Raw genomic sequence first — 72,089 nt, 5'->3', positions numbered from 1 at the left:
ATTAAAAAAAAGGAATTGTTTCCCCATTGTTTGTTTTTTGTCAGGTTTGTCAAAGATCAGATGGTTGTAGGTGTGTGGTGTTCTTTCTGAGGCCTCTGTTCTGTTCCATTGGTCTGTATCTCTGTTTTGGTACCAGTACCATGCTATTTTGGTTACTGTAGCCTTGTAGGATAGTTTAGAATCAGGTAGTGTGATGCTTCCAGCTTTGTTTGTTTGTTTGTTTGTTTGCTTCCAAGTAGTGACAGTGATTCTAAAGAACTGAAACTCTGATACATTGCTGGTGGAAATGTTTATTTTCTAGAAGTGAAGTTTAGAGGTAAGTAGTACAAAAACTAACATGGATGCTTCATGGTACTGTCATGGAATGCTTTTTTTGATTTCTCCTCTTCCATTCTATTCTTATACATACCGGATTTATGCCAGAAAGCTAACAATTATATCCAGGCCTAGGCTGTGGAAGGACATAGGACTGAGAGCAAAATGAGCACATGTGACAAATAATTCTGTCTTCCTTTAGAACTTGTCTAGGTATAATACATATGCTTTTCTTTATAGCTAAATAAAGATGTGGAATTTCACCTGATTCTTGGAGCTATAGAAAGCTGTAGAAGCTCTCCTTTATATCAATGGAAATAGCTGGCAACCCTAAAATTTTATGACTTTTTGTGAACACATTGAGAACTGTTGCATCAGGGTGTTCAAGTTGTCCAAAATCTAAGAAAAGAAAGTGATCTATAGAAATGGGACACAAGCATTTGCTAATCTGAAAAGACACAGGCAGACACCAGTGAGAAATCAAGTAAACAAGTTAACAAAGTGGTTGTAACAGTTAAAAATATTTCTAAACAAAGGTGTATCAAAAGAATGTGGTCCTGAGAGGTAAACTGATAGTATTATATGTTCATATTTAAAAAGAAAACAAACTAATCTAAAATCAGTTACCTAAGCTTCCACCTTAAGAAACTAGAGAAAACAAAATGCAACCTAAGTACGCAGAGGAAGGAAATAACAAAAATAAGAGCAGAAATCAATGAAATTTAACCAGAGAAAATAGAGAGAAAATCTACGAGACAAGCAGGTTATTTGAAAAGTTCAATAAAATTGACAAACCTCTCAGCAGCCATACTAGCCAAGAGAATAAAAGAAAATTTACAAATATTATGAATAAACAAAGGGAAATCACTACTGACCTTATAGATACTAATAGAAGAATAGGAAAACAAAGCAACATCCACTCATAAATTTAACTTAGATGAAATGATCCAGTTCCCTGAATGACACAGGTTGTCAATGCACACTAAATATAAAACAGATAATCTGAATAGCACTATATCTATTAGAAATATTGAACTCAAACTGAAAAATACCTTCCAATGAAAACTCTCTACCTAGAATATTTTACAGGTGAAATCTCCTAAACACTTAAGAAAGAATCAAGTTTACAAAATTTTCCATAAACAACTCAGTAAGTCCTGTGAGGGTAGCATTACCCTAATAAAAATATTTTTTAAATCATCAAAAGAAAAAAAGTACAGACCAACATCTTTCATTATGATAGATGCAAAAATACTCAAAGAAATATCACAAATGAAATCCAGCAATATATTAAGGGAAATGCTTCATCATAAACAAGTTGGATTTATCCATGGAATATAAGGCTCATTCAAAATGTAAAAATTAATTAATTTAATTTATCATATTAACAGATTAAGAAGAAAAATTTTATGATCATCTCAGTAGTTACATACACTTAAAACTGGCAATTGAACATGTTCATACTTATATATAACCAAATAGAAATTTCGGAAATAGACACACTTAGATGGTCAGCTGATTTTGACAGAGGGAGACAACTTCATGGGAAATAGATGGTCTTTTCAACAAATATAACTGCAATGATTATACACATCTAGACAATAAATGAACTTCAACTTAAGTCAAACTTTACAGAAATGAAACAGAACAAAAAATAAAACACAAAAAAACAAAATTCCTTTAAAATGAATTATAGACATAAATGTAAAATATATAACTAGAAAATATAAAGAGATGAGATACCACATATGCATATTAGAATGGCTATTAAGCATGCACACACTTCCAAGTGGTGACAGTGATTCAAAACAACTGGAACTATCATACATTGCTGATGAGAATGCAAAATGGTACAGCCATTTTGGAAAATAATTAGGTGGTTTCTAATAATTTAAATATACACCTACCATATGACATAAATAGCACTCTAAGGAATTGTTCCAAGAGAAGTAATAACTTATATAAAAACAAATAAAACTGCACATGAGTATTTGTAACAGCTGTATTTATTAACTGGTTTCTCTGAATAAATGAATAAACATACTGTGATCTATAGTACACATAAAATGAAATACTACATAAAAATAAAAGCTGGAATGAACTATTTATTAATGCAACACTTGACTAAGTGAGAGAAGTCCACAGAAGAATCCCTGTTTTATAACTCCATTTATATGACAGCATGATGAAAGCAAAAATATTCTGGAAAGAAAGACAAAACATAGACATAGAAAGCAAATCAGTGGTTGGGGATAGAATATTGTGTGTGGAGAGGAATATTGTGTGTTTTTCACAAATGAGAGCATGAGGAAACATTTGGGATGATGGAAAAGTTTTTTATCTCACCTCTGGTAGTAGTCAGAGTACTCTATGAATTCTTTAAGCCCACAAAACTGTACATGGTAAAGATGGAATTTTACAGTATGTAAATTTTACAAAGTAAATAACAAGAATGAAGAGAAAATTCAAAATGGAATACATGCTGTAATACATAAATCTAATTATAATTAATATAACCACATTCAAGGCATTGGTAAAGGAAAACTAACCTAAATAAATTTGGAGAAAAATATTTTGTTATCATATCATAAGGCAAAAGACAATAGAACTATACACAATCACTATAGTCTAGTTAGTTCTTTTTTTGTTTGTTTGTTTGTTTGTTTTACCTACAGGTAAACTCACAGGTTTGCAAATCTGAAACTACTTTAAGAAAATACTGAGGTTGAAAAAATAAACATATTGTGGATAATGAGGGCAGTTATTTTTCCCTGTCATAGAATGAGGTTACATAAGAAAGCTAGAAGGAATCTTATGGTGTGGACTAAAATTGAGGAATTAGCATGAGCACACAGTTTTTCAAAATATATACACTTGACCCTCCTCATTTGTGAATTCCACATCCAGGGATTCAACCAATCATAGATAGAAAATATTCATACAAAAAATGTACCAAACATGTACAGACTTTTAAATTGTCATTGTTCCCTAAACAAGAAACCAGAGCTTATTGGAAGTGTCATTGATTCCAGGGATGGAATAGGCAAAAAAATGTGGAAAATTTTGTGATCCCAGAATATAAGGAGGTTTGGAAGGCAGGATGGAGGGAAGAAAGACTGAATGACATAGGATTCAAGCTGAAAGAGCTCCCCTTGACCAAAGCTAAAACAATTTGAATAATAAAATGAATACCTATATTTTTTATTGAATTAAAACCCAAAGAATCAATAGCTTTTATACGGACATGATCAATTTAAACAAATAAATAAAGTCAAGAGAAGAGACAGCTCTTTATTAGAGAGAAATTTCAATCTGTAACTGTTAAAGGAATAACGAAAATAATAATTCCAGTTTGAATACCAAAGTAATAATTTTCCTATTCAAGGTTCACTGGTGGTTGTTAAAATTAATGTAAGTTTGAGGCAAAACAAGACATTTGCATAGTCTCAAAATGTCTCCCCTAAAAAGTGCCTTCATGACACGAGAAAATAATAACTGTAGAATGTACAAAAAAAAAATTATCAGGTATGTCCTAAACCAAGTGATCAAGGTTAACATCACCAGTAATATCACATTTTGATATCGTGTATCTACTGATTTGACACACTGAAGGATACAAGGATATTAGGGTGTTACAGTATTGAGAACAAATCTTAACCTCAAGGGAATCATAAAGAAACACAAATCAAGGGACGTTCTATGAAGTGACTGATCAGTACTCTTCCAAGTGGCAAGGTCATAAAAATAAGTGGAGACTGGGGAACTATCACAACTTGGGAAAGACGAAGAAGATGTGAAAACTATATGCAATTTGAGGCCCCAGATTAGATCTTGTAACAGGAACACAATGATAGCAGAAAAATTGGTGATATCCAAAAGGTGTCTGAGGTTTAGTTAACAGTAGAGTATCCATATTAATTGCTTAATTTTAATAATTGAACTATGGTTATGTGTCATGTTAATATTAGAGGAAGTAAGATGGAGGTATATGAGAAAGCTATGCATAAAGATTATTTCAACATTAAAAAGCTTTTAAAATGAGGAAGTGCTTTCTGAGTCAGAGATTCTGTATGTACACAGGTAAACCCAGCATCAGAGTTTATACTTTTCTAAACAGGTTAGTGAAGATTTTAAGAAATCACACACAAATTACAGTCGTCCTTATATCTTTTAATCCTTATTTTTTTCCTAAAGTAGTATCCAGCAAGTATCCTTCACTGTGTACATCAACCATATTCAAGAAATTGTAGGCAGTAGTTCAGTTTAATGCTCCCAAAACAGAAATAAAAAATGGGTCAGAGACTCTCAGTGGCTTACTCTGCCTCACTCTCACTGCCTGTCTACATTCCTCTGATAATTTCTTACAACTTCATTTCTGGTCTTCATAAATGTATTTCTAAATCTCTTTTGTGAATGCAAGGATGAGACTATACCCAGTAAGAAAGATTTAGTCCATGAATTGACAGAATAATAAGTAATCTGAGAAAAGTATTACAAGAGCCATTTTGTCATGCTGAATCTCAGTGCATCTAAAGCTTAATAATCCAAGAAAGTATAGAAAACTTGAACCAATGTCTCAATTTTGTTTTGAAAATAGAATGGGTTTATTGGCTTGAGAGTTGTGGTGTTGTAATACTCTGAAATGCGTCCTCCTGTCCCATTGTTCAAGTAGTCATACCTCTTACCTAAAGTGCTATCATTACTTCCTACCTGTTCTCCATTTAATTCAGTCTGTCTTCCCTCTAATCGGTTCACACACATTGTAATTGGCATGTTTCCAAACACTTCAAACATTCTTGTTATTAAAATAAAAACAACATTTCTAACATATTCTATAATCCTCTGCATAGTTTGGCCTCATTTTTCACACCACAAACCATTTCACACCGTTCTACCTTCACTGCTCGTCTTTCAGTCACTTGAAACTACACTTCTTCCTCCCACCCAAGTCTTTAAATATATTTCCTCTACCTGGAATGCTCTTTTCTCTGTCTTAACATTTATTAATTTTTAATTCTTAAAATTTAGTTCCTTTATTCTAGGAAAACTTTCTTAACCTCCTTGATAAAACCAAATTTATGTATATTATTCTAAATACCATGAAACTCTATGTCAATAAAATAAAAATTCTTTTATGTTTATATTTCTTTACCTGGTCATCTGAATGATGTCCATTTTCTTTTAGAATCTCTGAGGCCTCTGAATTCAAGGACCATGTGAGTTTTTGCTGTACCACTGGACAGCACCTGACACAGCATACATCCTTGACTCATATGAGGGAATGAATAATATCATTGATGAGCAAGTGCCCATTGTTTCTTCCATGCTGCCCATCCCAATGGGCATTTCCCAATCAAACTCCAATAGAAAAAGTAGAATTAGGTAAATTTGTTGACCTTGATATGATTTCCCACTATTAAGAACATCCTAGAAACAATTCCTTTCCTAGGCCAGGAACAACCTACCTTACCAAATTCTGCCACTGACTAATAGGTTACTCCCTATTACTTTCTGTTGTAGACAGGGTAATAGATTCCTTGTCTTAGGCCATTCACCTTTATACAAATCCTCTTCCTGTAGTCATTTTCTTTAGATGGGATTGGAGGCATGGCAGACAGTTGGAGATGTCATGGACTATCCATTATATCTGAAATACAATTTTTGCCCTTGACATCAGTTAGGCAACTGTGAGACCTTCGTAGGTCATGCCACATCTCTGAGGTTTCATAGTCTCATCTTTTATAAGAAGTGCTTGGTCTACATAGCATCACAGATCTTCGCTAAGATATTCTGTGCCAGATGCTAATGAGCTGTAAGAAATTGCCATTAAGTTGTTTGTCCCTCAAAACATTGTAATTACATTGCTAAATCATTCACTGTAAAGCACTTGGGGCTTTATAAAAAAGAAGTATTCTAGTAATGCAAAGTAGTTCTGTGGTTGTAAAAATTTTATTATTATTGTAAAAGTGAAAGTGCTGGTTTACAGAGGAGTGGTATATATCCTAACATAAAAACAAAACTGAGTTTTGAAATAAAATTATTTCAATAATATAAAATTTTATTACTTGTTTACTTATTATCCTATCAAAAGTATCTCTCATTTGTTGATGGCTACAATATCATTCTGTAACCACAAATATAGATCCTACTATATACCAGATACTATGATGGATACTGGGAATTCACAAAGGAATGAGACTTTTCCCCTGCACTCAGAGCTAACTTACAAGCTAATAAAGACAAATCAGCATATTATACATGCTGATTCAGGTAAGCATATGGTATTATGAAAGCATGCAGGAGCAGAGAACGGCACAAATTCAGAAGTTGGTAAAGTTCAGGGAAGGCTTTTCACAAGAAGTGATATCAAATTTCATTCTTAACAGTAAGTCAGAGACTGATCCATAGTTTTTGTTTTCCAGATCCAATTTTCTATCTTCATCCATTTGGAGAAAAATTACATATATATGGGAGAATTTTCCATTCAGCTGTCAATAATTACTATGCAAAGAATTCTAGAGTATATGGTATGTTCTCATTGATGAGAAAATAGGCTATCCATCACAGTGTGTGGTATATAGTAGGCTCTATATTTGTAGTTATGGTTCCATATTTGTTGTTACATATAAACACAAATAATGAGGACAGAGAGGTGAAATATAAAATAAAGAAAAATAGAACATATCACTAATGAAAAAGTTGATAACCAGAACACTAATTTCTGTATATATAAAAACAATTGTGGATACTAGAAGATTTCTATAATTATTTAAGCTGTCTCAAGCCATGCTAAGTAAAACAAGAAAGAATTCTCAATGGATGTAGATCACTCAATAATAGAAAGTGGAAGGTATGTGTGTGCAAATGCCCCTCTTTGCCATGGTGAGATGACGCCAGGTTGCATGAAATAAGCAAGCTCCCATTAATTAATGACCCAGGTATTTTTAATTAACGAAAGTGTGAAATGTCTCAATATTACATTAGCCTTGGGGCTCAGTGGAGAAGAGATTATGAAACAGGTAGAAAAGTTGGTTTCTTTCTTAATGGCATCTCAAAAGGCATGACATTATTCTCATGGATGAAAGGGAAGAACTGATAGCAATATTTAAACCCTACACATATGACATTATTTTACTGTTATTTGAATCAGATATGGCTGTAAGAGATAATTAATAAAAGCAATTACTCACATTTAACCATTGATGATTTGCCTAAATATAATTTTCTTATGTTTGCTTTTTTCTTATATCATTTCTGCAAGTATTATTTGTAACTCTCCTGCATAACAAAGCCTGAAAAATATAAAATAAATTCAGAAATTTAAGTGGTAATAATATGCAAACGAATGCTACCTCTCACCCCATCCTGACATCTTCTGCTAATGGAAGGGATTACTAGTCAATTATGGCATTATTGCTGAAGCCTGATACAGTCTAAATACTTTCAATATAAAAGTGTACCATCAATTGATAATAATTGGCACAAAATAGCATTTTTTATTCTTGGTCAAGCTGGGGTTAAATGGCATATACTGAAGAAGAAAATTCCCCTTTGCATAGTCTTTTCCAAATGGCTTCAATTTAATTAACCATCAAACAAATACTTCACAGGAACCTTGTAATAGTTCTGATGCTAAGCTAAGCCCCAGGGTTTACAGAACACTCAAGAGATATAAATCTAGTTTGAGAAAGAAGATAACTTTCACGGAATAATTAGAATTAAGGGCTACAATGTGAGGCACATACCACTAAACTTATATTTAGAAAGAGTAATCAGTTGGGTTAAATTGATGCAAAAAGATATATTAAAAATGGTGGAACTTCAATCAGGCATGTAAACAAGGTAGGCTTCAGAAGGTATCTGGAGGTATTCAAATCTGTAAAATTTGTGACCGTGTTAAATCAAAGCCATATTCCTAAAATATAGGGCAGCTCTCAAACACCCTTTCACTCAAGAAGGGGCAAAAACTGGTCTTCAGCAGCTTTCCATGATTTCTACTCCCAAGTAAAATTCCATAAGGCTCATGTATAAAACCAAAATGAAATGAGATTCAAAGATTGATTTATAGATATGTAAATCAAATATAAGATTAATATATTTTAGGAAGAGCCTCTGAACAAGGCAACACTAAATATTTACCAAAAAATATAAATGTATATTTTTGTTAAAAGAACACTAATCTTATGGCATTTTCTAAAAAGTGCGTTTGGAAAAATCCCAAAACGAAATTTATCAGACAGATTGCTTATTGCTAAGAGAATTTGTACAATGATGTTATATAACACAGAATATGGTAAACTTTTATTTTTATTTTTATTTCAAGAACAGTAAAGAAAAATAAAACCCGAATAACAAACACTAAATGAAGCCAACAACTTATTGAAAAAGACAAGTTTACCTATTTAGTGCCTTCAGTTTTCTGTTTCTGGATGCACTTATTACTCTGAATCCTTGAACAGCAGGTGGAGAATAAAATGAAAAAGAAGAAAAATCTACTCTATGACTTGCATGTTGTGTAACAATTTAAATGTACTTTCTTGCTTAATTTTAAGATTAAAGATGTATTTTGTGTCTTAGTCCATTTGTGTTGCTATAAAGGAATATCCAAAGCTGAGTAATTTTAAGTAGAGGTTTATTTGGCTTGTGGTTTTACAGTCTGTACAAGAAGCCTGGCACCAGCATTTGCTTCTGATGAGGGTCTCAGGCTGCTTCCACTCTTGGCAGAAAGCAAAAAGGAGCTGGTGTGTACAAAGTTCACATGGAGAGAAAAGGGAAAAGAGTTGCTAGGGAAGTACCAGAATCTTGACAGGGTCTCTCTCTGTCCCCCAGGATGGAGTGCAATGGTGCATTCTCAACTCACTGCAACCTCCACCTTCCAGGTTCAAGCAATTCTCCTGCCTCAGGCTCCAGAGTAGCTGGGACTACAGTAGTGTGCCAACAGGCCAGGCTAATTTTTAGTAGAAACAGAGTTTCACCATGTTGACCAGGTTGGTCTCGAACTCCTGACCTCAAGTGATCCACCTGCCTCTGCCTCTGAAAGTGCTGGGATGACAGTTGTGAGTGAGCCACTGCAACCAGCTGGAAGTTCCAGACTCTTAACCAGCTTTTCAGAGATCTAATAGAGCAAGAAGAACTCAGTCATTATCACTAAGACAAGGACAGCACCTAGCCATTTATGAGGGATCCATCCCCATGACCCAAGTATCTCCCATTAGGCCTCATCTCCAACCATGGAAATCACATTTTAACAAGAGATTTGGAGGAAGTGAAATTGAAATTCTACAATGTTAATTACATAAGATCCACCCATTTTTTGTTATATCCTAGTTGAGCTATTTAAAAATTTAAATTTAGCACCTCACTGAGTTTGAATAGGATGAAATTCACAGGCAAAGCACCACCTCAGCTACTAAGAAATGATAACTCCTATTTTGACAGTCAACTCCAACATATCAATAATAGCAGAGATATCCTGCAAAGAGAAGCCAGAAAACAGTTCTCAAACAAGTAGCAGCTTAGAAAAAAGTGAAAAGTTGTTTGAATATGGACCAATAAATTTGAGAAGCTTACATAATATTCCTGAAAAGTAGAAGTCTTTGGCATTAACCATCCCTAACGTTGCAGGCTAGCTTTGCCATGTACTAGTTTTCATTGGCCAAGGTAATTAACCTCTCTCAATTGTAATGTTCTTATTCATAAAATTCATAAAATAAAAATAAGTATCAGCAACCTCAGAGTGTTAGTATGAGAATTAAAGGAGATAATTCTTATAAAGCTATGAGGATAGTGTTTAATATGTAAGCACCTCTCAATAATCATTAGCTGTCCCTCCCTCTTGTTACATGGCGTAACAAAGTTAAAGTAGGATCACACAAGTATTTTTTTTAAAGAGTAGAGACCTGAATTCTTTTCATGTTTAATCACTGATTTGCTGTGCATCATGTTTTTGTGCTGTACAAAATGGGAATAGTAATATTTCCCTTCTATATCTCAAGGGGTCATTATGGAGATCAAAATTGTAAAGCATCTAGGAGATAAGTGCTTTGAAAATATAAAGAGCTACACTGATGTACAGAGCTATAACAACGTAATGTTTGATGTTCTTTTTCACTTTATGGTTTTTCCAGGTTAATTTAAACAAATACAAAGGAATTGTGATTCTCATTCACTCTTTCTGTTTGCTTATCTATAGGAGCTCTTCCACAATTATACAGTTGAAAACACTCATTCAATTTTGTGGCCAGGACAAACTTTTTAAATTAAAAAAGTATAAATAAGGGAAATAATTTGTTTCAAAGGCAATGGATTTTTTTTTGTTTGTAATATGTTAACAATAATGACCAAAGGTCTTGTGCCCAAATGGATCACCAAATCTGATCCCATCTGATGATCAGTATGTAGTTCAGCAAATCCACTAGTCATTTGATATATTAATGGTCTGGTCTCCCTTTTGCACCCATGATAGATATGAGTGGTTCATTACAGCACTCCAACAGAGTGTAAATGCAGCCTCAAGAGACCTCTTATGAAGCACTAATGGCAGCAACTCCACAGCAACTTCAATATGCACAGAAGTGTTAACCTATTTTCTAGAACACAACTAATATCTTTGGAAGTCTTTACAGAATCTTAAGCAAGGAGTTTCAGGAGAGAAGATCTCAAATATTAAACATAAAACAATCAGCACTTATCCCCTCTTCCCTAATTAATACTACTGAGCCAATTATATATTCTGTATCATCATCTTTGAGAAGAATGTTCAGGGAGAAATATCAGATTACTAATGTGAAAGAAGTTTTGCAGGTTGCACCTGGTATCATTAGAAATGAAACTGACAATGAAATATTGTAAAAGTCTGACATCATCAGTAATCCGTTCTTTCAAACAAAAAAATCTCAGGAATGTCCTTGTCATTTCGGTTCAGCTTGAAGTGCTTTTACAGGATATTATCTGTTTCTTAATATTATCCTTCTAGCTCCTTAGCAGTGTACAGAAAGCTCAATGTGCCTTGAAATAGGTTTTGCTAAGATGATATTTTGGTGAAAAACAGGAAACACTGGGCATATATGCCATAGGCATTTACTGAATGCAAATACCTCCACAAAAACTATACTAAGTACAATCATATATGAGCATGAAAGAAGGACATAAACAAGCCTTCTGGGTAAATGAGTGAGCAGAAGAGCTGGGTCCAGACAGAGGACAGCAAGGAAACTTTGGGGTTAGAACATAAAAAGGACATCAAGCATGACATGAATGGTGAATGAGTGAAAGTATAATGACACCCAGTTTGAGATTTTGTCCATGGCTGGCATCATCCAAATTTATAATTTCTCTCAAAATTTGTTTTCAAAGAATATGATAACTATAAAAATTAATAACTGTGTAACAGATTTGAATCAGAGCCAAATAAATTATAAAATGATTATTCACATGTGCCACAGGTTACTTTTAGATGGTATTTGGAAAAAAGAATGATACCATATGTAGTCTGGTTTCATTCTTCCTTCTGTAATTAACCAATGCTGATATGGAATAAACACATGCTGCTTGTAGGAATCTCTAAGGAACCTGCAATGAATCAGCAAAGGATATCACAGAAGTTACCAAAACAGGAACTAAATATATTAGATGGAAATAAAATTAAACATTAGTGTTTCATATAATTGAAATCACCATCAAGGTAGTCCAAATAATTGCTTTACTAATAACTCTAATCTCCTTCACAAAAGTCAGATTTGTTATCCATTTTAACTACTATGACAGTAAAAAGGAGTCTGAAAGCAATAATAATATCCTAGATTTTATTTTCTGCAAAGCTGATGAAGTTTATCAATATTAAGTATAGAAACACTTTCCTGGTCATCAAAGTGGGAAAGAGGTTAGGAAGTTTATTTATGTTTATGTGGATATATGTACATATATGCCACTTACGGATATTTTGCCATGTAAGCTTACAGTAAAAGAATTACTTCCTTTTGACACTTTCTTCATCTTTAGGATTTGCAAAGGAAGAAGTCCGATTTCTTTATATATGCAAGAATATACCTAGACAGGGAAATATTTAGTAAGAAAATAACTCAGTACATGTTCTATGAAGTGATAAGACATGGGAAACACCACGTAACATAATATTAGAAGCCTATTTCTTAAGAAGCCCTAAATAGCCAGACCATTTACAATCTTAAGTTTGGAATGGAAAAAGCATACAGCCAAAATTATTAGTAGAAAAGAAGAAATTTATGTCTCTCATTTTCTCTGATACTTTATTTATAGGACCAGCAATGCTAGAACTTACAGGTGATTTAATCCATGGGTCCTATTAAGTTAATCTTAAACTTTGGCTTTCTCACAGAGACTGTGTATGTGATTCATGTCACATTTAAGCTCTGGCACACTAACTAAATTGTCATTCTGAGCTTTACCTATAAGCCTATCTTTTCACTCATTGGTTCAGAATCTAAATTTTAGAAAACTCTGAACACATATTTTTTAATATATATATTTTATTGCACTTTAGGTTCTGGGGTACATGTGCAGATCATGCGGGACTCTGGCATAGGTACATACATGGAAATGTGGTTTGCTGCCTCCATCTTTATCACCTATATCTGGCTTTTCTCCCCTTGTTATCCCTCCCCAACTCCCTACCCCCCACTGTCCCTCCCCTAGTCGCCCCCAACAGACCCCAGTGTGTGATGCTCCCCTCCCTGTTTCCATGTGTTCCCATTGTTCAACACCTGCCTATGAATGAGAACGTGTGGTGTTTGATTTTCTGTTCTTGTATCAGTTTGCAGAGAATGATGATTTCCAGATTCATCCATGTCCCTACAAAGGGCATGAACTCATTGTTTTTATGGCTGCATAGTATTCCATGGTGTATATGTGCCACATTTTCCCTGTCCAGCCTATCATCAAAGGGCATTTGGGTTGGTTCCAGGTCTTTGCTATTGTAAACAGTGCTGCAATGTACATACATGTGCATGTGTCTTTATAATAGAATGATTTATAATCCTTTGGGTATATACCCAGTAATGGGATTTCTATTTCTAGATCCTTGAGGAATCACCACACTGTCTTCCACAATGGTTGAACTAATTTGCATTCCCACCAACAGTGTAAAAGTGTTTCTATTTCTCTACATCCTCTCCAGCATCTGTTGTCTCCAGATATTTTAATGATCGCCATTCTAACTGGCATGAGATGGTATCTCAATGTGGTTTTGATTTGCATTTCTCTAATGACCAGTGATGATGAGCAGTTTTTCATGTTTTTATTTTGCATATGGTAACATATTTTCTCATCTTCCAGCTCTGAAGACAGAGGGGAAAAATAGAAAATATATTACTGTAACCCCAAAATGATAGTTTCAGTTTGATGGCACATCCCCTTTGATAATAAGAATAGATTTTTACAGTAATTTTTATAGTCACAGCAGTATTTGCCATACCTCTGATCATTGGTTCCCCTGGAGGAAAATTTAGGAATGTAGAGCTGGTTAAATATTAGAAAATAGATTAATGAAATTCAGTATATAAGGTAGATTAATGTGGAGAATTATGTGATTGCCAAAAGCAGGAAGAAAATCCAACATCCAGTTGAATGTTCAACATTCAACATCCAGTTTTATATTTTGTGGTCCCTTACTATATGCTAGTTAAACTTTCAAGTGCTGAAAAAATACTAATAACCAAAATATAAAATTAAAAATTCCTACCTTCTGGAGCTTACATTCTTGATTACAAATAAAAATAAGCAAACAAAAAAGAAAACCCTATTAGCAACCGATAAAGAAGGAATACATTTCTATACTACCTAAAGGATATTTACTAATAACTGCTAAAAGCCAAATAATTAGTTTGAATGTTGAAAATATTTTTTTAAAAAGAAATAACAGATGATGAAGTCCACTAACAGTATTTCTGTTTCACACTATACAGAATATTCAAATGGGTCTAATAAGACAAGAATAAGAAACAAGGCTATTTAAAAAAAACAGAAAAGGAAAAAAAAATCTGTTAGTATCCACAGATGATATGATATGTTTGTAGAAAATTCAAAATAAACTGTTTACCGCAACTAAAATCAGAGTTTTATGGATGCAAAAGCAATATACAAAGCTCAATTACATTTCTATATATCAATAATAAACATTTAGAAAATAAAATTCAGAGACTTTTAATTGCACTAAAAATGCAAAGTAACTGTGAATAAATCTAAATATGTACAAGATCTTATAGACTATCATAATTTTTATCAAAATATTCAATGGAAGATCTATATTGATAATATACATTTGTTTATATATAGTGTTTAAGTAATTAAAGTCTTAATAGTCTAAACATTTCTTTTCTTCCAAATTAACCTATTTAATGCCATTTAAGTATGAATCTCAATATGTTTTTGGGCGGATAGGTAAAGAGACTTGGCAAGATGATTCTAAAATTTGTGTAGAAGAGAAACAGAAAATCTAAGGCACTGCTGAAGAATCAAGACCAGATAGGAAGATTTGCAATTATTATTATAACTTACGGTTATTAATTTTGTTATTAGCAAAGGAATAGACAAATAAATCAATGTAACAAAAGGGAGCTCAATAAAAATCCCACATCTGTATGGAAAGTTGAATTTGACAGGCTTGATAGTTCATATCCCCAGGAAGGAAAAGACTTGGGTAATTGGTTACCTATATAGATAGGTAGATAGACAGACAACCATTGATAAACAGATATTGTCATGGATATGTACAATTTAATTAAGAGGTCAGTTTTGGAAATCATATATATGTATATCATAACAGGATTCTTAATGAGACATTGGTAATAAAGCATAAAGTAAAATATTGATCAATGATAAATTTGATTTATTTAAAATAAAGAATTTATAGTCATGAAAAAACACCAAATGAAATGAATGAAAATGCACTCCATGAACTGGGAACAACAGTTGCAACACATATTATTGACCATTCCTTAGTACCAAGAAAACATAAAGAATTGTGATAAATTATATGTAGAACAAAACCTTAGGAAAATGGGCAAAATAAACAAGCAGAAATATAAAATGTTGGGAAGAATGCTAAGACCCCATGTCAGAAAATGAGTATTAATAGAAATTAAAAATGTTTTAAAAATTCAATCGAGAAAGGCTACTGCAGTATATAGTAATGTTCACTGCATGCTTAAAACTGCCCTAACAATCCTACTTCTATCATAAATGCTCTAGACAAACTTGAATACATGGACTACGAGACATGTAAAAGACTCATATGGCAGCATTTCCACACAAACCAAAACTGAAAATTAAGCAAAAGAATAAATGTGATTGTTACGATATACAACTTCTTGAGTTTGAGTTGTCCAGGTTCCTGGCATGTTGAACAAGGAATTGAACAAAACACACAAACAAAACAACAAAACAGTGAAACAGTAAAAGCAGAGGTTTATTGAAGCAAGAATACATTCCACAGGATGCAAGCAGCAGAGCAAATGGCTCAAGAGCCCTGGTTGCAAGATTTTCTGGTACGTAAGTACCTTTCAGAGGTTTCCTAGTGATTATCCTCCCATGTGAATGAAGGATTTGGCTTGTAGCCAATTAGAGGCCAAAGTGAACGGCACCTGGCCAACCAGAGGTTAGAGTGAGTCTGCTGGCCTTATGCAGATGAAAGAACAGCCTGCTTGGCCCACGCTAAACCAGAGGCTGGAATGAATTAGCACCTTACATACATGAAGGAGAGGCCCACCTTGGCCCCTGGCCAATCAGAGCAACTTTACATTTTTCATTTGTGAGGCAGTGAAAGGTGGGGGTTGTATGAAGAGGAGCCTCTGATCCTTTGCTACTTGGGTGTGGAAAAGTGAGGTTTTCCTTTCAATCCAGTTCTAGGAAGTCAGCACAAATTGGACTTAGGTTCCCTGCCTCCAGACCCTATTCTGCCTCACAATAGATGAGTAAATTATAATGCATTCAGACAATAGAATATCATAAGGCAATGAAAATGAATAAACTTTAGCTTAATTTATTGATATAGATAATCCCAAATTTAATGTGAAATTTGCATGTTTTACTAAAACTCATTAGAGAATGTTTCATTAATTTGGATTTCAAATGAATTGGAAATTATGTATTATTTAGAGATACATCAATTAAATTTCAAGAGTAGAAAAGGTAGTAAAATAATTAACAAAACTTCAGGTCAGTGGAGTCGGGAGACAATCTATGAATTTGACTTGTTTTTGCACATCTTCTGAAAATAAGAATGGACAATTTTTGTCCTGAAGTATTTTTTTCAAAGATGTCTATATAGCCATCAGCCTTGAATGACAGAGTATCTCCCTCTGAGGTAGAGGAATATTCTGGTTGCTATCAAGAATGATAAAGATGTCTTCCTCTGGGGCAAAGATAGGGAGGATCTCCTTGCAGTCCTCTCAAAATAGTGTGGCTTTCTAACCTGGAGTTACTCACCTGAAAGGCAAACCCTATGTATATAAAATTTCTCTCCAGTATCCACTCCATCTTCCTGGGACTTAAGGAATAGGTCAACAGGTTGAGGAATGGAAGTATGAAATTTATGTTCTCTACTCTGGCATAAGTATTATAGACCTTTGCCTCTGTCCTAGGATTGCTGTGTCTTCCACCACCATCCACAATACTATGACAGGTGAATCAAGCTTGCAGGCAGAGTAAAATCTCTGACCTTTCATAGTTCTTGACAAATGGAAGAGTCCAGTAGGAAAGAGAAGAATGCAATGATGAGTTTCACATGTAGGGCTTCTTGTTGGGGAAAATGTTTCATTTATTGCCTCGGATGGCATATTCACATAAATAGATGTACATTATTTTTAAATGCATAACATAAAGAAAGGCAAATAAATTAAAATTATTAGTAACCCAGTTTCATTAGAATCATTGCCACAGATACATCAGAGTTAAATAATTCCATGGCCTTTCTTTTAGGGAAAAAAAAACATATTATATACATTTTATATATGCTTTAAATAAAGTTGTTATGCTTTCACATTGATTTAAATATTATTTTTAGATGTCTCTGATTATTTTTCATCTTTAAATTGATTGCTTTTTATGTTACAATTCTTAATGATTGGCGATTGTTATATTAATTTACCATAATTTATTTATTTATTTAATGAATTTTCTATTGTTGAACACATATTTGCTTTTGTCTTTCATCCATGGCTTCTAATTCATTCAATGAAATTCGTACTAAAGTAGCCCACTCCATGTGCAGCTGCAGAGATTTATACCAGTTCTGGAATGCATTAAATATAGCTCATAGCACTTTGGGAGGACGAAGCGGGTGGATCACGAGGTCAAGAGCTCAAGATCATTCTGGTCAACATGGTGAAACCCCGTCTCTACTAAAAATACAAAAATTAGCTGGGCATGGTGTCGCGTGCCTGTAATCCCACCTACTCAGGAGGCTGAGGCAGGAGAATTGCCTAAACCCAGGAGGCAGAGGTTGCGGTGAGCCGAGATCATGCCAATGCACTCCAGCCTGGGTAACAAGAGCGAAACTCCGTCTCAAAAAAATAAAAAAAATTATATATATATATATATATATATATATATATATATATGGCTCATAGCATTAAATATAGCTCAATGATGACTCATAGTAAAATAATAAAGGTCAAAGAATGCTGGGTACTAGAGAGTTTAAACATAACTGCTTTAAAAACAACAGTCTCCATTACAAAGAACATATTTGGAAAGAAATTATTGATGGAATAAATGTATATTGTTTTACTCCTAAGAAGATGATGATGGATACTTATGACAAGTATGGTGTCTATACACATCATTCATACTTTGATCTATCACTTCCTTTGGCACATGGAATATTTATGTGCCCAAGCAAAGCAAGAGCAAGACAAATTATTGGGAGGTCATAGAATGCGGCTTTACATTTTTTGAGTGAGGATTTAATTTTGACATGTGAGAAAAATAAGAATGACAACTGGACATTTTAATAGATACACAAGTAGAATTTAATCTTCTGTTGTTTATAACAGGTAACTTTTGGGGACATGAAACATGGGACAGACCAGTAAGCAAAGAATTTACCAGTTGAAATTTTTCTCATTTTAATGACACTAGTTATTTCTCTAAATTTATCCTGTAAAGTTTACTTATGATAGTATGATTATTAATAGAGATACAAATGATTTATCCAAAATATTTAGAGGCAGGTATGTTGCAAGTATGCAGAATTTTTTATAATAGCAGGAAATATGGTGCATAGATCTTATATAATATGCTCAATAGTGTTGACACAGCACTGTATAATCAAACTTTATAATACAGCTGTAGTGAAACATATGAAGAGTTCACTTAACTCTACACTAAAGAGATATAAAGGCTATGAAGAACCGTACATCTTTCATTTCAAGTTTTGCTATCAAATGAATTTGCTGCATAATTATGTACAAATTTTGGTATATAGGCTTTTCTGGATTTTGGATTTATGTATGAAGCAGTGTATTTCAGTGTGCTATGGTACAAATTATCACAGCATAGCACAGTAGAGTATAAAATACTTTTCATTACTGAATAATTAATATCATCTATGATAGTTGCAAAAATTTCAAATATGTTCAGTCTGTCAAAAATATTTAGGTACCATTTTGAACTTACCTAATATACTGTATAATACACATTATAAAATATCAGGTAAGATATATGCATCTGCATGCAATTAAATTGAAAGTGGCCATGTTTATATTTAATAACAATATATCTTAATATATATTTAACTATACAAAACATATTATTTCTGGCTACAGAAAATTTTAAACAAAAAACTTGGCAAGTTATGGTTTATACTATATACCTATTTTCTGTGCTTAATTTCTGGCAAGTCAGAACATATTCATGGGAAAAAACATATTCATAGGAAACTAATATACAGAAAACTATGTTCTGTAGCTGGTTGCAGTGTCGCATGCCTGCAGACTCAGCTATTTGGGAGACCAAGGTGGAAAGACTGCTTGAGCCCAGGAGTTCCAGGCTGTAGTGTGCATAATTCCATCTGCGAGTAGCTACTGCACTGCAGGCTGGGCAACACAATGAGATCCAATATCTAAAAAAAAAAAAAAAAAAAAAAAAAGTAAAAGTAAAAACAAATTAAACTTTAAGATAGAAACTTAAATTATTTTAAGCTAAAAAAACTATATTCTGTAACACTGAAACCAACATCCTTTGATGGAGGTCTAGATTGGTTAGTGTCGTGTATTCTGCTGCAGGTGCTATCTTTCACTATCAGATTAGATGCTAAAACCATTGTACACAAGACCCAGATAATTTCTAAAGCTGAACTTCCCTATGATGTTGCTTGATGCCATAAAATACAGTAGCATTATTTTCAGCTGCAAATTTTTTGTCTTACCTTAAAATATTTTTCTCAGGAATTCAAGTACAATAATAATAATAGCTGCCGAAAATTATTGAGCATCACTTATGCATTAAGCATTATTCTTGATTCTTTACTTGTAATACTAGATTTAATGTTTGCAACTTCTGTATGTAGAATATTATTAATATCTACTTATTGTACACAAGGGATCTTGCCTAGAAAAGCAAAGACCTTTACCCAAGGCTATGCAAATAAAAAGGAATATACTCAAATTAAAATGAAGTTCTGTGTGACCGCAGACATTTGCTCTGGAACACAATTTTTTTTTTATCTCTTAACTATGGTGACATTAAACCTTGGGTGTTTGTTAGTCAGCAACCGAATATCATCAAAACATACATGATTGCTCTATTCGTTGACTTCACTGTAGCTACTAGATTTTCACAGCATTTCGTATGTGTTCAGAATGATGCTAAAGGCAAATTCAATTTTTAAAATTATTTCTTTGGGGTGTTATTTAAACCAACAAAAGGAATCAACTTAAAAAGGTATTCAGAGGTATTTGGAGTGATTATTAAAGCAGTTAATAAACTTCCTTCCATAAAGCAATAAAACAGCAGGAACCTGAGAATGCTGGCTGTTCACTATCTAAGCGGAATTATCAAAGCAATAAATAAAAAGTTGTGCAATAAGCAGCCTCAGCAAACAAGAAATTATGGATTTTCAAAATAGAAATAAAGAATTCACGACAAGGATCAAGAAGAAAAATAAAAAATGTGGAGTTCCAAATTCTGTGCTCTTCTTCTGTTAACTAATCCATATAATACTTTGCAGATAGGTGAATATCAATCTCCCCCATTTGTAGACAAGAGAACTGTGAGATTCTGTGAAATCAAGTCATTTGTTCAAACCTCCAGCTTAAGTCTGTTGATAGGCCAGAATCTCTAGGCAAATACCGCAAGCTTATACTGTGACTACGTTAATCGTTTGTGTGAACAGATAATAGGGACCGAACTTTCACAGGGATTGAATTAACATAATTTTACAAATATACATACATACATACATACACACATACCTACACACAAAACCTAAATTCTTGTTTTTTTAAGTAGTTCTTTATTTTATTTTATTTTTTATTATACTTTAACTTCTGGGGTATACATGCAGAATGTGCATGTTTGTTACATAGGTATACATGTGCCATGGTGGTTTGCTGCATCCATCACCCCATCATCTACATTACGTATTTCTCGTAATGCTATCCCTCCCCAATCCCCCCACCCCCTGCTATCCCTCACCTTGCCCCCCCACCCCCTGACAGGCCCCAGTATGTGATGTTACCTTCCCTTTGTCCATGTATTCTCATTTTTCAGCAACAAGTTATGAGTGAGAACATGCAGTGTTTGTTTTTCTGTTCTTGTGTCAGTTTGCTGAGAATGATGGTTTCCAGCTTCATCCATGTCCATCCAAAGGACATGAACTCATCCTTTTTTATGGCTTCATAGTATTCCATGGTGTATAGGTGCCACATTTTCTTTATCCAATTTGTCATTGATGGGCATTTGGGTTGGTTCCAAGTCTTTGCTATTGTGAACAGTGCCACAATAAACATATGTGTGCATCTGTCTTTATAATAGAATGATTATCTCAGTAATGGGAATGCTGGATCAAATGATATTTCTATTTCTAGATCCTTGAGGAATTGCCACACTGTCATCCACAATGGTTGAACTAATTTACACTCCAACTAACAGTGTAAAATAATTCCTATTTCTCCATATCCTCTCCAGCATCTGTTGTCTCCAGATTTTTTAATGATCGCCATTCTAACTGGTGAGAGATGGTATCTCACTGTGGCTTTGATTTGCATTTGTCTAATCACCAGTGATGATGAGCTTATTTTCATATGTTTGTTGCCTGCATAAACGTCTTCTTTGGAAAAGTGTCTGTTCATATCCTTCACTCACTTTTTGATGGGGTTTCTTGTAACTGTGTTTGTTATTTGTAGATTCTGGATATTAGCCCTTTGTCAGATGGATAGATTGCAAAATTTTTTTCCTATTCTGTTGGTTGCTGGTTCACTCTATTGATAGTTTCTTTTGCTGTGCAGAAGCTCTGGAGTTTAATTAGAACCCATTTGTCTATTTTGGCTTTTATTCCTATTGCTTTTGGTGTTTTAGTCATGAAATTCTTGACTGTGCCTATGTCTTGAATGGTATTGCCTAGTTTTTCTTCCAGACCTAACACAAATCTAATTCTTAAGTATCTCAATAGGTACTATTAATAGAACTGAATACATTTTTAAGAGATTTTGTGTAACTAACTTCTCCCTGTTAAAGAGAGGGGTGGGGGAAAACAGAAAAAGAGATTGATTTAGGTGGATAAAAGTAAAATGACATGAATAAAGCAATGCTAATTACTGGTAGAACTAAGAACATAGATTCTTTTCCTCCTCGTCCAGAACCCCTAACTTTGTTTTTCATTTGGAAGGTATCTTCTAGTTCTTGTCAACTCAGTCAACAGCTCTTTATCTTCAAAATACTCTTCAGAGATTCAGTAATTTCATTAGGAAATTGCAAAGTAATGTAATATTTTTCTTTTACACAAATATTTTAATTTAGCAGTAACATATCTCCTATAAATAAAAGTAAAACGTTCAATTGCATGATATATTTTGTTAATTTAGAAAAAAATATTCTACTTATTAGTTGGTTGTCATTGTACCAAAAAACCGAACAAACAAACAAAAAACCTCAACTACATTAATTACTTTTTAATATTTCTGATGTCAAAAAACAAACAACAGCAACAACAAAAATCCATCAGCACAGATCTTTGCTAATGATTTGAAAGTCCTTTAATGATATAAACACTCTCTAATTTAGGTTCATACAAATAACAAAATGCACTGATAAACAAATAAGTGATAATAACATAGCAAATAAGAGTTTAAAAATCATTCAATTAATTAAAAACATTCATATTGACTGAGGTTTCTCCATGTCCAAACATGACATTAGTGTAGAGATAAGGACACCATATCTAACTCCTGTTCCAGAGTTACTCCCATTCCTGTGGAAATCTTTAATAAACGCCTGCTATGTGCTAGTATCCTTGGAAGCTTCCTTAAATTTCGTATTCAAAAAGAGATAAAAGTAGAGAAAGCTGTATTTTGTTCACCAACTTGCCCAAAACTTATAATTAAAGGAGTAAAAATAAATGGTAGCTTTCAGAAATCTTTGAGTATTCACCAAGTTGACTATCCTTTTGTGATAGCATCAAAAAGGGTGCTGATGAGCAGGTCTAAAGGAACAGGAAAGGTCTGGTAGAGGCAATGACTGAGTAGTAGACCTACACCAGCATTTGAAGAATGAATCAGGAATATGCAGTTGTGCAGGCAAGAGGTTGGTTAACAAACGGGCAAATTGTTTTATGTCATGTCCACGGAAGTCAGGTCACGTCCTGGGGGCAGAGATCCAGGAGAAAAAAGAAAATGAAAATTTCTGCTATAAAAGGTAAAAGTAGGTGGATTTCGTTTTCTAGGCATTAGATTGTCATTTTCATGTTTAAAATGTTTTCATTGATTGTGATTACACTGTGGGACATAGGAGATGACTAGAAGAAAACAAAGGTCGAACTTGATTACAATCCCAGTTTGGAACAAATGAAACAATGCTCAATTATCTCATATTGGGTGTGCAGAATATAATTTGAAGTTAGAAATAAACTCTTATACTCATTTTTCTGAGTGTTGTTACAGATGAGAGTACTGAAGCTAATAGCATGACCTCTGGATCAATTCTAGTCATAGCTGAGCTACTTAGTCACACAGGATTTAGAGAGTTACATAACTTCTCTGAACCTCACTTTCTAATTTTCAGTGTTGAAATTTCACTGGATTATTATAAATATTAATGGGAAAATTCAGATAAAATAGAGAGCCATATAAAGCTGATAGTAAAGGCTTAATACAAGTTTTAACTATTACTGTCATTCAAATTAATCAGTAATTGATAATGATTTGAAGTTTGGGTTGGATTTTTTTGGACAAGACTGCAGATCCATGGAATAAATCAACAAATGCCATTTAATAAACAAGTAGAGTTTTTTCTTATGCATCTTTAAACAGTAACTTAGAATTATTCCACCAGGTAACTATTTACAGTCTAATTCATGACCCTGTTTATACCTATCAGTTTATTTAAAAAGTGACACTGCATAATGAGAATAGCAATTGTCTTTCTTGAAAGCTGATGTACCTGAATTGTAACCCTAATCTCTTGCTACCTTAATACTTTGACTTAATTTCTTATATCATCAGTTTTGTCATCTGTAAAATGGCAGTTACAATAATTCCTACTTTAAAGAGTCATCATAAGGATTATGCTAGATGAAATAAATTAATATTTTCAGAAACACTTGAACAGTGCCTGTCAAATACTGTTATGTAAGTGGTTTTCAAGTGAATTGTGCCAACATTATTCTTACATAGTTCTTATTTGAGATAGAGCCAAAGCAGGGATTTGAGAGAGAGCAAGGCAAACATGCATGTGTATGTGCGTGTGTATACACACATGCACACACACACACACACACAATCACAGTTCAGGAAGTAGGATGCTAGGGATCAGTCAATGCTATCAATATGTGAAGATTACTGTCCTATTGTTTAGGATGGGAAAGATAACAGCTAAGTGGTTACACTATTAAAATTATAGGGTTTAGAGGCACTGCTATTCCCTTCCTCTTTGCTAGGTAGACAAAATTGAACTACAACAATTCACTTTATTAGATTCAGACAGATGAATATGAACCCAATATTTAAAACCATCTAATATAAGGCCACAGAATTCACTATGTCTTCCTTCACAAGATCACTTCGAATTTAAATACTAGAATAATAACAAAAATCAGAGTGAGAAAAATAACTGCTTTAAAATAATTGTATTATCTGTCTTGCATGGTTAATTGTGGACAGCACAAATTTGGGGCTGTGCCTATCTTTAATTTTAGAGAAGCTTGCGGTTTTCTTCAAGCTATTTTAAAATTCAGGTAATAAACCTTTTTAAAGTTAGCATTTTTTTCCCTCTCTACTTACCTTCATAACCTAATTTAAATTCAAAATTTACTGAGGCATACAAGAAGAGCTGTTATTTTGCATATGGGACTGGAAAATGAAACGACAGTATCCCTGTTGTATGAGAAAATGAGATAAATCCAAGTTGCTTTGCATTCATAAAGTAGCAATGAGCTAAAAATCTCACAGCCAGATCCACACAGACATTCATGCAAAAAAGTTTAAACCGCATTCTATGTTAAGAAGCCAATTCAGGGAATATGTTCTATCTATTCACCTCTTTTTCAACAATTTATCTCCTTCCCTCACTCTCTCTTACTCTTCCTTCAATCACTCTCTTTTCTTTTTTAAATTCCTATGACAATTTCTAATGTTCATGGTTTTAGACTTAACTGTGATTATCCTTAACACTTTTAAAAAGAGAACTTATCAGTTGTTATTGTGATTGTAATTTAGCAGAGATATTACCTACTCAAAAGCCTTTTTACAATAAACAACACGAGAAGTTTGAAAACCAGTAACACATCCAAATGACACAATAGGACGATATTCTGGCCCAAATCTACCCCCGATTTCTTATAGAAAACAAAAATAGCTTATAAATCTGCTCTACATTTCCAGCAAATTGAAAAAGAAGAGCAAAAGAAGAAGAAACAGCAACAAACCATTTACTGGATATAGGTCATGAGGGTATGTTCAAATTAACAGGCTATTGCCTTCATCAGCCTTGCAACCTTACCGAAGCTTTGGAAGGTATCAGAGCATATTCTTGGCATATATTCTCTCTTCCAAGATCTTGCTATTAAACCAGCATGATGGAGGTTAATCTGTTAGGTTACTTTTCATTGTTGGATTCAGTTGTATTGGAAAATTCTTATTCTTTTATCCAGATTTTTTTCTGATTAAAAGCTCACATATTTGAGACAATATATTGTAACAGATGCTTGTATAATCTACAGGTATGAAAAAGAATGTAAACTGTATATAAATATTACACTAACATTAATTTCATTTATATTGTAATTAAAGCAGAAGTAGGATAATGCATCCAAAGTTATAGGCCACTCTGATAATGTATTCTAATATTGTTTTTCTGTTACATAGTCAGCAAAATTTGTTGACATATCTTAGAGAATTCCACATAAAAATGTGAAAGGCAAAGCCACACTCCCAACAAATTCCTTCCAAAATTCTAATGAAAAGATATCTTTCTGACAAGACACACTAAATATTACATAATGTAATTAGCATTTATGACTCACATGCACATTAATAATCTTCATCATTATGTTATATTTAGAGTATATCACCATTTACAAAGTTTGTATTATTCACTGAAACTTCATGAAGTGCCAGGAAGATCCAGTTAATCAGTGAGTCATATAAATGTATCTCCCCACCAACCATACAGAGGCACACGCTTTTTGCTTCCTCTGTATTCTCACTGCTAAAGCATTGGTTCAGACTTTCAGTATCTTTCTTTCTTTGGTCAGTAAACTTCCAAATGATAGCTGGTTTCCAGGTGTTCTGTGGTTAGCTCCTCCTCTACACTACTAACTACTATCCGTATTAGTTTTCTAGAAGACACTCTATATAAAGGCATTCTTAGTGATTCTTTTTTGGTTAAAAGACAAATCTTAGCTTCCGAAGAGATAAGGCTTGCAACATTCTCTAACTAACCTCCAAACTTGCTATTCAGCATCTCCTGCTACCCCTTCTCCATTCATGTGCTGATTGCTCCAGCTGAAAGCAAATGGCTTACCTTTGTCCCTGTTCTTTACTATTCCTGCTCTTTTGAACCTGCATGATTTAGCAGAGATTATGCCTTCACTCTAAAGTGATTTTCTCATGAAAACTTACTAAGTATTACTTTTCTAGCTTATCTATAACCTTGTCTAGAGATACATGTATAAGAAAATTTCTGAGGTTTCTTTCTGAGGTTCCTGGTGGAGTAAGTTGTCCCTATAAGAAGTCAAATTTTATTTGTTTACAATTTTATACCATATTTTATATTATAGCATGACCAAATACATACTTGTAACTCCTGTCAAAAATGTCGATTTGTGAAAGGGACAGTTGTGGAAGGGATAGTTCATTTTCCTAAGCCATAGCTACATTGAATGTTTCTGATCAGGGTTCATAATATCAATTATAAATGGCATACAAAATATCATTCTTTATTCACATTTGCATTTATTTATTCTAATATTGAGAAGAACAATTTTACCTTCTCTTTCTTTCAAATTTTGAATGCTTTAATCTTTAATGACTTCACTAACTGGGATTTGGTAAAAGATCAGCTTGAAAATGGGGTTTCACAAAGAATTCTTCTTTGAAAATCTTTCTGAATCTTCAATAAACTCTCAAGGTTGTTCAAAAATGACCTTTGGGTCATAAAATATTATTAGGTTTTACAACTGCATATCTTGAGTGGGAACCAGTTGGCCAGAGCTTAGAGGGGAGATTTGTGGTTCTGTTAAATTCTCTTTTATATAATACCTGGTGCTGCAAGGGAACCCTGTGGGTATCTGGTAAGTATTACTTCAAGATAATGAATATATAAAGAAGCACTATGTCAGACAAGATTTGCAATCTTACTGTGTTCTCATCCTACGTCACAGAGTGTTCTGAGCAGCACAATGAAACTGCTGCTTGATTGCAATGCTAGCGAAAATTCATTCAAGCATGCTCTTAGGGGTCAATTTTTAAATTATAAAGTGAGGTTTGATCAACTTTTTCAGTAGCCCATATTTTAAAGTTCCTTGGGTATAATTATCATTGCTTAATATTGCCTCTGTCTTTTCTGCTGAAAACTTAATTCATGCTCTGGAGGCTTTTCCAGCATCAACTGGGAATTCATTAAAATGCAGAGTTTCAGATCCCATGTCAGATTTACTGAAGCAAAATCTGCATTTTAACAGGATCTTCAGTTGACTAAATGCAGCTTAAAGTTTGAGAGACACTGATATAAGCCACTAAGAAGCATAATTTTCTGAATTCTATTAGTTTGATACAACCTAAGACAATACAACTTAGAATGTAAAATTAAAATATTAAATTATTCATTCATAACACACTGAAGAGAAAGAATGTTTGTGGCCTATTTTTAGAGTGATTTTGACCACCAAGTCATAATTATCTTAATAGTGTCCTCTTATGAGTCAAGCAATTTTATATGTAGCACTTTTGACCACATTTTATACTTTGTATTGTAGTTATCTATGTGCAAGCCTCATTTATTAAGGAGCTCTTTGAAATTGTTGAATGTAGGGACTTAGTTTATACTTCATATGACCTGGAAAATGAGCTTCCCAACATTCAGAAATACTGATTATTCAATAGCATAGATCAATTGCTTATTGAAAAACAAATATTAGTTTAAAAGCTATTTTTAAAACTATTTTAAAATTCATAAGGAGCCAAAAAGAGTCTAAATAGCCAAGTAAATCCTAAGCAAAAAGAACAAAGCTGGAGGCATCACATTATATGATTTCAAACTATACTACAAGGCTACAGTAACCAAAAGAGCATGGTACTGGTGTAAAAATAGGCATATAGACCAATGGAACAGAATAGAGAGCCCAGAAATAAGGTCAAACACCTACAACTATCTAATCTGTGACAAAGCTAACAAAAACAAGCATTGGGGAAAAGACTCCCTATTCAATAAATGCTGCTAGGATAATTGGCTAGCCATATGCAGAAGAACAAAACTGGACTCTTTTTTTACACCATGTACAAAAATTAACTCAAGATAAAGACTTAAATGTAAAACCTGCAACTATAAAATACATGGAAGATAACCTAGGCAGTACCATCCTGGACATAGGAAAGGGCAAAAGATTTCATGACAAAGACACCAAAAGCAAAAATTGACAAGTGGGATCTAATTATGCTTAAGAGCTTCTGCACAGCAGGAGAAACTATCAACAAACAATCTACAAAATAGGATAAAGTATTTACAAGCTGTGTAATATCATCTGACAAAGGTCTAATGTCCAGCATCTATAAAGAGCTTAAATAAATTTACAGAAGAAAAATAGCCCCATTGAAAAATGGGCAAAGAACATGAAGTGACACTTTTCAAAAGAATACATGCATGTGATCAACAAGCATATGAAAAAAATATGAACATCACTGATCGCTAGAGAAATGCAAATCAAAATCACAATGAGATACTATCTCACAGCAGTCCGAATGGCTATTAAAAAGTCAGAAAATAACAGCTGCTGGTGAGGTTGCTGAGTAAAGGGCATACTTATATATTATTGGTGGGAGACTAAATTAGTTCAACCATTGTTGAACAATCCCATTACTGGGTATATACCCCCAAAGAAATATAAATCATTCTACCCTGAAGACACATGAACACAAATGTTCATGGCAGCACTGCTCACAATAGCAAAGACATGGAATCAACTTAAATGCCCATTGGTGACAGATTGGATACTCCATGGAATACTATGCAGCCATAACAAATATTGAGATTATTTCTTTTGGGGAATGTAAATGAACCTGGAGGCTATTATCCTTAGCAAACTAATGCAGATACAGAAAAACTAATAACACATGTTCTCACTTATAAGTAGGAGCTAAATGATGAGAATTCATAACACAAGGAAACAACAGACACTGGGGTCTACTTGAGGGTTGGAGGGTGGGAGGAGGGAAAGGAGCAGAAAAGATAACTGTTGAGTACTGAGCTTAACACTTGTTTGATGAAATAATTTGTACAGCAAACCACTCTGACACAAGTTTACCTATGTAACCTTCATGTGTCCCAAACATAAAAGCCCTCCCCCAAAAAAATAAATATTAGTTTATCTTGGGATATTTAGTTTCTGTACATACAAGGTATTATATTGTAATATATTTTTATAATTATATATGTTAAGTGCTCATAAATATCTAAATATATTATTAATAATTATAGTTTTATTAATCTGATTTATGCATATATTTTTAAAATATATATTAATTATCTACTTTATGCCAGGCAATGTTCTATATTGTTGGGAAACTGTAGTGAATAAGACAGCCAAAACTTCCTCTTTTTGTGGAGATAACATTTTAGTGGGGAAAACGAAAAACAAATAAAAATCAAATCATGGCTGGGAGTGGTGGCTCAGTCTTGAAATCCCAGTACTTTGGGAGGCCAAGGGGAGTGGATCACCTGAATTCAAGAGTTTGAGACCAGCCAGGCCAACATAGTGAAACCCTGTCTCTACCCAAAACACAAAAATTAGCCTCGAGTGGTGGCTTACATCTAGAGTCCCAGCTACTCTGGAGGCTGAGGCAGGAGAATTGCTTGAACCTGGGAGCTGGAGTTTGCAGTGACCTGAGCTCACACTACTGCACTCCGGCCTTGGCACAGAGTGAGACTCTGTCTCAAAAAGAAAAAAAATCTAATTATTTGGCAATATTTGTTTTAGAGAAAAATAAAGCAGAAATTTTAATAAGGGATGCAGAGATAATAGAAAAGAGCATGGGATGGATGTTGCCCCACTGAGCTTTATAAGTTTATAAGGACTACAATCCAGGACTGAAAATAAATCTTAGATGCTCAAGTTTTATGATGATTGATATAAATGGGAGAAAAAAAGACATAAAGAAATTAATTTGGATAATTGATACAGATAATAATGGAAGACTTGCGAGTATTGGGGATTGGTCAGAAAGAATAGGGTCTTACTAGGTGACATAGATTTCCAAAACACTGTTTTCATTCTTGGCAAAATATCTGAGAGGCTAGAAATAGGTTGGTTTATAGGGCACTTGCAGATTTCTAGGGTATCATTTGAATCATGTTTCTAAAAATATGTCTTGTTGAGGTCTCATTTCATCTTCACTTAAACAGATGATTCAGAAATTATTATCCTTAATGGATATTGAAGAAACAAAAAGCCAGAGATTAATTATTTTTAGTTGGCAACATAGGCAAGCAACAGACCACACTGTCTCTACTGTGACATAACATAAATAACATTTACACTGATATAAAATTTAGATTTCACCCCAAATTTGTCATTAATTCACACCAGTAAAGTGGAGACACTGTAAGAAAAAGAAACATCCTTTCTGCTGCCATAGTCCATGAACCAAAATCTTTCTGGGTCTGATTTGCGATTCCCACTCTTAGAAGTCTTTCCAAGTTTGTGAGATCTAAACCAAAATCAATTATCAGGCAGGAACGTTAGGCAGAGGAACAATGATAAAGGAAAGCAGAAATCCCTTGTCAAGAGAAAAGTTTGAGTTCTTTGGAGTGTCCAAAACGGCTTACTCATATACATTCACATCGTCACACTGTAAACAAGTCATAGCTTCTTTCCAATGCTTTAGCTTCAAGGCAGTCAGGCCTAGTGAGACGTTAAACTGAAATGGCAGGAAGGCTAACACAGTGTCACAAAGGAGGCAGTTCGCCTCACTATTTCTAAATAAGGGCACTCATCCCTGAGAACACAGGCTTCTCTACATGAAGTAGAGGTTTCTGCTTCCTTGTACTTCTGCTCAGATATCACACATTTAAAATAGCCTCAAGTAATGAAAGCCTGGAAAGTTTTTGAAAGTCAACATATACTAGCTGGCAAATCTTGCCTTTTCATATTCTCCAGGTAAAGTGTTCAGCCTCTGCCCTCTTTAACACTGCATTGTAATGGCCTTTCTCAACATTGTTTTGTGTAATGGCTCTGATCCCTCAAGAATGATGGATGCCTGCCTTTCCTGTAAATGGTTTAACACCATTAATGTGAAGGGGAATGAGGACTGTCAGTACCAGACATTGCTGAAAAGCAACTGATTTTCTGGCTTTTCAGCTTCCAGTTCTATGGAAATTACCCTCAGTCAGAGCCATGTGGTTATTATCTGCCTCAGAAACTTTTAATATTATTCTTTGATTGCTTTGCATGTTTCAGTTACATTTAAGTAACATTGCAACTCCCCTAATTATCCCCAAAGCCAGCATTTTTTATCTAATTCATCAACAGTAATTTGTAACCCAACTTTAATTTTAATGAAAACTACTTGGAGGACCCATGGAGGAAAAAAAAAAAAATGTGGTTTATGTAATTTGTATCTTATGTGTGCAGTCCTATAGCTGAAAACAGAAAAACGTTTTTAATGAAATAAAATAGATGCAAGAAATAAATACTTCTTCCTTTGACTTCTGCTGGGCTTCAGAGCAAGATTATCTATCTATCTATGATCTAGCTAGCTAGCTAGCTGGCTATATATCTATCTGGCTACCTATGTATCTTTATCTCTCTATCTCTCTGTCATCATTATCTATCTACATAACTATTTGTTCAAGGATGGAATTGATAGAGAAAGAAAAAACTAAAAATAATAAGAAAATACTAAATCCCAGATATTGTACCTACAATAATACATTATGTGTTTACTCAGTAATCTTTTGTAATGAGAATTACTCCAATTCATAAATGCTCTTTGGAGAAAGTTGCCTAAAATTAGTTGTCTGACAAACACCAGAAGAACTGTAATTTAAATTTAGGACTTTCTAATTCAAATTTTTGCATCCTTTCTGCCTTATCATTCTGCCTCAGGGCCAGGAATTTGATGGAAACCTAGACTTAGGTAGGGACGCGGTTTTACTTTTTACTTGACTGACAGTGTCTCCAGACAGAGGTTATCCTATCTCGAAAGACTTTGGGAGGACAAATGGGTCAGAAATCAATGAGAGAGAAGAATTCTGGCTGTAGTCTTGATGGCATCTGAACCAAGTATACTCTTCATTGGTACTCATGCCTTTCTCCTTGTTCTTGAGGCTGCTTGTTTTCCATGATCTTACTGAGTCTAAGAAATCTATGTTGTTGTGTTCTTTGTTCTACCCTTCCACTTCTACATATGTTATAATGGATATTAGGATTAATTGATTTTACTTCAATTGTTTTAGTGATAGACTTCACTGTGATGATTTACATGCTAAGGGGATCATATGTAGGTTGAGTACCCCTCGTCTGAAATGCATGGAGCCAGAACTGTTTCAGATTTTTTTAAATTTTAGAACATTTCCATATATATAATGAGACATATTGAGGACAGGACCTAAATCTAAAGACAAAATTCACTTATGTTGTTCATATACACTTTATACACATAACCTGAAGGTAATCTTATACAATATTTAAATGATTTAGTGCATGAAACCAAATTTTGACCCTGTTTTGACTGTGCCCCATCACAAAATTCACAGGTGTAAAATTTCCCACTTGTGGCATCATGTTGGCATTCAAAAAACTGGGGATTTTGGAGAATTCCAGGTTTCAAGTTGTCAGATTAGGGATGTTCAGCCTGTATCAAAAATTAAAAAGGTGACTTCAGATTTTGAAATTTCAATTCTTCTCATTCAACCTCCAGCATCACAATGAATTGTAAAACTCTTTCTTTTCAGAGTTAAGAATTTGAAGATAAATGTTCCATATAATAAAAATTAAACAAATGAACAAGTCATGCTTGCTAATTGGAATTATTACCAGTAAAATAATGTTGAAATTAAAGTTTGAGAGACTGTTTTCTTTTCCTTTAAGAGTAGAGCTATTAAGAGAAGATGATAACATTTTCTAGGCATGAATGAATTACATTAAAGATTGATTAATAAATCTACAGATTAAACCAGATATTATAAGACTCATAAAATGAAAGAGACATTAGAGATTGTGTAATTCATTATTCGCTTAAAAAAATGAGACCCAAGCCATTTATATGATTAACCCAGCATTTTGTAGACAGTATCTGCAAGAGGTAACTTCCAGCCCACAGTGTCTGAATTCCTTACCAACATTACTCAAAACACATTTGTTTCACTTTTTCCCCACCCCATTTTCTTGACTTACACATATATTTAAAAAGCAGATTTTTATTTTGCTTTTATTTCTTACCATGGTAGATCTAAAAATAGACTGAGGTGACAAGGGGACTTACAGCTGGTTTGCTCAACTGTGATACGTGCCTTGATTTTCAATGAGTGGTGAAGACATCCTGCAGTCAGACACCTGCAGGCAATCAACCACACTCCTCTGCTGCACCTCAGGGCCACAGCTCCTGGCAAGCACATCAGAGCAGCAGTCGTCCATTGTGCTGAGCAGCAAGAAGAGCACCTGAGAAGGAATAGTGACAGACACAGGAAGGGCTAACCTAGGCTTGGATCTCATCAATGTCCTGCTAGAAATAAAGCGTTTTAATGAAGATCAACAATCTCTTGATCACTCATCCTTCCAATTTTTGCCAGATGACTCAGATGGCTGCTACCTTGCTCGGGCAAGACAGTTAAACTCCAAATTCTATAATCTAGCTTTTACCCAAAAGCCTGGTTTATCTATTATTGAAGCATCATATAATGTAAGCTTTGTATTAGAGAAAGGTTTTCAAAAACCTTTTGAAAATGCATCAACCTTATAAATCTACTGGGCTATTTTCTACTGGTTTATTTATTGTCTCAGGTAGAAAAACGTAGATATATTTCTAAGATTTTAGCTAGATATACCAAGCACACTGACTCTGAAACACAATGGCATTTTTTTTCCTCCTATGGCACCAAATTTTGCCTGGATATTTTTATCATATAATTCACATATACCAAGTTTTAAAGGGCAGTACAATTTTTAAAACCACACAATTTTCTTATCTGAATTAGTATTATCTTGAATTTTCCCTCTTTCAAAATAAAAATTGTTTAAAAAGGAATACATGATTAAGACAGCAAATAAACATAAAAATGCACAACAGGAAGAACTCAACTAGACAAATAACTCTCATATAATGTCTTTGAAAATATTTTTATGTATTTGTGTGTGTACATTTCTTTTATGAAAATGGAAGTATCAAGTACAAAACCTAGTTTTCCTCATTTAGGTTTTACAGTGAGTATTTTTTCACATCTAAAACCGTAATTTTATAGCACTTTAGAAGGCTCCAAACTATGCCATGAAAATGCAATCGTTTATTTTAGCACTTCTCTGTTGTTGGATATTTAGATCATTTCTGAGTTTCCACTATCTTCAAGTTTATTGAATATGACATTTATCATTGCACAACTCAGAATAAATTACCACAAATGAGTAGCAAGTCAAAGGATATACTCACTTTAAGTTCAAACATTTTATATCAGCTTCTACTCCTATTACTCAAGGGCTCTTGTTTATTTGTTCATTTTTAAAAAATGTTTAATAGCTGTCAACTCTGTGCCAGTCACTATCCTGGATTCTGGAGCAGTGGGTAAGGAAAATAGACTTAGTTGTAGCCTGTAGATGGAAACAGAGTAATTTAAGAGATAGGTGGTTAATCAAATAATTACATTCTATTGTGTACTATGGAAACAATGTAGGATAATATCAGATGACTTAGCAGAGAAATCTTACCTAGTTAAGGAAAGAACGTTTTCCTGAAGAACTGATGATCAAGTCAATATCTGTGGATGAATAGAAGTTAGTATGAGAAAGGACCACAGAGGAAGAATTCTACAAGAGGGAGCAGTCACACTTTTGCTAAGATCTAAGATGTTTTGTGTCAGGAAACATGACAATACCATTAATTGAAAAGTTAACATCACCCCACCAAAGAATTGGAGGAGTGTGAAAAAACTAGTCAGTTATGAAAAAGAAACTGCATTTTCTTTGTATTAAGTTCATATTTTTAACCCAACTACAATGTACATGACTTTTTCCTTTTTGTACTTTCTTTGATTCATTGTATAATTTAGCAATTGTCATTTATAAGTTATCTGATAATGCCCCTATGCCCATTATGTTATCAATATGAATTTTTAAAATATTTTTCATATTCAAATGAGTTATTTATATAAGCATATTGACTTTTGTCACCTCTTATAAATATTTTTCACCTAGATTACAAAGCAAGATTACACTGTTTTGACATACAAAAGTTTTATTTCATGTGGACAAATCTGTTAGACTTTTCTTTATGCTTTATGACTTCAGTGTCATACTTAGAAAGGCCTTTTCCCAATAAGATTATACAAACAATTCTAGTCCTTTGGAATTTATTGCTAGAGGGAAGTTGACCTGCTAAGAGGAATTTGTACTTTTCAGAAGGAGAGCGAATCTTAGGTCATATATACTTAGGCTTTATCAGCCTTATGGTCTTATATCATTTGGCTAACCCTTTAATATCTGTTTTATTGAATGAATTTTAACTACACATGTTGAAAATGGCTTTGAAAACACCACTATGTAAGTGCATAGAAATAGCCTATGGTTGCTGTTCACATGCTGGCATATACTTCCATTTGCCATCCATGCTCAGTCTTGGTGAAGGATTTGCATGAAGAATCTATTGTATTATAATAAAAAAAATATGAAGTTCCCTGCCAAGTATTTTCGGTTGTGTCTCAAATCGTCATCAACATAGTAATTTTTAGGTATGAGTTTGACTTCTGAGCTCCTAATTAAAATAAGACATTACCTAGTTTAAGAATTATACTCCATAAACTACTTAATTAAACCTTAAAGATTTTTTTGACATCTACTCTGCTAGCCTCACCAAAGATGTATATACATTACAAAAAAATTCATATACTGCAGAAACATGGTAAAGCTTTAAAAGAATCACTTGCATCAAAGTTTGTTAAGAATTTTATGAGGAATGTGCTCACAAAGCACAGAGAAGGAGTGTCAGGCTCAGACATTGAGAGCCAGGTGCCTTTCCAGAAGAGCTGGCTGAGTTCTACAAAAAGGGCTACACAGCCTCTTGAAGAGTAAGGGTGGGGTGTTTCTAGGCAACATCCTGCTATAAGAGATAGCATACTGTTTTAGAATAGCAAATAAATCCCTATGGATAAAGAAGACCAGCAGGGTATGTGAAGAGGGAGTAGAACCTGACTTTGTATGACAGATCAGGTAATTTAAATTCTAAAAACTATGGAGAATGGTTGAATGTTTTTAGCTGCCAAGTCACGTGGTCAGAAGGACAAAGACAAAGATACTTCCAAAAGTATAAAAGAACATACATATATTATTAATGTTTTAGGCACAAAATTCAGAAATGTTGATGAGCATCTAGCAAAATAGCCTGACTCTAAAAGACTTTTTAAAATCCACAGTGTAAGTAGCAATGTTTTAATAGTTATATTTAAACACAATCTGGCTTATAAAATTGTTATGCAATTCTGTACTCATAAAAAAATGAGAAAGAACATTCAAGAGGATTCTGAAAAATAAATTATAATAATTAAAGGCATATAATTGCAGATGCATGAATACATATAGAGACCAAAGGCAAAGAAGAGAAAGACTGGGAATAACCCAAAAGCATATGGAAATTTTGTATGTAACAAAGGCAATTACCTCGAATTAGTAGAGTTAAGATGGACTTGTGAATAAATGATTTTGAGTCAACTGGGTTAGAGAATTTAGATCCATATCTCATGACATATAATCTCTAAATTAATAAAATATATATGTAAAAAATCCTACATAGCTACTCAAAGAAATATGTGAATACATTTTTCAACTTGTACTAAGGAAGAACTTTCTAATTATGACTGAAAACCTAAAAGTCATCCAATTATAAAAAGATAAAACCAACTACAATTACATTAAAACTTCTTCATGGCAGAGAGTATCATTGCAAAGTCAAAATAAGAATAAAAATCTTCAAAATGCTTTACGTCATAGAAAAAATATTTATATTCCCATATACCGAGAGCCCCAAGAAATCAATAAGATAAAAACCAATAGTTCTTAAGCAGATAAAAGGATGTTTAAACGCACTCAAATTAAGAGAAATACAAAAATCTAAAAGATTGACCTCAGTGTCTTTTCATAGGGCAATGGAGAAAATACATTTTCATAACTTGTTGGCAAGAATATGAACAACTTCTATAAGGAAAATTTGGTAACATCTCCTGAAATTACAAATACATCATGCATTGATTCTGCAATTTAACTTTTGGGAGACTATTCTATAGATATTCATGAACACATGCAAATTAAGAATATAAGCATAGTCATTACAGCATTTTTATCTCTGCACCGTATTTACATACTCTGGAGTTTAAAATCAAACTAAAATTTAAGGTATGACTATACATCAAAATATAATGCAGAACTTAAGAAAATAAATTATCTCTGTCCTAACAGTAATTGATGTCTAGAATGTATTCTTAAACTAAATAAAAACATACCAAGACAATATGTAATAATGGTGGGAGAGAATACATATTTGTATTTCTTACAATTTGCATAAAGAAACAATGAAAGAACATGTAAGAAACGAAATAAATATGTTTATATAGGGAATGGGTACAACTGAACAAGACAAAGATTAGAATCAAGAGTTCTCATTGTATACTTTTTTATACTTCTTTCATTTTTTACATGAATTATTTGTTCAAAATATAAAATTAAAATAATATGACAAATAGAAATTCTATTGTATATACATTTATAATTTTACAGAATACATAAACAACTAAAGTAAATAAACTACACAAAACAGAAAGAAGTTTCATAATTTACAAAACAAAGAAATTCCATAATTTATTTTTTGTACTTACCTAAGTAAATATTTCATAATGAAAGAACTATAGACTATCATCATAAAATATTGTAAACAGTTGCCCTCTTTAATGTCTTAGCTTTTGGGGGTATCATTGGATGAGGAAACATAATAATATATATTAACAATTATTTTAAAAGTCACTTCTGAGGTTGCATTTGGTAGAAATTGGGAATACCTGTTCATCCTCTGCATATCACTAATTTGAGGTTCTAGGAAGCTTAATTCATTTGTATAATATTAATATAGTAGCAATGGGATGTGTCAGTTGCTTCATAGTTTATTAAACACACTATTTTTGCTCTGCTAAGGTTATTTTGGTTTCCTTTCATACACTTGATGAGGATAGTAAAGTTCCATATAGAAAAGCAGCCAAGGCTAAAATCAATAGCATCATCAGTCAGTTGCTACTTCTTAGGCTCTGTGTGTGGTTCCGTAGCACTTGAAGCCATACCTATGAAAATGGGGCTTTAACCTGAGAAGTCAGAGCAACTGAATACTAAAATAGATTTGCCTACTTTAGAAGTCTTTCAAAAGCCTTCAAGATTGTTCTGGCAACAAAATTATTTACTCCTACAAAACTTCAACTCTGAATTGAATGAAAATGACAGACTTGGACAGAAACCATCAGGAAAATGTACAATGAAGATATGTCTAAATGTAGATCACAGACAACCACAAAGAACAGACAATAAAACAACCATGCCTGTGGCCCTTATTCAGGTGGGGTGATGGGTGATTAAAAGAGAGAAACAAATTTTGCCTAATATTACCTCCAGGTTTTGATGGAAAAAGGGTATAATGCCAAAAACAAGAGAAAAGAAGAGATGAAATTACTTCAATTAGCAAGAGACAGCAGAGGAAGAAAGGAAGAGGTGGGGACAGTAATTATTTAGTACATATTCAAAGGATTCATTGCGTTTTCCAGCACAAATAGAGCTGAGTGTTTATATGAGAAGATCAAAGTTTGAATCAAATAGCCATGTTACCTTTCATTTGGTTTCATATTTTTCTTCATAAGTCATTTTTCTTCATAAGTCATTTCTTCATAAGTGGGGTAGTGACACTATTGACCTTGGCAAAGGAAACCAGTAACTTAAAGCTTGATTTACCAGCAAGTAATGGGCCAGCAGAAGGATTCTATAAAACAGTTGCAAGTTGCCATCTTAAGCAGTTGTAGGGGTTCTGATCAGTTAGACTTGTCAGTTTCAGCTCATTGGACCTATATTTTGTTGATATTGTTTGGCTGTTTCCTTGGCTGGTTGCCAGTAAAGGATCAAGCAACAAAATTTCTTGGAAAAACATTTAAAAATTAGTAGTTTAAAATAATTACCTTTAACATTTTCTAAAGTGTTTTTATGTGTTGTTAGGCAGCTGAAGAAAGACGTTGGCATATAACCATCAAGTTAGAATTTAAAATTAAATCAGTGACACTCTAAGGTGACCAATGGAACTTCAATTATTCATAGTGAAAGAAGGCTGAGCGTTCTTAATGCACATAATTTTAAATTTAATGATTATCAAAAACTATGAATTGAAAAGTTGTGTTGGAAATTACTCATTTCTTTTTTAAAAGATGAATGATTACAAAACTACATGGCTCAAGTAGATTTTAAAATTCAAGGCCATCCTAATTCATACTTGATATAAATTTAAAAAGTTGAACTCTCTTCAGAATCTTAATATAAATAACAATGTACTCCACCACAGCTGTCATTCTCTCTGCCATTGCGCCCTGATTTTTTTAGTTCACACCATGTATTAAAATTAGCCTTTGTAGGTTTATGTGTGTGTTTTCATCTTCATTGTCTCTCTCTCCCTGTAGACTAAAAGCTCCATAATGGTAACATTCACCTATTTTTTTTTCTTTTTTTACTGTTGAAAATTTGGCATAAAGTAAGTGCTTAGTAAATGTTTGATAATGAGTGTATCAACCAAGGAATCTAACAATCAAAATAGAAGGTTTTTATCTTCTGTTTGGGACTAAGGTATGAGATTGCATAGCTGATGTTCAGGCGAGAGCTTGCTCCCAAAATTTGGTCATTAAAATTTTTGTTTTTGTGTTGCTTGATAGGCTAAACACACATTCTCTCATTTAGGGATTCTTCAGGATAATATATTTATTTCCCTGGCACAAGGAAAAGCACATGGTATACCACATCTAACAAGTTCTTTAAGGATCTTCAATATTTTTTTCTAGACTCTAGACTCTTAACTTATTATAGAACATCCAAAATACATGCTGATCCTTCTAAAAAAGATTATCCTGCCAGGCCCATTGTTTTGTTTTGTTTTTAAGGCTGAAAATATCACTTGCCCAAGACATGATAGTAGTGTGTATTTTCATGGCTGAGGAAAGGTGTTTTCTTTTTATGTCACATTTTATTGTATATACACTACTATTTTAAAGCTCTTTTCAGGCATCTTTCTAAAAACTATAATTGCTGGCTAGATATTATTATAAACATCCTAAAATGAGTAAACGAAGATTCTGAGAGGTTAAATAACTTGCTTAAAGTTTCTTGTCTGGTAACTGATTCAAAACCAGGTTATCAAACTAAACAAAGCTTATGCTCTTAACCACTATTCTACCAACTATAACTCAGTCTAGAATCTCATTTTTGTTTCTGAAATAGGCTCAGGAGTTATATTGCAACCCAGGGTTTTCATTGAGCAGAGTGATTAGCCCCATTTCATGAGGCATATAGAGAAATGGTCACAGATGGGTATTTGGCTCGACATAAAAAATTGTGGAGGAAAAAAATGCCTCTGTTCTACCTCTATGTCCTTTTGCATTATGTTTCTAACCTTAATAAAATTTCTGCCTAGAAAACAGTAATCTTGATTCAAATTGAGCAGAACTATACCAGCCTTGGCCAATAATAAGACACTGTGGACATAGGGAGGTAATAGCCTCATTAAGCATAATTACAATGAAATTCACAGACACATGATCTCTAACAAGGACCTTGGCCATCCTTTCAATTAGTTCTTAAGGCACTTAATGTTGGTTAACTGCTACTTGGGTGAGAGGATGTTTTAGACAGCAAATCACTGCTGAGTTCTTCAGCCTAGATATAAGAGACTCCGTTTGGGTCATGCAGTAGAGGTGAGCCTTTCGCTCTGCTAGCATGAATCATCTGGAATTTATATAATTGGCGATTATCAAGTACATACCGCATAAAAGAAACTCAGTTACATAAGTCAGAAGATACAAAGGTGAGCAGGTTATTTTTAAATTTTTAAAAAACTTTAGTTAGAACTCATTTTCAGGATTATAATTTGAGTAGTAACAAATCTCTCCAAAAAAATCTTCCTCTATCTTGCCACCCTTGCCACAGTGTCATTCCCTAAAATACAGTTAACAATTACTTTATAATTTTTTCCATAAAGTGCCTTGGCATGTATGTGTTGTATATAAATATATATACATATTTAAATACATGTATATGAATATACACATATTTTCATAATAAACCTATTTTGTGTACATTAGACCAAAGTATAATAATAATATAACATGATAATGTTCTACATAATTTCTTACTTAATATATTAAACAATATATCTTTAGATACTCCAAAACAGTGCAAAGAAATTAGAATAAAACCAAATAGACAAGTTAATATGGTTTGCCTGTGTCCCCACCCAAATCTTATTTTGAATTGTAATTCCCATAATCCCCACGTGTCATGGGAGGGACCAGGTGAGATAATTGAATCATAGGGGTGGTTTCCATCATGCTGTTCCTGATAGTAAGTTCTCACAAGATCTGATGGTTTTTTACGTGGCTGTCCCCTTCATTCAGCTCTCATTATTCTCTCTCCTGCCACCTTGTGAAAGACAAGTTTGCCTCCCCTTCCACTGTAATCACAAGTTTCATGAGGCCTTCCCAAGCCCTGCAGAGCTGTGAGTCAATTAAACTTATCTACTTTACAAATTATCCAGTTTTGGATATGTCCTTATAGCAGCATGAGAATGGACTAATACACCCATGAATGGCTATAGTAAAATGACTTAACCAGTTTATATTGAAGGATATTTATGTCCTTTATAACACTGCAGGAAATATTTCCACTTTTTTCTTTGTACTTTCATGCAAAAAAATATCTGATGAATTTCCTTTAGAGGAATTGCTGGGTCAAAGAGTATCTGTGTTCAAACTGGAATAGTTGTTATTCAACTGGCTACCAAATATATTTTAGCAGGTATGCTATTTATGTGAAAAAATGGTTGGCAAGCAACTATATAAATAACTTTTTAATAATAAAAATAAAACATGTGCCTTATTAAAAATATTAAATAATCAGAAGAGTTCACAATGAAAACAAACTTTTTTAGAACCTCATTCCCAGTCCTCTCCAAAGGGAAATTAAATTTTAACTCCTTTAATTTTCTCTGTTCTAAATTCTTCTAGTAAATTCTATATTTTACTAATCTCTATATTTTACTAATATCATTGATTAATTAATTTTAGATATCATGCAATTCACTCCTGCTATAGTAAATGGGAATTTGGCTCACTCATATGATTACCAACTTCTTTCTCCTCAACTGGTTTCTTACAACATCGAATGATTATATCATGTGCTTCCATAACTTTGTGCATTATACACAAAACCTTATTTATAGTTCCATGAAATATAGATAATTTGTATTGAAATCCCTCTATTAAATTTAAGATACTTCCTTCTTCCTCTCTTTCTAGCCTACCTACTGCCTATAGACTGGAGTTTTAATTTTACCTTAATCTTATTAAGATACATAACATGCATATTCTATTTATTCTGTCATTAATTTAAGCCTCTATACTTTATTTATAGGCTAATTTTAATGTTGAAAATCAACAAATGCTTTATATTACTGTGAATCTGAAGACATAGTTTACTGTAAAGTCAAAGAGTATATTAAGATTATATTCCTTTTGTATTGATTTTACTTTATTTTCTCTTTATTATATCATGTGACTTTTTGTAAACTTTTGTCCTTTCTTTCTATATGTTTTTGGAGTACATGACACTTTAGTCAAAATATCCAAAGAAAATACAAAAATAGCACATACCAGTAAAAATACAAGAGAAACAGTCTAGATGTTCAGGGATTTGTAAATAGAGTAATTATATGTGTGTGTCTGTGTGTCTGTGTCTGTGTGTGTTCGTGTAAGCTATAAAATACTCTACAGAGTCAATAAGAATAAAATTAACCAACTTACACACATGCACATATTATTTACACATTTACATAATATTTATGAGTAGTCACCACCCATGTCAAAAGTTTAAAGCATATGCAACACCTCTCATTGCCCTTTTCAATCAATAATATCCCTCACTATTCTTTTATAACCTTAGATTAGCTTTGCCTGTCTTGAATTTCAAAAGAATAAAACTTATACTACGATCATTATGCATCTAGCTACTTTCACTCATGATTTACATTATTATGGCCATAAGATTTATCTATGTTGCTTCACATAACTTTAGTTTGTTCTTTTTATTTGTAAGTATTATTCCATTGATTTTCTTTATTTATTAGTTTGTTTGCTTTGTTTATTTTTTAGAGTCAGGGTCTCTTTTGGTTGCTCAGGGTGGAGCACAGTGGCATGCAGCCTTGAGCTCCTGGGCTAAAACAATCCTCCTACCTCAGTCTCCCAAAGCTCCAGGATTATAGGCCTGAGCTACTGTAGTTGGCCTGTTTTATTGTTTTTAAATTGCAGAATGTATTCATTCTCTCTGATGAACTCTTAGGTTCTTTGTAGTGTTTCCCTATTATAAATAGTGCTGTTAGGAACATTCTTGTACATGTCCTTTAGCAGATGTAGGGATATTCCTAGGAGTATGATTGGTAGATTATAAATTACTTATATCTTTAGCTTACTTTAATAGATATTATCCAAGTATTATACAAATAATCCCACCAATTGTGTATGAAAGTTCCAGTTGTTCCAGTTCCAGCTATACCTGATGTTGGCATTCGTTTTAATTTTAGCCATTCTAGTGGATGGAAAGTGTTACATTTGTGTTTTAACTTGAATTTTCCTTATAGCAAAATATGTTAAGTGTCTTGATTATTTGTATACTCTATTTTTTGCTCATTTTAAATGAGGTTTCTGACCTTTTACTTTTAGACTTAGATGAGTGCTTTTATATTCTGAATAAAGATCTTTAATCAGATATTTGTAGTCTAAATACTGGATTGTTCTGCCTGCACTGCCATAACAGAAAACCACAGAGTTGGTGGCTTAAACATGAAAAAATTATTTTCTCATGGTGCTGGGGGCGTGAAGTCTAAGGTCAAGGTGCCAGTAAGGCTTGTTCCTTTTCCCTGGCTTAGGGATGTCACCTTCTCACACGATGCTCACAGAATATTTTATCTGTGAAAGCACATTCTTGGTGTCTTTCTTTCTATACAGATAACAATTCTATCACATTGGGGCTCAACCCTGATGACCTCACTAAATCTTAATTATCTCTTTATAGATCCTGCATTTGGATGCAGTCATATTAGGAGTTAAGACTTCAATTCATGAATTTTGGAAAGATCCAGTTTAGTCGGTAACAACTATTTTCCTCAAGTCCATGTTTCGCCTTTTTATTCTTTTTTTTACCAGGTTAATGGTGTCTTTAATAGGATTTCTGAATGTTAACTAAGTTAATCATTTTTAGTTATTGGTGTCATTTGTATTTTGTTTAAATAATCTTTGCCTTCCCAAATCTTTTAAGGTATGATTCACTCTTCCAAAATTTTTATTGTTCACATTTAGTCTACCATCTATATTACATTTATTTTTGAGTATAGTGTGAGGTGGAGGTTATTTGTATACATATAAATAGCCAATTAATAAAGCATTATTTATTGAAAAGGCTATTCTCTCCCTTACAGATTCACAATGCTGCCTTATTCATAAAATTAATTTTTTCTAGTTTTATACCTATGTCTTATGCAATATATTAAATCAAAATAAAATTATTTTAAAAAATCCATGTCTCCATGTATCATCATAGAAAAACATCAAGTCTTTTGCATCAAAACATTAAAAAGTATACCTGCATTATGTTCCCTACATAAGGAGAAAGTCCCTTCACAGATAATTCATTATTAATCATGTTTTATATATACACACAAACACACACACATAAAATAGTGCAAGCATTCCAAGAAAGGGACACGTGAAACATAAGACTTACTATATTTACATCTGTAGTGTACAGAGAAATGAGCTTAGGGTTAAAGCAAAACAAAAATCAATAAAATACATAACAATATGCATGATTACAATGAACTTTAAATGGAGAATGTGATTGATATTTAGTAAATTCTGTGCTGGAGAATCCTAAGCAGAAATGATTTCTTTAAAAATGTGTATGGGATATCCAGAATTGTTGCACATCTTAAAATATATTAATTATACCCTTATGTGTGAGTGAAAATTTTGGGCGGGTACAGAATTCAATGTTGAATAATGGTTTTCTACATTACTGTGAGTCAAATCTATTGACTTCTAGTGTCTGGTGTTGGTAATATGTTTATACTGGCTGGATTCTTTTTCTCTTGGAGATTGTATTCCAGTTGAGTTATTTCATTTGTTTTGTTTGTTTGATTGATTGTTGGTAGTTTTTTTCATTTGCTTACTTGCTGGTTTGTTTTAAATTCTAGATGTTTTCTAGATGTGGCCTTTTTCAATACTGACTGGGGAGTATAATTATCTTTTAATTCTTGAACATTATGTTATATTATATCTGTTAATTTGCTTCTCAGTATTCTCTCTCTCTTATTTCAGAACTTGGATTTGTCAGTTGGGACTTAAGAACTGAGGCAGACTCTTTTTCTCAAACTGCATCTCTATCTGATTTTTTTTCTGAGTAGTGGTAAATGCTGCCTTTAAGGTTTGAGCTAATAATGTTATCAATACCCCAAAACTCTTTTCCTAGTTTTTAAAAACTCACACGGGGCAGTGCTTGTATTCTCTCTTTCATTCCATTTTGTCTTATTATGTTTCCTATTGATACGACCACATTTTCTATGTAATCATAATTAAGAGAGATAGTATATGTGATTTAAATGATACAGGTTAGGCACCCAATAAATGTTAGTTGAATTTCTGAACAAAAAAAATGCATACCACATTTAACAATCCTTCAGATTTTGCATATGCATATAAAGCTATTTGTCTCTAAAGTAGTTCCAAAATAATTGTTATACTCATATATATGTATATGTAGATATAGACATAAAGAGGGAGAGAGAGAATTGGTATGATTGAATGCATGTATACATGGACATGCCACTAAAGGATGGTACAGTACCAGTATGTAATTTCCCTGTACTTTGATTGTAATCTTAAACTCAGTCAATTACCGCTAACCCAGTAGACTGTGTTGTAAACTCTCAGTCATTGGGTACCAACTCTCATTGTTACCTAATTTCAGAATAGTCTCTGTCTAAAAGCTGTTTACCATGATATCCTATTCGAGTATACACTGTAATATGTGTGACTTATTTCATTGTAAGCTCTCATTCTGCCATGTATTCAGTGTCCTAGCCAAGACTTTGAAACTTAAGATTGACAAAGCACACAAAAAGAAACCTGGAAAGGCTACTGTTCTTTTTTTCAAATGCAAGTATCACAGCATTTTAAGTGAAAGAGGAAGAAGGTACAGATAAAATGAGAGCTAACTAGGATTGCGGGAAGAAATTCAATGTTATAAAGACAGCTATAAACTTATCTGGAAACTAAAAGGGAAGTCCAGTGCTTGTGTGAATCACAGTCAGAATTAGCTTTGATTGGTTCTCAAAAAATAATTTTTAAAATGCAAGGATAATTGTCAATATATGAGGTCAGAAATACACCTCCATAGAAGCCATGCATATCTTTGATTCAGTTAGTTCTCTCACTATCAGTATCTCTTCTCCAGTTGCAAAAGAGTGTATGTGAAAGAGTCCTAGTAGAAAAGCCAAAACATACTGTACTTAATATCTAGGGCTATTATCCATGAACTGTAAGCTTAGGCATCTGATTCTTAAACATGTGTTAGATAATCTAAAGTCTTCATAATTTAAAGCTTTCCATGTTAATTACACACACACGCACACATACCGTATATACAACATAGGTCTTGTTTTCTATCTATGGATGCTATTCTATCAAGCAATTTAGCAGGTAATTTAAATATAAAAGTTGGGAATAGGTGTGGTGGCTCACACCTATAATCCCAGCACTTTGGGAGGCTGAGGCAGTGGGATCTCGAGGTCAGGAGTTTGAAACCAGTCTGGCCAACATAGTGAAACCCCATTTCTACTAAAAATACAAAATAGCCAGGTGTGGTGGTGTATGCCTGTAATCCCAGCTACTTGGAAGGCTAAGGCAGGAGAATCGCGTGAAGCTGGGAAGCGAAGATTGCAGTGAGATCACACCACTGCACTCGAGTCCAGGTGACCACGTGAAACTCTGTCTCAAAAAAAAAAAGAAAAGAACTTGGAGCTGGAGTGTGCTAGTGAACAAAGGGTAAACTCCAATATGCTCAACTAGCTAAAAAGCATAAAGGTGTAGGGAATTAATGGGGTAGAATCTATGATAATGGCAATGGGGCACTTACAATAATAGAATTGAAAGTAATCCTAGAAATCATAGATTCCAGTGGCAAAAAAAAATGAGCAGTTTTTCTGAAGAGATGAGAGAATTAGCTCCTTTTTTAAAGTCCATGTTTCACAGGAAATAAGAAAATAAAACCCAGAGACAGTTTAAGAATCTAGGAAAGCAAGGCCGGCAAAGAAAATGAAGTTTACAGAATTGGAAAGAAATGAAAAAATAACTACTGACTAGAACTCATTAGGGAATACTTTTAAAAAAATGTGAACATACATAAACCAGCAGGACCAAATAAAATGGATCCTTGGGTGTTGAGGGAATTGACTAATGAACTTCCCAGAACAGTCACAATAGTAGCTGGGAAGGCATGGAGCACTGCAGAGAGCCAGAAAATTGGAAAACAACAAGAAATGTGGCATCATTTACTGAAAATGGGGAAGCATTGTTCTATCATGTACCTTCCAATAAACTGAATGCGGACACTTTAAAAAACAGAGGAGACTATTAAAGCTGCCCTACTTGAGTTCCCCCAGGGCAAGCACTTAATGTTCATGGAATGTGACTCAATTTGCAGGGCAAGGGGAAACGCCATAAATAATATTTGCTGAAAAGTATAATTGAGTCACATTCAGCATAACCTACTTGGCAAATCGGGTGTTTCTTCCACAAAATCGTAGAGCAGATATATAATAGCTATTAAAAGCTTCATGGTTAAACAGTCTTGATATTGACAGCATAGAATAATTAAGCAAGATTCTTTCAGTGAAGAGAGATAGAGGAAATAAGATTTAATTTCATTTTTTCATAGAGATCCCCCAGGATTAGATGGAAGACAGGAGCAGATTTGAATCTGAGATCCCCCAATTTATTTTTTGACTAGAGGAATTGATAGAATCTCTGAGTCACAGATGTTCATCTGGAAAATATCTAACAATAAAAATTATTTATGCATTTATATGTGATTTTTATTTTGGTAAAATAAATAAGACAGCCACTGTGAAATTTAAAACATAATAACAGGAAAAGACATCAATTGCATAGAACAAAACCTGTGAAAACAGCAGAGGCTCAACAAAATTTACTTTCATTCCCCATTTCCAATATAACATTCTTCAACTCTCCTTAGCACAGCAGTTACATTTTAAAGATTAATGGATAGAAGATATCTTATTTTCTATATTCATAATCATTAGATTAAAACAGGGATCTCTACAGGAAAATAAAAGTTTAGCCTCTTGGTAAAATATTACATAAACTTAGAATTTGAATTAAGTATTTTATTTATTATAGAGAAACCTAAATTTCTAAATGTGTGGTTTTTGTTTTTTGTTTTTTCCTTCTTGCGTACAATTGGACTTGAGAGAGATTAAAAGATTGTATTAGTCCGGTTTCATGCTGCTAATAAAGACATAGCCAAGACTGGGAAGAAAGAGAGATTCAATTGGACTTGTAGTTCTACATGGCTGGGGAGGCTTCAGAATCATGGTGGAAGGTGAAAAGCACTTCTTACATGGCAGTGGCAAGAGAAAATGAGAAGGAGGCAAAGGTAGAAACCCCTGCTAAACCCAGCAGATCTCCTGAGACTTAATCACTGTAGCTAGAATGGCAGGGGAAAGACCAGCCCCCATGATTCAGTTACCTCTCCCTGGGTCCCTCTCACAACATGTGGGAATTCTGAGAGATGCAACTCTAGTTGAGATTTGGTGGGGACACAGCCAGTCAAATCAAAGAATATTACATATTTTAATGAAAGCTAAAAAACACAATGATGGGCTGTTTATTACTGCTAATGTGATTAAAATTATTGTGTGACCTCTTTTTCTCTGTAAAATAATGTGGCAACTTAAATATGGCTCTTTGAATTAATGTAAAATTATTACAGTTTACTTACAGCATGGGTAGACTCTATAGAGATCACTGAAACAGATATTTATGTGGCTCCCTCGCAGAAGTTGTGTTTAGTATCTTTGTATCTCCATAGCTAATCTGGAATTTCTTCTTCTCTGCTGTGATTTTTAATTGGTGTAGCAGACAAGGGAGATGGAAAGTTTGCATTTCTACTTATTCAAATGTGTATTGTCTTTTTGTTGTGTTTGACAATAAAACATTTTAATTCTCCTACAGAAATGTGAATTATTATTTGGCCTTAAAGACAGCAAATTTCCAAAAGTGATTTTAAAATCTTCCCAATCAGCTACTGAGAACTGCAACAGCCAATCATTGACTGTCCCACACTTTTGATTGTGGCAGCCATAATCTTGTAACTAGCCAAAGGTCATCCAATCCGTAAACATTTCTGCTTCTGAAAACCCACCAATTTCTGATAAAATGTTCCCCAAATCCCCTATATATAAGATAAGCACTTTTCTTTGTTCAGAGATACTGTGTCTTCTAAGCGCAACTCTCCATTGCTGAGCCAGAAATAAATAGATTTTTATTTCCAACTTTGCATGGCAATTTTTTCATTCCGCATCTTTAGACAACAATCAGAAAAATCGAAATTACATTTCAAGTGATTCACAAACAATTTCAATATCTTTTGAGTCATCCTTTGCTATTTTTGATTTATATTAACCATTTCAGAGACTGAATCAAAGAAGACTATCTCTCAGGCAATTTTATAGTGTATTTCTTGCTTAAACCTCAAAGAAATAATATTTTGTAGACTATTGGTGAGTTAGCATCTACTTAAATTCAAAGGATAATCTATAATACAATAATTATTCTTTTTTACTATTCTATAAAATGGAACAGGAAGCTAATTTGTTCAGAAAGGAGTTATATGTATATGGTATGGGTGTATTCTTGGGGTTATCTCCTAACTCTACCTGTATGAAGGTAAATACCAGCATCTAAGCTCATCTTCGTAAAACTGAATATGCTAAATAGTCTTCAATTCTCCTAATATAATTATGAAAGCATTTTTCATTATTCAAGCTATTGAGAATAGGTACATTGTAATATTTATTGTTTACTCAACTAAATTATGTACAAACATTTATGCTGGTGGTTATGCCACAGGATAGAAAGCAAACAGACCAAAGAAAAAAAATTTTTTTGATGTAATTATGATGATATTCTATTAAACTGTCTTAGTGGCACTCTAAGTCTTGGAGAACAATTTACCAATTATTACAATATTCTAATCCAGAGTGTTCACCTTCTGCCTATCACATTCTGAGATTCTGCATGTTCTCTTAAATTGTGGTAGTGGGAAAAACTGAGACACACTGGTTTTTATGAATGGACAAATCCAAGAAAGATCATTTGAGTCTAATACCACCCATTTCAGATAAATCAAACAACGTCAGTTAAGGTATTACTCCTTTCATATAAGCAGGTACATGAATGGCTCAAATATTAGTTGTCTCAAAATTCTAAAGAATATTTTTTAAATGAAATGCAGTGAAACTCATGTTAGTAGAAGAAATACGATTCATTTAAATAATACTAGATAGGATTTTCTTTAGAAACAAATAAAATTCTCATCATGGTGAGAAATTCTTAAGGAAATGGGCCTCCGATCCCACTAGGACCATCTGCCCTCTTTCCCTGACTTCCACTGAAGAAACTGGAGCTCATTCCTCAACACTTTGTATCTGGGAAAACCTGGAGCACAGGAAATCTATTCTTTATCACCTGGCTCAGGCTAAGGCAATAGAGTTTGCAAGGCACAGAAACCAAGGGCCCAAACTGTATTCTCATGCAAAGAATAATAGAATTTCCTGGGGGAAAGAAGCTGTAGACATTTTTATTGAAGAGGGTGGCAGAGAGACCAAGGCAAAATTATAAGGGTTATAAACACATACGTGTAAGCCACAAAGAATACACTCCAAAGCCTTAAAATTTATAAGATTACAGCCAGGCGCAGTGGCTCATGTCTGTAATCCCAGCACTTTGGGAGGCTGAGGTTGGCAGATTACCTGAGGTCAGGAGTTCGAGAACAGCCTAACCAATATGGAGAAACCCCGTCTCTACTAAAAATACAAAATTAGCTGGGCATGGTGGTGCATGACTGTAATTTCAGCTACTCAGTAGGCTTAGGCAGTAGAATTGCTTGAAACCCGGAAGCATAGGTTGTGGTTAAGCCAAGGTTGTGCCATTGCACTCCAGCCTGGGCAACAAGAGTGAAACTCCATCTCAAAAAACAGAAAAAAATTACAAGATTACTTTCTCTTTAACATGTGCTGTCCCATATAATTTGTGTTTCAAAAAAAAGAGATTGTTAGGAAAAAAATACAAATTTGAATGTATTTGTAATATGATTTTGTGACCTTTGATCATTTGAGCTGTATTTTCTTTTGTGAAATATAAACTAGTTCAACTGTCTGAAATATTTCTGTGAATGGCATAATACTAAACAATAGACCCACCACCCTTATTAAAAATATAAAAGACTTTACAGATAGAATTGAAGCCCACAGCCATTTTTGCCCTGCCCATCACAGGATTCATCAACTCTCCATCTCTGAGGAAACATTACCATTATAAAAATAAGGCATCATATTATATCCATGATTTTTTACTTTTACTCTAACTATCTGTATGTCAGTATATTTGTGGATGTGTTATATATATGATAATATGATGAATATACATATACACATAAACAGTGTACATGTTAATTTCTTCTTATTTTGAAAAAATTATTTATTTTTATGAATCCTATAACATATATCTTAAAGATATATTTGGAATCTATCCTTTTTAAATAGGTAGAATTTGTGTAGTAATTTTAACTGATGAACAATATTTCTTTGGATGAATGTATTACATTTTCTTATAAATTCTCCTGCTATTAGATAACTATGCTATTTTTATTTTTTCCCTTTGACACAGTTTCATTAAATCCTTTAGATATCTCCTTGTGAATATTTATGAGATGGAATTGTTGAGTGTTATATAGATAGAGTGCTAGCCAGTCTCTACTACTTCATCAAAATATCTTTTTTTTTTTTGAGATGGAGCTTATAAAATGACTGCCTTAATTTTTATTTACATCAAAGTGTAAAATAATTTTTATTTGCCTTCATTTTCAACAACACTATGTATTATCAGACTTCTTGATTGTTTACAAATATTTTGCCAAATTGTTATTGCTTTGATTTACGTGTCTCAGATTACTAACGAAGTTGAGCAGCTCCTGAATTAAATATAAATTCTCATTTTGTCTCTCATATTCATCTGATTTGTCTATTTTTCTAAAAAATAATTCTTCTCAATTAGCAGAAGACCTTATTTATATTTTGAATGGTAATTTTGTCTTAAATAAATAGTTTATTTATATACTCTTATATAAGGTTTAACAGTGAGTTTTAATTATCTCATATCTGGTTAGAAGGTTTAATTATAATATACTGAAATGTATTTATTTAGGATTTGAACTTACTTCTGGTATTTAAAAATACATCTATACTCTATAAGTGAAGTATATTTTCAGTCTGCTATTCATCTCTCCAATAAGATTATTTAATTTTAGATATATCACCTTGCTGGCTGCCATTTCATTTTTTATAGGTTCTAAGTTACTTTGCTTTTTATAAATGGTATATATCTTTCTCCATAGTTGTTTTTAATGTTTCTTTTGCTATATTTAATATTGGGTTAATATATTAGTGTATTTCTATTTTTTGACTACTATAATGTTTCCTGCTCTATTATATGTCTAAATTTTTAAATAAAAGTTGTATATTATGTATGCTATCATATAATGGCTCTGGATGATGATAAATCTCTCTAAAGAGTTTTAAGTTTTGTTTTGTTTAACTGTTCTTGGGTAATTTGGATTCATGCCCAGTCGGTGGGTTAACTTTAGTTATAGCCTTTCTGTTAGAGCAGTGAAATATTTTAGATCTCAACTAAAAGTCCAAAATTTGCTAGTTTTTCTGTTTTACAGAAAAGCCTGTGCTTGTCTGTGTTTTCTGATCCTAAGAATTATTCTCTGCTAGGCGTCTCTGGCTTTCCTAACATATTTGTCTATTGAGAGTTGGTCAAGAACTAGAGAAGTTTTGGGGATTTCTCATGGGTACCTTATTTCTAACACGATGCCCCTCAAGTCCCAACTTCCCAGTAGCCCTAGCTCCAGTCGTTATTTTCTCTACTCAGCAAGACAGCTGCTCTCTGCATGGGCTTAACTTCATGAAGCAACTTGAAAAAAATTCCTCTGAGAGAAAACTAAGGTGACTGTTTTGTTCAGTTTGGTGAATTCAAAGATTATAGGCCACTATTGATTGTGGTTCAATGGCTGCAAAGAACTGCTATATATTTTGTCTAGCTTTAATAAATTTTACATTGGGAAAGTGAATCTCACATCAGCTAAACAGTTATGGTCAGGAATAATGGAAATATTAATTTCACACATACGTTAAACTAAGTATTTTATTAATATACTTTTAATTTGTCAGTATGTATTAGTTTAACCAGTATTATTTTCATTTCTCACATATTACTGTGTTTCCATTTCTTTTAGCAATATATTTATTAAAAGACTAATGGAAACACATTCTCATAGTTTTATTTGTTTGCTTCCTTATTTGTTGTTTAAATTATTTAAATTTAATTTTAGATTTGAAGAATAATTCCATGAGGCATTGTGACACATACTGACAGTTATTTTCTATCATTTAAAATATTATTTCAATACTTTCTAGCTCATATTTTTTCATTTGAGTATTCAGATTTTCATCTTTATCTTAGTCTTGTACAGTAATCCCATTTTTCTGATGCTTTACATATTTTCTTATCTTTTGTATCCAAAGTCTGATTATGCCATACCCATATGTATGTAGTTTCTTCATAATAATCTTGCTCAAGATTCAGCAAGCTTCATAGTCTTCTTTTCCCTTTGGTTGCTAATATACCATTACTATGATCCCCTATTGATGTTAATAATTTTTTATAATACTCTTTCCTCGTTCAAATTGCTATGCAGTTTATGAATTCTGATTGGCCCATGATTAGGTTCTAAATTGTTACCAGGAGTGATTCTGTAGCAGGCCGGACTTCATTAACGGAGATCTTCATACCAACTGTTTCAGTGCTAACTGAGTGGTTAAGCTAAATACTAAAAGCTGAAAGAGTCATTGCCTTATACTAAGGCTTGAATGTAACAAAAGTTCACCAAGAGTTTCACTTAAGCCTTTCCTGGGCCTTAAAGCATGACAAGATAATGAAGGAATTCTTAACAAGACCCATTTAGGATTAAACACGTTTTACTGGGGGTCTGAAGAGACTCCCCGGGCCTCCACAAACCAGTTTACTGGGGGTCTGAAGGAACTCCCCAAAACTTCATGGTTTAGCAGGAGACAAGATAAGGATCACCCCAGCACCTGGACCCATTTAGATTAAGTAAATTTACTGAGGCTCCAGTGGAAGGTCTTCAGGACTCTGCCCTTAGTTATAGATTAAAGGAAGTTAATCTGTTATGTCTTTAGATGAAGGCACACTTTTAAACATAGACATGTAGCTTAGAAGGTATATAAGCTCTGGAAAACTTTGTAATTTTGAGCTGGTCTGGTGATAATTTCCAGGTCTTCCTCCTGTAACTGGTTACAGAAGTACAAACTTGTCTCCTCTACAGTTCACCTGCATCTTGTTATTGGGCCATGAGGAATCACAGCCCCACCCTTAGTTTGATTGGGGAACAAAAGTTGGCGAGCCAGCCGGGAGAGAATAGGACGGTGCTTCATTCAGTGGTCGGCAGCTTGGGACTAGACGATCTTCAGGAGAATGCTGTTGGATGAGATTTTTCCCAGGGACCTTCCCAAGAGCTGTCCCATGTGCAAAATTACGTACCTTTCACTACTGGGAAGAAAGGAAATCAGGAGCAGATGCACTTGAAGTGTGAGTTAACTGAATCCTATGTTGGAAGCTTTTTGTTTTCTTCTCTGGGCTTATTAAGTCATTGGTCTGGCACTGCCAGGGGAGCAATAGTGCTGGCTCATATACCTGCTTTGCATTTTAGTTAAGATCAGGTTTTGAGTTGGTTTTGAGCCTGTTCTGCCTGAGTGCACCCCGCCCTTGTGTTTGCCTGAAATCTGTCTCCACTTATTTGTCTTGTCCTTTTTGATACTGTGAAACTTGAAAATGGGAAGCATTGGGTCCATTCCTGCTAAGAGACCTCTGGTAGGAAAAACATTTCCTTTAGGTGTGTAATGTTTAAAAATCAGCTTAATCAAAAGTGAACATCTAAGATGTGTATGTTTGCAAGTATGTGTGTTTGCACTTAAAAGGCCTTCAAATCTTGTTTTTGTTTATTTCTCTCCGAGGACCTTGTGGTTTGGAGCAAAAGTTTTTTTCTTCTTAGTTTACTGAATTCCATTTTCTTCATTAATAGCTATTGCAACAGAAGCTACTCTGGGGTTTTTAAGAAAAAAAAAATTGCAGTTTACATACTTAGAAATGTCTTTGTTTGGCAAAATGTTTTAAGTGCACTGTAAAAGCATCACATTGTTTAGCCTCATAATAACTCACCTTTTAAAAACCCAGAAATCAGTGCAGGTTTCTTAAGAAATAGTATGATAGATTTTTATAAGTTTATGTTTGATCTAGCATCCATCTTAATATCTCTCTAGCACCACCAGACTTTTTAATCTGTGTACCTTAAGATGTAAATTTTGCTATGATTTTTCACCTAAGAGTTAAAGGGTTATTATTCACTTTTTCTGAAATTAAACTTTGAAATAAAAACACAACAGGTTTCTCTTACAGCACTAATCTGCTCTTTAACAATAATTATAAAGGGTTATGAAGGTTTTTGAGACAGGATCTCACTGTGTCACCCAGGCTGAGTGCAGTGGTATGATCACAGCTCACTACAGCCTAACTCCTGGGCTCAATTGATCCCCCCCCAGCCACCCTAGTAATACGGTCTACAAGTGTGCGCTATCATGCCTAGCTAATTTTTGTATTTTTTGTAGAGACAGGTTTTCGCTATGTTTCCCAGAATCACCTGAACTCCTGGCTCAAGTGATCCACCTGCCTTGCCCTCCTAAAGTTCTGGAATTACAGGTAGGAGCCACCATGGCTGCTCAGTTTTTAAAATTATTATATCACATTTTTATTTCCACCTTTGTCCTTTTAGTCTTCTCCCCCTCTATAAATTTCAGGTTTTTCTTTTTGTTGCTCAAGCTGAATTCATCATTATTAGGCTCCCTCTTTGCTGAGTTTGTACCTGCTAGGTTTTCTGAGGTTGAGAAGCACAAATAAATAATAAGAAGTTTTCTTTAGATCTAAATGAAAGCTTTTGACAGATGTCTTAGGTATTCAGTATCCCATTTCTTTTTTGTAGATTAACTGGTAGAGATTTCCCTTCTGTTTTTGTTTGTTTGTTAAACTGGATTCATAAGAAAAATAAGACCTACGTTAACTTCTATAATTCAAATTTTTATTCTGTTAGTTTTTTATCTTAAAATAGTTACATTTTTATAATATGTCTCACTCACTTTTTGGTATTTTTCTCTGCCTAATACTTCCATCTGTTATGCAACTTTATGTGTGTGTGTGTGTTCATAAGTTGCAGGCAGTTTACCCGTGCAAATGTGTGTGTGTTTGTGTGATTTTAGTTCAAGTAAAGTTAGTATTATCAAAACTATTTATACAAAGCAACATATCCATTCATTATGTCATGATTGAACATATCAAAATTGTTTAGCCCAGGAAAATAATAATTTTCTATTACCCACCATATACAGAAAAAATAAAGTTTCTCACAACTTCAAGCCAAGCAGAATAACACCAGAATCTCATATTTATAAAATGCTTTTAGAAACATTATTACCAATATTTGTAACAACAGGCCTGAGAAGTGGATTATTAGAAAAGTTAAGCTACTTGCTCATATTCACACCCTTACTTACTAATCAAGATAGCCAGAATTCAAAGACAGGTTTTATGTCACAGAGCTCATCATTTTACTAAGTAGTTTTTATTTAAATAACCACTTCTTTAAAATTAAGGACAATTTAATTTAGTTCAATATTCAGTATCCTGATTATCATATGCCAGGTATAAATTCAGTGCACTTCTAACCAGTTTCATTTCTAAATTTTCTTAAAGGACTGTGTTCTTGCAGTGGCAACGACTGTTATTTGATTCACAAAAATAAGGTGTCACAGAAGACTTTTTGCAATAATACATAAAATGTTATGAATAAACTCACAGGACAAATTGTACTTTTTCATGCACCTTCAGTAGTTTAAATATTTATTCATGTCTGATATATATGGCCCTGTTTTCTACTTCAGAAAATGGTATTTTCAACAAATGCCAAGATGTTATATGAACCAAACCTCGAAAGTAATGCTGTGGGGTTAGGTTTCTCAATAAGAAAAATCCACACCTATCTCTCTACATTCACCAAGACCACCAGAAATTTAAAAAAAAAAAAAATCTAATGTAAAATAAAAAGGTCTTTCACCTGTGGAGGAGGACGATTTTTTCAATCATTTTAGGTTCCTAGATGCAGGTGAAAATCAAACTGACAAAGATTAATAGGAGAGAATATGCAAATTTATTTAAGAAGTTTTGCACAATAGAAAAGTCCTCATAAATAAATTATGATGCAGAGACACAGGGAAATCTCTCTGTTTTATGCTAAATCTGTTGAAGAAGTGGGTAGTTACAGAGAAATGTGATTGGACCAAAAAAAATGGTATGATGTAATGTTAACAAATTGGGAAAAACTCAGTAAGGTGTGTTAGTCCAGATTCTTCTCTGTGTTCTATGTCCTTGGGAATGAAGGGCATTCCTTCTTTCTGAATAGAGAAAGAACCCATTTAGGATGAGGATTTGACAACCTACTTCAGCTAGGGTTTATGGCCCTCTTCAGGGGAAAAAGGTTACGGGGAATTTTAGTTTCTATAGCTTGCTTCAAGACAGGGAGGTAGGAGAATCTCAAAAAACCTTCCTCTGTGGTTTTCTTAGTTTCTTTCAGCTCAAAATAACCAGTATGCCATCGTGTCTTATTTTCACGTATCAACTTCTGACTCCCAACACAACTAACCCCATTTAAATCCTTTCAAAATTCATCTGCATGTACTGAACATGTTTAAAAGCAAAATTAAGCAGTCTTAGAATTTACCTACTTTAAAATTAAATTCTCAGCATCTATTTAAATTTATGATTTTAAAAAAATTTACAGGCAAATCTAAAAATGTGTGAGAAGATAGACATTTTAAAACACTCTTCTAATTTGATCAAACTTGTTAAAGGTAGCCACCTTTCAATACTATGCATTGATTTTTCATGTCCAGGAAAAGCAGATTAAATGAAAGATGTGACTCTTCTCTTCCCCATTAGCAAAGTCTCTTATCTGAAATAAGGGAACTAAATAAATACATACATGAAGTTTTTTCTTAAATCATCATTTGGCTAAAAAATGTGTTTCATTTTTACATTTCAATGAAATGAAGTGTAAATGAAAGAGGTTGTTACTGGAAATATTCATAGATGTACAATATCTACCTTTAATGGTAAGATAAGAAAACGAGCCTAGGCCTCAATGGAGAATTGACTGCAAGGCACTAGGAACTCCTCTGTGAATCACTTCTCTAGACAGACACAGGACAAAAATAACAGATAAAAGTTTTACATTTGCATTTCAGAGAAAACTTTTTACCTGTCAGCAGTCTTCAGTGTAACAGAGTTTCCCTCTCTGCTTTTTCAGTTTATTAAGAAATACTTGAACTATACAAAACATGCAAAGAATAATATAATAAATTCCCATGTACTTGTCAGTCAGCTTTAAGCAATGTTAACATTGTGCTGTGTTTGTATTTTATTTATACAGAAATTAAAAATTAACTGATGCAAATTATACTTATTTTAGCATCCTGCCCAAACCTTCCCTTCTCTTTCTCCTCAGATAGAATTAGTGAACAATTTAAATGTATTATGTTTTTACTGTATATATACATCACTACATACCTGTAAAATCAAATATTTTCTGATGCTTTTAGACATTATATGAATTAATACCATGTGATCTTTTGACCCATTTTCAAGAATTGTTCATTCAAGAATTGTTTTAAAATAGGTGTACTCTAGTTATTTTATTTCTTGAGTATTACTTCATTTTATGAATTTAAAAATCCACGATTTCATTTATTCTATCTTCTTCATAGATATTTAAGTCTCCCTCCCTTGCTTTTCTGTTTATTTTTTGTGTTATAAATTTGTTGAAGTGAATGCCACTCTCAAAAGCAAATCCAAACTTGAAAGGTTTTATTCAGAAGAACTCAGATAGGGAGAAAACTCGAATCTCAGAAATCCTCAAGTTCCTCAAAATTAAACAGAAAATGATTTTCATTTTATTGAGTAAACTATAAGTCAAATGTTTAAAGGAAATTTGATAGGGCAAAAGAAAATGGCCAATTGGGTCTGACCAAGAAAGAGCCTCATTGTGGCCGGTAGATTCCTAGGAGAAGCTGATGAGAAAGGACATTCTACTTTTTTTTGTCCTTGCTCAGACTTGTGGGTGTGAAGAATATAAGATCATGGAAGAAGGAGAGAAACCTTACTAATATTTGGTCAAGATAAAGCAGAAGGTAAAAAATGGCAATTGTGAACACTTGGTTAGTCCTCTCTGTTTAAGACAAGAAGTCTTTTTCTTAAACACTATTAGAGATGGAATAAGAATCACTGTGAAGTTGAGGTTGATCCAAACTGTTTATAAGGGTAGGGAACCCTTCACGTTCTTACTCTCCCTGAAGCACTACCCATTGTGTCAAATGTGGAACATGCTGTGAGACAGATCACTGTTTTATGATCTTAGAGATTGGGCTGTTAAAGTGAGGTATATTGGTCAAGTTACTGAATCTGGGGAAAAATAATGATGATAAAATGAGGCATATCTGGGAACAAAATAGACTAGCTATCAAAGGATGAACACATGATCAAAATCAAGATCTGAGATTTGAAGAAAGCCAGTTGAAATTCAAAGATCTGAAACATGCCTAAAACATCTTCATTCAGATGGTAGAGTGAAGACAGCAGTGGCAATCTGACAAATTCCACTTGTGGTCTGAATGTTTTTGGTGATGGCATAGACATCAGAGAGGATTCTGGGAAAATACTCACAACAGTGTCTTCCAGCCACTGTGAAAGCACCCATTCCAGAATCTGGAATCATGCCCAATGCCAGAGGATTTTGAAGGACTGTGTTACTGTCGTTCTCTAGCAGTGATGCTAGTGGTTTTGGTAAGATTGTCCACAGTCATGGACATTTCCTAGAACACAGCAAGGAAGATGAAGGAATGCCAGTAGAATTTTTGAGTGGCCCACACAATAGCAGCACCAGGCATAAAGTTTGCCTACACATGATCTGCTGCAGCAGTCAAGTCTTTTTGGTTATTCCCAATATTTTAGCTTTTTGTCTCAAGTCTTGTGATTGTGTGCCTAATTTTGTAGTTGTAACACATTTTTGTAGACCTTTTGGGTAATCTAGCTCCTGAAAAACTTAAATCATGCAGTAAAGTTGTTACAAGAAAACAATTTAAAAGGCAGTCTAGTTAGAAATTTAATTAGGGCTTATTAGTTTAACTGGATAACAGGATCCAATTCAATTAGCAGACACATACCAATAGGCATGGCTGCCACAAATAAAATGCGCCTCATTGGGGACTATTTGGGATTTATAGAAATAATTGTCCTGTGGGTTTGCATCTTAGAATTCAAATGAATTATTTTGATAGAGATGCTGTTCCATCCAGTTGGGAAGGGTAACATAATCATGTTGTTGCTTCTAGAACAGATAATTCAGAGCACACCTTGTAATGTTATGTTTAGAATCATCTAAGTCTAGCAGACTGATAGGACAGCAAGAATTATGTGCTATTTTCTCCTATGGTAATAGTGTAGGTATTTTTATTGGTGGCAACATAGATGTAACTGTAAATATTTAGATTCATGAAAGAGAACTTCGTTATGTTATAAAGCAAGCAATTTGCCTTTTTCAAAAAGCATTGATATTGAAAGAGGTTGTTTCTAGAGAATAAAGTAAAAGTATTAATAAAAGGGTTCCTTTGTGACAATACAAAGGATACCATTAAATTTGAGACAGGTTAGGACTTAGGGGAAATTGGAGGCTTTCAAAGAAAAAGAAATTTATAATCAACAATCAAAAGTAAAATTGAGAGATTGCGCTAGAAATTAAGTGAAGGAATGTCATAGTTTCTGGGATCCTGTCATGGGTAGAGTAATTATTAAAGTGCTCATTCCATATGACTGGAATGATAGAGAATGCCATTGGAGGATAAGGGAAGAAATACTCAAATTTCTTGGATGATTTTTACCAGGGTCCTTTGATCACTTGAAAGAACTAGCGGAATTCCCTATGTAGAGAATACTTGTTCTAACAAAAGTTTATCAACAGCAGAGACAGTGGCTCTTTTACAGGTTCTTACAGTCCATTCAGGCTGCTATAACAAAATACAATATAGCAAGTGACTTGTAAACAGCAGAAATTTATTTCTTCTCATTGTGGTGGCTGGAGATTCCAAGGTCAAGGCACTAGCAGACTTTGTGTCTGGTGAGGACCAATTTCCTGGCTCATAGATGGGATCTTCTTGCTGTGTTCTCAGATGGAGGAAGGGGTAAACAAGCACCATGGACATATTTTATAAGGGCACTAATCCCATTTATGAGAGCTTCATCTTTATGACCTAACCACCTCTCAAAAGGCCTGATTTCCAGGGTTAGGAATTCAACATACAAATTTTGGAAAGACACAAAAATTAAGTGTATTACACAAGAAAAAGTGCCAAGCTAATTAGAGAACATACAAATACTAGTGATAGTTGGTCTCTATGTCCCCACCCAAATCTCATGTTGCATTGTAATCCCCAGTGTTGGAGGAGGGACCTGGTGGGAGGTAAGTGGATCATAGGGGTGGATTTTCCCCTTACTGTTTCCGTGGTAGTGAGTTCTCATGAGATCTGGTTGTTTGAAAGTGTATAGCACTTCCCACTTTGCTCTGTCACCTCTTGGCCATGTGAAGACAAGTTTGCTTCCCCTTTGCCTTCTGCTATCATTGAAAGTTTCCTGAGGCTGGCCCCAGTCATGCTTCCTGTGCAGCCTGCAGAACCTTGAGCCAATTAAACCTCTTTTCTTTGTAAGTTACCCAGTCTCAGGTAGTTCTTTATAGCAGAGTGAGAACGACTAATATGGATAGTAAGAACATATTCACAATGAGATTTAAGGAACTGAATAAACTGAATTGTCAGTGAAGAAAAGGTCTTACTGAAGGAGTTTGCTTTCTTGCCTTACCTTTCCAGCTTTATTAGGGTTATGTTTTTGATAAATGGGGCAGGAAGCCACTACTCGTCTCAGATAGGGAGTAACGTTTTTTCACCAATGATGGTAGAGGACCTGTCTAATTTGTTTCCATGATAAGTAATTTTATAGAGGCCAGAGAGTGAATTTTAGTTGAAGAAGTGAGGAGAGTCCAAGTGGCTATCTGGATATTTCCAAAGTCTATCTGGTTGGATAAAATATCTGATTTGTTTCCAATTGGCCTTTTCATTCAAAACCAGAGGTTTGGAAATGGAAGGTTTTAAGTACCTGAATTAGAGAATCGGGGATAATCAGAGTATATTTAAGATCTTATCTGGTTGTGGTGAGAGCAAGAAAGCTTGATGAGCCATTGGTTTAGCGTATCTATCAGCCAGACAAATTTCCTTTTCTTCTGGGATTTTATTATTCTTCTAAGCTTCTTCCCTCAAGTATATCTATTTTCTTTGGCAATAACAAACTTCTAAGAGGGCAGACGCTGATTTTCCATTTTTAATTGGTGCCCCAAGTGTTGTCCTAAATCCTCTGGTTTTTCAAAACATACTAAAATCATATACTACTACCTTAAAATCATACTTACTGTCTATAGAGGTGTTAGGTCTCTTGATTTCAGCCATAGAACAGACTCTTGTGAAAGCCACAATTTCAGAAAACTGAGCTTTGTCCCAGGTAGAAACTTTTATCATATGAGATTTTAGAAATCTGTAGCAGCATTTCCTGTCTGAAAATGTTCTTCTGAAGTGTGAAGAACACCACCAACAAACAGGGTCAGGTCTGGATTTGCAAGAAGAATTTCTAAAAGATCTGGATGAGGACGAATTGAGACTAGAAAGACCAGAATACTTTCATGCAGTTATCCTTCATCTGGCAAAGGTAGGAGAGTGGCATGATAGATATTTTGACATGCATTGGCATTAACATAAGAAGAAAAGAGCAGAAGAATTTTAAAAGAGGTCAACTGAGAAGCCATATGGTACTGTCTACAGACATAATGTATAAAAGTGTACTGGATGCCACACAAGCTACATAAATGCTCATGGTATGACCTAACGTAAGGACAGCTGTGTCTTCAACTACTTTTGCAGTTGCTTTACATGAACAGATTAACATGCCAGTTGGAAAGTAGGTCTTTACCTAATAGATGAACTAAAAGGTATAATTTAATAAAAAGGTATGTTGGGCATCATGAGGTCCAAGAGGCATAGAAAAAGGTATAAAAGGGGCAGAACATGAGAAAAATTATCTAACAGTGCCACAGACTTTGCATACAGTGAGGGTTTGCAGTGAAGAATTATGAGCTGTCAGGCATGCAGCAGGTGGCTACTGTCTACTGCAAAGTAGTGGGGCATCAGTTCACTGGGATAATTATTTCCCCTAGAGAGTTTAAGACTATTTGGGGAAAGACAAGGGTAGCTCCTTCAGAGAGGAGTCATTGAGACTCTGAGATTTGTGGTTATCTTTCAGCCCTGGGGCATTCTGTAGCCCAATGTTATTTTCCCAGCAATATCCACAGGGATCTCTATTAAATACTTTGGTAAAGTTTGCCCTAAGGTTTTAGATTTATTTTTCTCAAGTTATTAAAGGAGAAGAACCATGAGTTTTATTGTACAAATATAGGTTTATCAGCCTGTATATCCTCATAGTGCTGCACTAAAGGATAGATTTCAAAGAGGGAAGTGTTTTGCCAATTAATGTGATGTTTTAAAATAACCTTCCTTAGTTCTATATAAAGTCCTTTAATAAAGCTGGAAGCCAAGGCAAATGCTATGTGGTCAAGTAGACATAGACCTCAATAATGTTTTTCAACATTTTCTATGAGTATAAGAGTCTTTCTCCAATCACCTTAACTCTGCTATAAGCCTCGTGGATATTTTAATTTATTTTTAAATCCTCTTAAACTCTAACCAAGTTAGCTTTTTCAAACCATAAGACAGGGCATATAAGGGGTTGAATCAATTGTTAGAGGCATAGGAATCCCAGAGAGTATTGGCCTAAAATTAACCTGAATTGTGTAGAAAATTTCTCTGTACTCTTACATGGATCAGGGAAATTCTTCATTGTAACATGCAGATCAGATTGAGACCAATGTTCAAAGATAATTCTCTGGAGAAGGGATATTGCATTTCTCCGGTTCTTTGTCCTTGGTGTCCTAATCCTGGGGGGGGGCGCGTGAGAATGAAGTCACAGGTCACCATGAGGAACTGAGAAGTGGGAAGAGCCAGGATGGAGTCAGGGAGTGAAGGACACACACAGGTGGGCCAGAGCAAGGTTGTAGAAGAGACTGGAACACACTTGGACAAGCAGAGGGAAATAAGCAAGGAAGTGTTGAGGACAAGAATATATTTTAGAGTCAGGGATAAAAGTGAAATTGGCCCATGAAAACAATATTTACAGATTTTTGAAAAAACATGGAAAAATGACCCTCCCAGACTTAAAACTTGAAAATTACATTTGTGTCATCTGAGTTTCTTCTTTCGGAAACCAAACCTCTGGCAAGGAACTGACAATACTCATTATATCAGTGATTGACATTCTGTGCAGTAAACAGTGGAACTAACAAAAAACTCCTGGCATTTCAGTAAGAAAAGAAAGAGTAGCATTGGAGGCAACACATGGTCCTGAAAAGATTGAGTACAACAGCTTTCAGTAAGGTAGACTGAGAACATTGAAGGGCCTGATTGAGATTTGACTGAGGGAGAAGTTTTTCAGCTTCTTCCACAACAAAAATAATAATAAAACAGACTGTTGTCAGGAGGACATTCTGGACTCCCAGGATTTAAGTGCTATGTGAGAGGAACTAAATCAAGGAAGTCACCAAAGTCTTAGAGTGGCCATTGCAATTCCAGGTTATCCTTTTTAATACTTTGTGATTTTAAAAGGTATGGGGAAAAATTAATGCCACAGTGATGAAGCATGTTGTTAGCTAGAGTTTACCTACTTTTAGTCCCAAGAGATTGAGAGTTTCCCATTCGAGGAACAGGATCAAGTAAAAAAGGAGGGAGGTAGCAACAAATGAGTCTCATGCCCAGTGCTCATTTGGGAGCCAAAGGAGTCTGTATTAGTCCATTTTCTGTAAGGAACTACCTGAGACAGGTCAGTTTATAAAGCAAGGGGCTTAATAGATTCACAGTTTTTCACGCTGTTCAGGAAGCATGACAACTGGGAAGGCCTGAAGAAACTTAAAATCCTGGCAAAAGGCAAAGGAGAAGCAAATCCTTCTTACACAGCTGGGGCAGGAGAGAGAATGAAGTGGAGTAGTGCTACACACTTTTAAACAACCAGATTTCGTGAGAACTCATTCACTGTCCTGAGAACAGCAAAGGAGAAGTCTTCCATGTAACACAATCCCACCAGGCCCCTACTTCAACAATGAGGATTACAATTCGACATGAGATTTGGGTGGGGACAAAGAGCCAAACCATATCATTCCACCTCTGGCTCCTCCCAAATCTGTGTCCTTCTCACATTTTAAAACACAATTATGCCTTCCCTAGAGTGTCCCAAAGTTTTAATTCATTTCAGCTTTAACTTCAAAGTCAAAGTCCAAAGATTCATCTGAGAAAAGGCAAGTTCCTTCCGCCTATGAGAAACCAAAAACAAGTTAGTGACTTCCAAGAAACAGTAGGTGTACTGGCATTGGTTAAATGTTCTTATAAATGGAGACATTGGCTAAAACAAAGAGATTATAGGCCTTGTGCTAGTCCAAACCCAGTAGGGCAGTCATTAAATCTTAAGGCTCCAAAATAATCTCCTTTGACTTTATGTCTCCCATTCACACCACACAGATGCAAGGGGTGGACTCCCAAAGCCTTGAGAAGGTCCACCCCATGTCTTGACAGGATTAAGCTTGTGATGCTGCTCACTGGTGTTGAGTGCCTGTGGGTTTTCCAGCTGCATGATGCAAGCTGATACCAGATCTACCATTCTGGGGTCTGAAGGATGGTGGCCCTCTTCTCACAGCTAAACTGGGAAGTGCACTAATGGATATTCTGTGTCGGGGCTCCAACCCCACATTTTGCCTCTGCACTACCCCAGCAGAGGTTCTTGATGAGAGCTTCACCCTTGCAGCAGACTTTTGCCTAGATTTCCATACATCCTCTGAAATCTATGTGGAGGCTCCCAAGCCTCAACTTTCACCCTCTGCATATGCACAGGCTTCATATCATGTGGAATCCACCAAGGCTTCCAGGTTACACCCTCTGGAGCACCAGCCTGAGACATACCTGGGATCCTTTAGCCATGGCTTGAGCTGAAGTGGCTGGGATGCAAGAAACACTGTCCCAAGGTTGTGCAGGGCAGCAGGGTCCTGAGCCAGTCTGCAAAACTATTCACTCAGAGATCTCCAGGCCTGCAAAGGAAGGGGCTGCCATGAAGGTCTCTGAAAGCATTTTCCCCACTGTCTTGGTTATTAACATTCTGCTATTCCTTACTTAAGCAAATTTCTGCAGCCAGCTAGAATTCCTCCCCATACAATGTATTTTTTTTTTCTAAAATATGGTCAGTCTGCAAATTTTCTAACTTTTATGATCTGCTTCCCTTTTAGATATAAGTTCCAGTTTTAGTTCATCTCTTTGCTCACATATATGACCATATGCTGTTAGAAGAAGCCAGGATACATCTTGAATGTTTTGATGCTTAGAAATCTTTTCTGCTATGTACCCTAAACCATCTCCCCAAGTTCAGAGTTCCACAGATCCCCAGGGCAGGGGCACAATGCCTCCGACTTCTTTGCTAATGTATGACAAAAGTGACCTTTGCTCTAGTTTGCAATAAATTCCTCATCTCCATTTGAGACCACCTCATGCTGGACTTAATTGTTCATATCACTATCAGCATCTTGGTCACAACAATTTAACAAGTCTCTAGGAAGTTCTGAACTTTTCCTCATCTTTCTACCTTCTTCTGAGCGCTCCCAACTATTTCATCCTCTGTCCATTGCCTAATTCCAAAGGTGCTTCCACGTTTTTAGGTATCTTTATATCAGTGTCACCTCTCAGTACCAATTTTCTGTATTTTTCTATTTTGCATTGTAATAAAGAACTACCTGAGACTGGTAATTTGTAAAGAAATGAGGTTTCATTTGCTCACAGTTCCAAAGACTGTACAAGAAGCACATATGAGGAGGCTTCAGGAAAGTTAAAATCCTGGCGGCAGGCATCCTACATGACTGGAGCAGCAGGAAGAGTAAAGGGCAAAGGAGGAAGTGCTACACACTTTCAAACAATCACATCTCACAATAATTCACTATCATCAGTATCTCAAGAACAGCAAGGGAGATGTCCACCTCCACAATCCAGTCACCTCCTGCCTGGACCCTTCTCCAACATTGAGGCTTACAATTCAACATAGATTTATTTGGGTGGGGACACAGAGGCAAATCATATCACGGTCTTTCACACAATTCTTGTTGAGAAGCTAAAAGGCTTGGTCTGTACAATCGCTGAATAAAAAATTATGGAAAGCAAAGAGGCCTCACAAAAGGACTGAGAATTTCTGATTGGAAATTCATGTTGTAAATTCACACTCAAAAGGATCCAAGAGGGCCGGGCGCGGTGGCTCACGCCTGTAATCCCAGCACTTTGGGAGGCCGAGGCAGGTGGATCACGAGTTCAAGAGATCGAGACCATCCTGGTCAACATGGTGAAACCCCGTCTCTACTAAAAATACAAAAAATTAGCTGGGCATGGTGGCACGTGCCTGTAATCCCAGCCACTCAGGAGGCTGAGGCAGGAGAATTGCCTGAACCTAGGAGGCGGAGGTTGCAGTGAGCCGAGATCGCGCCATTGCACTCTAGCCTGGGTAACAAGAGCGAAACTCCGTCTCAATTAAAAAAGCAAAGGTCAAGAAGACTTCCTTTTAGTAAAATTCTTGCTAGAAGAGAAAAAAGCCAGGAAAAGTCCTGCTGAAGCAGCAAAAAAACAGGAAAAGCCCAATTTAATAGAATTAAGACAAGTCACTATCATGCTATTACAGAAAAATGTGCAGAGCGCTGGGTTAAGACTTGTAAGTTACCACCATGGATCACATCTGTTCCAGCCAGAAATAACACAAAAAGGTCTCGGGGGAGATCAGGAATCAGGACTCTATTTAAGTCATGGCACCAGAAACTGTCAAATAAATGCAAATTTGGACTTAGAGAGTGAGAGGCTTTACCTAGAAGAAAGGCTATTGCAATAGGAAAAAATACTGCAATCTCAGAAATCTAAACCTTAAAATCAAACAGTAAAAGACTTTTTCATTTATAGGTTATAGAGCAGCAAGCAAATGTAAGCAGAATGTATTTTAAGGGAGAAATTCGACACAAGGCAAAATCGCCAGTGAGGTCTGACAAGGTTTTTTTTATATAGTCTGCTACTTTTCAGGAGAAGCTGATAGTGGGGGCAGAAGTATTCCAATGTTTTTGGTGCTTTCTCAGGCTTGCAGTTAAGCAGAGTTCAGGAGCCTGTAGGAAGAAGAGAACACTGACTAAAGTTTGGTCAAGACAAAGCAGAGGGAAAGAAATGGCAGTTGTGAACACTTGGTCACTTATAAACATACTCCTTGTGTTTATGTGTGAGGGTTCTATATGACAAGGATCAGAAAACATTTTTTTGGTAAAGGAAGAATAATAAATAATGTACCCTTTGTAGCCATTTGGTCTCTGTCACAACTACTCAGCTAGTCTATTGTAGCTTGGAAGCAGCCATAGATGAGCCTAAAGGAATACACTGGATCCTGCTCTAGTGTAACTTTATTCATGGGCCAAACTCATGGCCCAATAATGACATGCAGGTGAACTGAGGAGAAAGTGAGTATTTCTGTAACCAGTTGTAGGGAGAAGGCATGGAAATGATGACCAGACCAACTCATAATTATTTTCCAGCACGTACATACCTTCTAAGTGCATGTGTATGTATAAGTGTGCATTCATTGAGAGATATAAGTGATTAACTTTTTGTAATATATAACTAAGTTCTCAGTCCTGAAGACCATCCTCTGGACGCTCAGTAAATATACTTAATCTAAATGGATCCAGATGCTGGAGGAATTACCCTTATTATGTCTCTGGATAAATCACCGAGGTTTGGGCAGTTCCTTTACACCTCCAATAAACTTGTTTATGGAGGCCAGGGGAGTTTCTTCAGACCCTAGTAAAATTTGTTTAATCATAAATGGGTCCTGTTAAGAATTCCCTCATTATTTTGTCATGCTTTAAGGCCCAGAGAACACTTAGGCAAAATTCCTGATGGGCTTCTATTACATTCTAGCCTTTATATAAGGACACTGACCTTTTCCGCTTTGAATATTGAACTAAACAACTCAAACAGTATTGAAACATTTGTTACTGAGGCCTGTGTTAGTGAGGTCTGCCTACCACAATTCCCATGTCAGTTTGTGCATGTTAAGTATTTATTTATCACAAGAATCACAGAAGGATGGAGTGTTGTAATCTTTCTGGCTACTTACTGCTAAGGCGGTCAGTTTTTATGGGACACCAATTGCAGCAATGGAGTGGAAGAGGTCAATTTGTTCCTGGTACCACTCTCTGTTTCAGGGGCTTAGAGGCAGCACCTGCTGAAACATAATAGTATGTTCAATAACAACACTTATGAAGAGGTTGCTGCTGTTTCATCTGATGTTTAAGTTGGTTAGTCTTCAATTTGCAGGGCTTTAAGAAAGTACACCTTAGGTTTCAGTGATTTCCAATTAGGATGATTGGGGAAAAAGGAAAAGAAAGAAGAAAAAATCGAAAACATTATTTTAAATACCCGTAGCCAGAAAAATGAGAATTTAATTCAATCTGTAGAAAATAATAAAAACTGAAAAACATCAGGCAAGACTAAAATTTAACAGGTGGTGCTATAGATTTTGGAACATAAATTTCCTCCTCTAGTTTCCCATTGTTAAAAGACAAATCATGGGAAGACTGGTTTCCTTTATTATAATTGGCTTAATTATTTGTATACAGGGCAGCAAGGATAATTATTTTTCACATAGCTGTTTTAAATTGGCTTTGATGAAACGTTGTTCCATAGAAGGAATCTGAGATAAGACTTTTTAAAGCCGAGCCCAGCCATGGATTTTATGATGAAATGCCTACAAGTTCACTGAATTTCTCTCCTTTTGAGCTTCCAAGATAATTTCAGGCTCCTGGCCTCTCAGAAAGTGACATTCTTTACTTATCACAGACCAGAAACCTTGTTCAGGGACTGTGTACACAAAATAATAGGCCAGTTTCCATGGACTTCATTGGCTCCATAAGTCAAGTCTGATTCCTTAAAGGAGAATGCACCATTCCAGTCAAAGCCTTGGTAAAATAACAAGTTTTTCCAGTTGTGTTCTGTTACAAAAGAAAAGAGATTCTTATTTCAGTTATGCAAATAATCATATTGACTCACGAATCATTTCAAAATTTTGGAGAAATCGGGTAGAGAGAAACAAATATGCTCAAAATTTTGTTTATAAGAGTATACTCTATGTAATATTTAAAAGCTGTTAATATCTCAGAAGAAGCTTCCTTGACTCTGAAAAGTGAAACAAAGGATTAGCAACATTTTAAGCAAAAAGTCAAAAAGATCACTTCAGTCTCCTATTAGTTCAGTTCATACAGTTAATTTCTGTCTTGCTTTATATTAATTAACATTTTAGCTCCTCAATGGTTCTGAACAGTTATCCTCTATTCTGATGTCACAGTGTCCAAAGTTATCAGAAACCTGCATTCAAGAGCACGTGTTAGAGCTTTATACCTGATTATAAAACCACCTTCTGAAAAGGACAAAAAAACACGGTTGTTTATGGACAAAAGAAGTTTTAGGGTAGCTTTAGTTAAAGGCACAATTGAAAAGGAAATCTGTTACCCCTGTGGCACATAATAATTTAATGTAACAATTATCATTGATAATGTAAACTAAGATATATCAGAATTATAGGAGTCTCCC

At 34.4% G+C, this 72,089-nt stretch overlaps 1 long non-coding RNA gene across 2 annotated transcripts; it reads right to left on the bottom strand.

Moving 5' to 3' along the window:
- Window positions 1–18,282: 18,282 nt before the first annotated feature.
- Window positions 18,283–39,482, bottom strand: LOC118147327 (uncharacterized). 2 transcript variants are annotated; one of them, XR_013526102.1, is made up of 5 exons: window positions 39,284–39,482; window positions 35,138–35,187; window positions 34,863–35,020; window positions 25,504–25,717; window positions 18,283–19,411 (listed from the first exon to the last, which is right to left on the bottom strand). It is a non-coding gene; the product is annotated as an uncharacterized LOC118147327 (long non-coding RNA). The 2 variants fall into 2 exon arrangements; XR_004733611.3 differs by lacking the exons at window positions 18,283–19,411; window positions 25,504–25,717 and adding an exon at window positions 29,753–33,877.
- Window positions 39,483–72,089: the final 32,607 nt, after the last annotated feature.

Source organism: Callithrix jacchus, chromosome 14 (genome assembly GCF_049354715.1).
Source record: "Callithrix jacchus isolate 240 chromosome 14, calJac240_pri, whole genome shotgun sequence".
Classification (NCBI taxonomy): Eukaryota; Metazoa; Chordata; class Mammalia; order Primates; family Cebidae; genus Callithrix; species Callithrix jacchus.
The sequence above is the reverse complement of the archived record's forward strand: the minus strand, read 5'-3'. Positions and strand labels throughout refer to the sequence as shown.